This window comes from Stegodyphus dumicola, chromosome 12 (genome assembly GCF_044657685.1).
Source record: "Stegodyphus dumicola isolate Sdum_Otavi_A_Nest chromosome 12, ASM4465768v1".
NCBI lineage: Eukaryota > Metazoa > Arthropoda > Arachnida > Araneae > Eresidae > Stegodyphus > Stegodyphus dumicola.
The window spans coordinates 105,289,657-105,361,745 of NC_140779.1; the positions used below are offsets into that span (position 1 = coordinate 105,289,657).

General features: G+C 32.6%; 1 protein-coding gene across 1 annotated transcript; it reads left to right on the top strand.

Annotated features, from left to right (window-relative positions):
- The first annotated feature begins 4,066 nt into the window (after window positions 1-4,066).
- On the top strand, window positions 4,067-57,108 carry LOC118181735 (homeobox protein SIX6-like). The gene is made up of 2 exons (XM_035350927.2): window positions 4,067-5,490; window positions 49,951-57,108. The coding sequence occupies exons 1-2, from the start codon at window positions 4,853-4,855 to the stop codon at window positions 50,399-50,401; spliced, it is 1,089 nt and encodes a 362-aa protein (XP_035206818.1). The 5' UTR covers window positions 4,067-4,852; the 3' UTR covers window positions 50,402-57,108.
- Window positions 57,109-72,089: the final 14,981 nt, after the last annotated feature.

The window sequence follows — 72,089 nt, forward strand, 5'->3', positions numbered from 1 at the left end:
ATAGTATATAGTACAATATAGTGTGTATTTTAGTAATTATTTTACTAAATTACTTACCTTTAACTAGAGTATTTAAAATATGAATCTTAAAATATTTATATTTTGCAAAACGAACGTTGATATCAAACTGTCTACAATCTATCATAAGAAAAGCTCTCGCCAGTTAGTCTTCAGCTGTCTGTTGCCGTGGAAACGAGCCTTAACCCATTTTCCTTAGGGGTGTCTTGAAGACGAAAGATAGCTCTTTTCCCCTCTACCAACAGTCGCCAAAAACAAAACAACAATAAAGCTACCTTTAGCAAAGAAAGTCTACATACATATTCTTTGCTTTGGCAAAGAAAGTCCGTTCTATATGAAATATATTAGCCCTGTTGCTATAACGACCGCCACCCGCCAGACACTGTGGCGGGAGCTTTTCTTCTCGTAGACAGACAGTACAACTTCTTTTGTGACCCCGAGGCTGATGCGTGGAGCAGCAGCACCACAGGCAAAGAATATGTACATAGACTTTCTTTGCCACAGGTCCGGGGCTTGACCTGTGCTAGGGTCACCTGTATGGTGCTTAAGGCTCTTTCTTGCCAACGACAGGTGCAATCGTGCACTCCTTGTCACGATGAATTTCGTGGGCTTGTGCTGATGCCATTGTCAGGCAAGTAAGATAAGTCAGACACAGACTTCTTTTGTTGGTATAGTTACCTAACATTACGGAAAATGTTTTCAAACTTTCCTTAATGCAATCTAATTCATTTACATTTCCAAATTTGACATCATCATAAAACATACGTGATTCGCCACTAATACCCCATTGCTTAAAAAGACCTTAGTTCAATGGCTCTCAACCTGTTTTGCTCCTTTAACTAGATCATCTACAAGACTATTCCCCACGTCACTTACAAAACTCGAAAAATCTATATACATTTTAAATTTAACGTGGTTTTTATAAATTAAACAACAAAAATGTACATAAAACGTTGATAAATACCAAAATTTAATAAAAATATCTTCTTTATATTCCTAAACTAAAGCTAAATACTTAGCAGGTAAATAAAAGGCTGACCGCGTCTCCTCCTGAAACTATGAAATCCCCCCCCCCCGGTTGAGAACCTCCGTGCTAGTTCAATTCAAGTTCTCTAAATCTGCCGCTTTTAGTATTTTTATTATGAATACAATATCCAGACGCTTGTGATCTATGTATAAAAATTTCGCTCAAGGCATTTAGCCAGGATTTGATTTTAAAATTATGTTAACGAATTAATAATCCATATTTTACAGATGAACTTCGATAAGTCCAAATTGAAGAAAGAGAAGCGGGAGGGTGGAAACTTTTACGTAACTGAAAGTTTGACTTATTTAGGAAAGCTAACGTTAACATTGTATTTTAAATTTTGTCATTCTTTTGAATTTTATTAAAAATTCCGACTTTTCAAAGTTCTATTGCACTTGTCATCGTTCCTTCAAATGGAGAACTGCCATCTTTCAACTTAGAATTTAATGACGTGTTAGCTGTTGGGTAAATTTGCTCAGTACAATCATTATTAACACATTGAAGATTACAGTTAGCGACTAAATACTATCTGCTATAAATAAACAAACACAGCTCACTTTGTTGCCAATTAATCATGCATAAATTCTTGCACTTTACATTGATGTTATAAAACTATTGCTCATCAGTATAACACACTGAATAATTTGAAAAGTAAATTTTGTCTATACTCTTCTTAACGTTTTAGAAAAGTTGCTGAATTCCCTACGTTTTATAAAAAAGGTACGATTTTAATATCTTCGATTGTAAATTATCTTATTGTGCTGTTTATGGGCAGTAACGTCTGCTTCCAAAATAAATCCGAACGAGGACGAAATTTTGTAGTTAGATAAGCAGTAGAGGACTTACAGCTAACGAGGCCCGGAGCGGAAATCTGCCTGGGGATCCCTTTATATAAATCATTACCATACAAAATGTGAACACAAATAGATAATCAACATTTATTTAAGTAAAATTAAGTAATTAAAATGATTTGGAAGACAAAAAATTATAAGACTAAAGAAAAAAAAAAAAAAACAGCTTACACCTAGCAAAAAAACAAATATTTATAAAAAGCGTATTAATCTGGCCCTTTTGATGTTTTGAAAAGCTTTTTTAACTATTCTGTCAATAAAAAATAATAACAAAAATCTGGAAGGTTTCAGATTTTAAATTACGTACAAAGGAGTGTTTTTTTTTTTTTTTTAATCATTTTGTGTGTTGCCTTTATTTATTAAATACCACCCGCTCTTCGCACGTAAACGATAAAATTCAGTTCAAGGGCAATATATTGCAAAATAATTTTTAAATGAGCATATCTTTAGAATATATGAGACACAGTCTCGCGCGCTGGAGATAAAAAAAAAAAGTTTTTTTTTTTTTTTTTTTTTTTTTTTTTGTACAACGTTGTCATTGCTCTTTTTGAAATCCTTGAGTTTCTTAATCAATAATTCGTTAAAGTTTTACAAAATATGAAATCGATAACAGAACAAATTTCAAATTTGGGCTTCCAGATGCCCATATTCACGGGAGGATGACGTTATTCAGAATTTGATGGCTCTAGGTCATGTTGGCTTATCACAATGCGAAAAACATAGATACATTTATGCAGATTCTTCATTATTTAATTTCTTTTAATATAATACATGGCGATAATATTTGGTGGCAACAATCTGAAAGGGAAACACTATAGTGAATCAGCGCAAAATGCCAAAACGAAATTCATAGTCCTTCTGGGCAAATTGCTCCTTTGAACTAATAAAGCAAAAACTTTTTTGAGAGCTTATTAAAAATTTTTAAAGCTTCGTCAAAATTTATGTTTTCAGCTACTGCATGTTTAATCGAAAGGATAGCGAAACCGGTAAGCCTGATTGTTAATCGAAATGAGCTTTTAATCAACATCAACTTCGAAAAATGTCTCTCACAAGAAAACAATTGAAACGCACATTGTCAAAGAGGGTATTTTGTGTCAAATATAAGGGACTGATTTATTTAATATTTACATACTTTTATATTCGTGTATGTAAGTATATATACTTAAAAATTTAACGTTCTTCAGAGGCCCTTCCCCCTTCCCCGATGAGAGGCCCCTTTCGCATTCGCCTTTGTACGCCACCACACATAACAACCATTTCTATATTTCTTTTCTTTTTCTTTTTTTTTTTTTTAAACTCATTCAAACGATAATACGTTTTTTAACATTATGATAAATTTCTACTGCCTTTTTATCTTAAAAAACGTGGCACCACGGCATTTAAAACCGAAATTTCATTTCAGCTGAGTTTTAATGTCACTTAAGAATAAAGATTTACCTTTATGAGTTGGCAGCAGTAGATATTATTTTTATGAAAAAAAATAAAAGGAATATCTGCATGATTTTTCAAATTAAATTTTAAAAAAATCATATCTTTTTAATTTAAAAAATCGTGATGGTAAATTTTTCTTCAGAGTATTAGACTGCTTTCTGCAAATTTCAAGTTAAATATTAATTTATCACACAAAACTCCTATTAAGAAATTCTGGGGATCTGTTGAGAAATGTCTCTTTTATTTTTACTGAAATCCGAAATAAAAAATTTTCCACCTTTACTCTGCTTTTATTCGTTGAAGATAGAAAACTAAACATAATTTATAATAAAAGCTTTGGCTACAAAATCCTTGTATCATAAGGATAACTCGCATATACGCAGCAAAACAATCAAATACTCCTTGCGCTTTTCTGCATGCGCGCACCATTTCGGCCAGAACAGACGGTGGGATTAACAAGACAACATAAAAACAAAACAAACTAAAAAACTTCCCGAACTAAACTCCAGTTTCTGCAGCTGCGAAAGAGCTGTGCCGTCTCCATAACGCGGTGATTGGCATGGAGACATTGATTGGCGTGGTCTCTCGCCCAATCGAATCGCCTCCTCAGCCTGACGCCAGCAAATGAGATCACGTTACGCGCCTGGCCATGGATACGACTCCTGGCCCCTCCTCTTCTTTTCCGTTTATGGCTAATAGCGTTGTCGAAGTCTCGGTAACCTATAAGGGATCACTAGACTCCTCAGTTACCACTCCTAAAAGTCGGAAACCCAGATTCTGCCGTCTTCGGGCTACAAGCGAGACCTGAATTTTGATAACTCGTTTTCTTTTCACGATCGCCTCTCAGAGTGGACGAATCATTTACGGGCATCGTCCGCAGCGAGCGAACGTGCGATCTTTTTCCTCCTGACAGAACGGCGAGTTTAGAACACTTAGAAGTAACGATCGTTTTAAATTTGTGGCAGCACTGGGCAAAGCGGTAATTTTATTTTGCTTTTACCAACAATTTTCCAAAAGTGCCTGAAACAATTTTTCTTGCACGAATTGCTTACTTTAAGACGTAATTTATTGCTAATACATTAATATTTTAATAATAAATGTGTCATAAAACAAGCGGTTGTATGCTTGATTTATAAAAGACGTAGAATACGTTAAGAATTAATAAAATTACAATTTATCATTTCTGAAAACAGCAAGAAAAAGATTTTCATACTTTGAAACTTACAAATGAAAAATTTCAAGAAATAAATGGCGACTATTAAGAACAAATAAGATTCAGTTATGGTGATCTGTCAACAATATATTATGTTACTTTTATTACTTATTTTGAATGCCAGTAATATTGTGATACCCTGTAACGTTCTTGAACTTTACGTTGCAGGGTGAAGGAACATTTGATTTATTAAACAAAGACTCTCGAAATCAGTATCTGAATCTTCTGAAACATACTGAAGATTTGTAACTCACCGTCAAGGCAGACGTTTTGCATGTTACTCGATCTCTTCATTTGAGCTACTGAATTCTCATGAAATACAATATTCCAATGGCCCTAGGACTCAGCCAGCCAACTCCCATTTCACCTTACAATCCTATGGCATACTTGCCTATGCTTAACTTTACAATTAGCCAAGTAGCCGCTGTATGCGAAACTCTAGAGGACAGTGGAGACATTGAAAGACTTGGACGTTTTTTGTGGTCTTTGCCAGTAGCTCATCCGAACTGTGCCGAACTCAACAAAAACGAATCAGTCCTTAGGGCTCGGGCCCTTGTGGCTTTCCATACAGGAAATTTCAGGGAGTTGTATGGTATCCTTGAAAGTCATCGTTTCACTAAGGTATCCCATTCCAAACTCCAAGCTATGTGGTTAGAAGCTCATTATCAAGAGGCTGAAAAGTTAAGAGGAAGGCCTCTGGGGCCAGTGGATAAGTACAGAGTGAGGAAGAAGTATCCTCTTCCACGAACGATTTGGGATGGAGAACAAAAGACCCATTGTTTCAAAGAGAGAACAAGAAGTCTCCTGAGAGAATGGTACTTACAAGATCCATATCCAAATCCTACCAAAAAGCGAGAACTTGCCCAAGCGACGGGTTTGACGCCGACACAGGTCGGGAACTGGTTCAAAAATCGTCGACAAAGGGACCGAGCGGCGGCGGCAAAAAACAGGTAAGATTATTTTGTTGAAATTGAATTTCGATAGGTTTTTGACTAATTTCAATATTTTAATTAATATCGATATTTTAATTAGCAATAAATTTTTCTGTTATCTGCTTTCCAGAAATTGTATGCACTGCATGAAAAAAGTTTTAAATTTTAAGTCTTGAAATAATTGATAAATGGTGAATTTAATTTGAAATTTATTGATTTAAATATATGTATGTTATCTTGCAGTAATATTATGAATCCATATCAAAATTTTAATTGTTAACAGGTTCGAAGAGAATATACAAATGTGTTAATATATATTCTTGTATTTTTATCAAAACGCCTGAACGCAGTTTTTCTGTAACAAAACATTTTAAACATAATAACTACGAAACATTTATTTTTTTTTTCCATTGAAATTAGCTTTAAGTAAAACATATCACTGATTGCAATTTTAAAATATATGTACTAAATACTTTAACTGCATCAGCAGAGATTCTTTACGTTTAGATTTAAAGTATAACTAGTTCCTTAACGTATTTATGTATTTAACGCTGATATGAGAAAAATAGCAGTTTAATGGCAAAAAGCATAGGACAGGTAGTTTACACGAGCACTTTTCCCTCCCTTTCTGTAGATAAACTGATGCCTTTTCAGTGTTTATGCAATTATTGCTCCTCCTAAGGAACAGCAGTTTAATATTTTGGTAAAATAGGTATTCCCCCCTTTCGTGTTGGGAATTAATTTAAGGATTTATTACAGTAATAATATATATATCAAAAGATGTTTTTCAAAATTTATTAAACTAATCGACATTTCAGCAGTAACGATTAGTTTAAAATACAATGCAATGACGTTATCCCTGCCTTGTTATCTTGTTATTTACTACAATGAATTTGAAGTATTCGCAATGTATTTGAAAGAAAAGTTTGCAATACATTTGAAAAAAAAAAAAATTGTAACTGCTTTTTCTTTAAAACCCACACGCAATTATAAGCAGCTTATTTTAACAACAACACCTATCCCTGGTGTAATAAAAATGTATGTAAAATCAATTTTTAAGGTAATATAAACACTAAAGAATGAGGGAAAATGTTTTATGAATCACGAAATTTTACGTTAAGTCGCAGCATTTCATTTTAAATTGCAGTTTAGGGGAAGGAACTTTGAGTTTTAATGGCAGTTTTTGACTTCGTTTTGCAAAAATGAGTCTTTAATAAGCAATACCTTACGAGAAATTTTTATAAGATATTTATAGTATAACAAGTATATCTAGAAAAAACAGACTTAAAACTATGTAGTTGAATATGTAGCTAATAATAAATGATTTTAGAGTAATTATAAATAAAAACTATTGTTCTCAAGCAAATAATTAGGCTCAGATGAGGAAAACCGTTACACGACAGGTATTGACTGCTCTTGTCATTTTTATGTTTCATGTTTCCATTTAAATAAACGAATAAAAAATGAATATTAATATATTCCTCATTTATTCTTTTATTACATATCTTGTAATTATACAACTGTCACAATCACATTAACATCAAAATTCCTCTACTAGCGAGTCAAAAAATAACTATATTTCACTGCGTTGCTTGAAAAAATTGAACTTTTTTCATTCAATTCAAATCTGAAAGTAGTTTAACTATGCTTTATTTCCCATTTTTTTGTTCTAGAAATGAAAACATATCAGTATGAATAAATATACATACATCGGGATATCGTGATTTCATGTTTGGTTAATGTGCATTCCCCTCTGAACATTATTAAAGCAGGGAAAATCAACGTTAATTAAGAAGATATAACATAAATATCTCGAACTCTCAAAAACATAAATATCTCGTTAATTTAAAAAGTATTTCGTTTTTAAAATATGCCAACCGATTATTAATGAGTAAAGTTTGTAAAATATTAGTAAATAATAAAAATGCTGGAAAAATTTGTATCTCAAATTGTTAAATCACACTGGTGATTTTGTCCATAAAACTATCAGCATTTTTTTTTAATATCGGACTATGAATTATAAAAGAATTATCTGCCGATAAATGAGACTATGCAACAGTATCATCTATAAATTTGCATATTACGAGGCTGTTCGCACATTTTCTAGACGATTTTTATTGTATTTCCAGATATTTTTTTACCTAAAATTAAAATTAAAAAAAAAAAAAAAAAAAAAAAAAAATGGGCGATTCGCTTATCAGAAATCGAAAAGCGCAAAAATATATAGGTTATATATCAGAAGATTTAGTAGAGATATGAGTGAAGGGTATGCCTTGCCCCTCCCCCTTTCCCCGAAGAAATTAACAGTGAATTTTGACGTGCGCCTGCTTGCTTTGTCTTGATGTAGTCCTACTGACTGATGGCGCTGTGGGTAAAGAGAAGGTATTTCACATTTGAAAATTAGGTATAAAATACGTTCCTGGTAACATGTGGAATTACTATCTTAAAATATTTCAAAACTCTCTCTATTTTCAATTTGCCATTACATGAAAAACCAGCAACAATCATAAATCCCTCTGAAAAACTTTCTTTAGATTCTTTGAACCATGTTTTAAGATTTTTTTTCCCTCCTTTTTGATGATTATAATAAATGGATCTCTTTTTATTGCAGTCATTTAAATGCACCCATGATTCATCTACTGTTACAACATTTTCCATTTTTGTGCTGATAAATATTTCCCATAAAAAATTCTTCAGTGTGTTTGTTCTACGTTCGGCAATATGTCGTGGAGAACAGCAATGCGCGTTATGTTTTTTCGCCTTTTTAACATTCAAATCAGCATTAATTATTTTTTTACAGTTCACACTGAGCATTTTAATGATTTTGCAGCTGCCCTTTGACTTGCCTTTGACTTGGATGTGTATTTGGAACAATTTTCGCACTTGAAGCCGATCTCCTTTCTTGTTAACCATATTACCTATCGTAGCTTTAGATATCGAAAAATCACTGCTTTCAGAGTTTCCTAAAAACTAGACAAGAATTATTTTCTTCAGAAAGAGCACAAACATAGCCTTCCATCTATTGCTTCTTTACAAGCGGCATTTTTCATGGAAATTAAACGTCGAGTAATAAATGATAACTTAGACTTTGAAAAACATAATTGTAGTTAAAAAAAAGATTTCCAAGCGGACGATTTTCTTTATACCAAAGCAAATTTGATTAAAAAATGTGCGAACAACCCTTGTAAATTAAAAACTATTTCGAACCTAACTAGAAGAAAAAACGCCAATATAATATTTAAAATTAGGCGAAGGGTAACATTACATTGATGTAGATTTTTTTAAAAAAACACTATCGATTTCGAGAACGATCAGACACATATATTTTTCAAGCAAAAATGCTGTCTCTCAAAATAGATAGTTTTATTGAAAATCTACGCCAGTCTTAAGTTTTCTGTCTCCCCCCCTTAATTTTAAAATTCCCTGGCCTGGTACTGTAGATGACCAATTACCCGGACTTCAGTTATTAAGAATTTCAGTTATCCGAATTAGTTATTCTTCTCTCTAGGCCAGATAAAATTAAATATATTTTCGATTTACTTCAGTAGTTTCCATTTTTTTAAATTTAATTTAGTTAACATAAATTCATAATACAGTATAGGAACTATTTTAAATGTGTTATTAACTTAACCAAGACAAAAGTGTTTGATATGCAGACTGATATATGATGATCTACAAAACATATTTAATTAATTAGCATTAACGGAAAACTATTAAACTACAGGCTTGGATTTCTGCACATAATGCAACAATTGTAAATTTTCTGCCTTTGTGATCACAGTTACGTCTTTGACTAAATTTCTCAAATAAATTACAGTATCCATGTTCAAGTGGTCAAAATTCCAATTTAAATGACTAGAATTTCATGACATCTCACCTTTTGCTCACTAATACTGTGGAGTTTATAAAGAAGTCATGTTTTTCACTCTAAACATGTATCAAGCTCTTATTCCAGGCGTTTCTATCATGCTTCACTTGTTTTAGGAAATTCCCGTTTTCTTCTTCCTTCTCGACAAACGAATTTTTAGAAACAGATATGAAATATTTGAAACTCGTTGTTTAATAGGGAACATTCGCAGCATCCTCTTTTACGTAAAGAGCTACTTTAAACACGCGGCATAAATTCGGAACTAACTCTTTTAACACTGCTGCTTAAATACTGTTTTCAACTCACTCAGATTTGCATACTACGTTATTAAAATTTACATTCTGGTAGAAAACTGAAATCAGGAGGAAAAGCAAAGTTCCTAAAACTAAAAATAATTGGCTAGAATAAAATAAGGTGTTTACATACTGACTGAAACCTCTTATAACCATAAACAAAGTTAGGAAGAAATTGGTTTCTTGTTATCAGAGCGAAACAGCCACCAGAAAAGCTTTGTATAGGATATTTCAGTAAGAATGATATAATTTAAAACGAAATGGCAGCCATGTTTAAAATGTTATCAATGTTACTAATTTTTATTTGTGTTTAACATGCTCTGACAGTTCGTCAATGATAGACACACAATTCAAGAACTGTAACTTTGGGTAAAAAGTTATCTTTTCTGTTGAAGCTCATTTCTGCTTGATTCGATGTGTTAGCAAACAAAATTGTTGTTTTTGGTGTGAAAATAATCCCACTATGCTTTGTGGCATAGTGGCATCATCGGAGCAATTTTTATTTCTTTGTACAAAATAAATGAAAGTTTTATTTATTTATTTATTTTTTACCAATGGCGAGCACTCAGCGGACTTCAGGTTGGCCGCTACTAAGGCTTGGAGTGGTGGTTAGTTTATTGTGGAGGCACCAAAGAAAGAGGCACCTTACGTGGGCCATCTTTGCCTCCTATGAAGGTCGGACAGTTACAACCATGCCTTCTTCGGAATTCGAACCCGGGCCCTTTGGTATCGCAGGCGGCTCCCCTAACCACTGTACCGTCTGAGCGGCAGGAAAGTATTGTAATCGCGAAAATTTTCGATTATCATATTTCACCGGAAATATCCATTTTGATCTTTGTCCAATCCATTCAGAGTTGAAGTGTGTACGTCCCTACAGAATAAAGGACTCTTTTTTCCAAAACGGATTGTAAAGTGTATTCAGAAATAATTTTTTTCGTGATGTTCTGTACGAACCCCCGCCCCCGAACGTACGTATATATGTATGTATGTACCTCGCATACCTCAAAAATTATTAGCCATAGAACGTTGAAATTTTATAAATGGGAAGTGCTATAATGTATACCGTATGAATCCTCTAATAACTACAAAGTTCCTCTCTTTTTTTATTGCAATATTGGCAGTAAAATGTGCATATGTATATATAAGGTATTGATTGTGTAAGTGTATATTCACGTTTTGGCATTGTCAAATTTGGGAAAAAAAAAAAAAAAAGCATTTTCAACAACTAACGGAATCTAGCTTTTAATGAGGTCTCCTACTTTACTTATATTCTTATAGTTTACTTATTTATACTATGCACTTATATTCGGAAAAGTTTTATACTTGTTATGAAAAAAATAAAATTATGGCAAGTAACGCAAGGTTTGCGACAAAAAAATAATCGGAATACTTAATTTCAAAATTCGCAATTTTTGATATCATTTTTAGCTTGCCTTGAGGGATCGGTTATTCAAGTTACAATAATTCTAGAAAAAAAAAAAAAATTAAATGAAATGCGGTAAAAATGTATATAATTTAATAGGTCGTAAATGGAAGTCATGCACTGTCTACATCAGAATTTTTCTTCCAAAACGAGGGAACAGACGTAATTACAGTGACCGACGAGCAGTACCGAATGATGATAAAAAATTTTTGGTAATCAAATTTTGAGGATATTGATTTCAGGGACACGTGGTACCAACAAGACGGTGCGACGTGCCACTGCTAAAACCGCTATCTCAGTATTACAAAACATAGTGAAAGGATTATTTCAGAAAATGCAACTGTTAGTTGGCTTCTTAGAAGTTATGATTCAGTGCCTTTAAATTATTTTTTGTGGGTTTGTTTGAAATCAGTGATCGATTCGAACAAATTAAGAACCTTTGGAATATTAAAAATAAACGCAGAAGCTTGCATTACTGGTATTAGTTGCATTACTGCCATTGTTACAAGTTTTTGCATGCAGTCATCGGAAATGGTTTTATTGAATTTGCTTTTATGCGCTAAGCTGAGGTGGATACTTAAATAATATTTTATTCAAAACATAATGTCATAACTTCTATTTCAAATTAATATAAAACGTTCGGGCGTATCTGATATTCCATTTAGAAATCTTATCAGTCTTATCGGAACACCCTTTATCTTCAATACGATTAAATATCAGCACTAGCAAGTATTGCTTTAAAAGCTTGTATGCGTTAGAAACAAAAAAGACGGGAGTAACAATTGTGATAAGTAAGAATTGGAATGAATAAGCATCGACACTTATTTACATCTGATTATCAGTGACACAAAATGCATTTAAAACAACTCTTTAACATTAAGCAACTTTAAAACTGTCGGCTTTCTTTTTGCCAACACCGACCGATTCACTGAGCGTTAGGATATCGGCCAAAAGGCCCCACTGAGCACAGCACTTCGAATGCACATGCTCTAGGAGCGAGTCTTCGCCGAATCCATATCTACTCCAACAGTCAAAAGTTAAGTAAACGGCTGAAGAAGATTAAGACAAATTTATAACAATTAATGGTCGAAAGGGTTTTCGAGTAAATACATTGGTTTGATTTGATTTATTTGATTACGGCAAAGCACTCGAGAGCTATCTGCCTTCACTACGGAATTCCTTCGTGGAGGACTTTCTAATTGAAACTGGTTCGTATACACGTTACACACAGAGAAAACCACGAAAAACGCCCATGCAGACAGCCCGTTCACGGGATTCGAACCTTGGATCGAACTACCAGTGAAACTTGGATCGAACAACCAGTGAACCTTGGATCGAACTACCAGTGAGCGACTTTACCGCTCGGCAGCTGGTGAGCCTTATAAGTAAATACAATAGAAATAAGTAAATAAATGCAAGAATGAATAAAATAAATAAATAGATAGATAAAAAAATGTTACATACCCGCGTAAGGGATACCTCTACCCGCGTAAGGGACTTATCGCTGTGTGTAGATAAAAAACTGAAATGTACTGAAGGTTTAAAAGACCCTTTTATTGTTAAGTTGAACAGAAGGCAATCTTGGTGCATACAAACCAGCCAGAAAATGGCATAAAATGATTTTAAAGTGTAAAATGAAAAGTAGTTAATTAAAATTAAAAGTATATCTAAATCTTATTTAGCCAAAAGCTACGTAGATGTAATTAAACGCGTAATTTGGCTCTAACCTATACCGTCGTGGCAATACAGTAAATAAGAATATTATTGTAGAATAATGACAAATAACGTGGCCTTCAGCAGGAGTAGTGATGGGCAACTTCGGTACATTCTTGTACCCGGTACGAGAGTAACGGGTACAAACAAGTACTCGGTACAAAATACCCGTTACTCAAGTAACCGTTACTTTGAAAAGTACCGAAAACCGATTTCAAGTACCGAGTACCCAAGTAACGATTTGGAGTACCGAAGTAACGAAATACCGGAGTTACGGTTTGCTGTACCGTAGTACCCTAGTAACGGTTTGCTGTACCGTAGTACCCTAGTAACGGTTTGCTGTACCAGAGTACCCTAGTAACGGTTTGCTGTACCGAAGTACCCTAGTAACGATTTGGAGTACCGAAGTACCCTAGTAACGATTTGGAGTACCGAAGTACCCTAGTAACGATTTGGAGTACCGAAGTACCCTAGTAACGATTTGGAGTACCGAAGTACCCTAGTAACGATTTGGAGTACCGAAGTACCCTAGTAACGATTTGGAGTACCGAAATACGCAGCTAACGATTTTGCGCACTGAAGGAACTCTGCCACGTCACCACGTGTTTGATTTTATCTGTACGGAGTAAGATTTTGAATATCAGAAAACATGTCAACTACGGAAGTGTCTGAGGAGCAGACCATTCATGGACACAAGGAGCTCATATCACCATTTCGCAAATACAACCAGATACTACTGTCCTCGTACCAAAATCGAAGTGAGCTGAACCCTCATCGATCCTCCAGTAACGAATACCGAAATACCGAGAAGAGACGCATATTTTCGTTACAAAGTAACGAATACCGAAAAGCACCCGTTTCGGTACAGAAGTAGCGAATACCGAAAAGTACCCGTTTCGGTACAGAAGTAACGAATACCGAAAAGTATCCGTTTCGGTACAAAAGTAACGAATACCGAAAAGTGTCCGTTTCGGTACAAAAGTAACGAATACCGAAAAGTACCCGTTTCGGTACAGAAGTAACGAATACCGAAAAGTACCCGTTTCGGTACAGAGTAACGAATACCGAAAAGTACTGATTTTGGTACTGAAGTAACGGGTACTTGGATGTACCGATTTTCAGTACCCGTTACAACTAAGTACCCGTTACAAAATACCCGGTTCGGTAGTACCGACTCATCACTAAGCAGGAGGAACACGCTCTGACTAAAACAATCTTAAATTCCATTTAAATACGCGCGAGCCAAATTTGCATTCTGGCAGGAAAACGGAAAGAGAGAAATGACAGTAAAGGTTCGCAACATAAAATAGCTGATTAATTAACATAAATACGTTACAACACAAAATAAATGAATCTATACATACAGCAAAGTAATTAAATAAAAGTAACGGCTGTGAGGTTGTGCCATACTGTTAGTAATTAAATAAGGCATAATTAAAGAAACATACAGAGGAACTCCAGAGTAGTGAGTATGAAACAAAACATAGTAGAAAAATGAATGTTTATTATGTAATCGCTGCTCTGTCTTATTTTAGGAATAATATTGGAAAGATTTCAGTAAAAAGATTGCCAAGCTACCTTCTGAATTCGTGTGCCGAGTTATCTTAAGTCCTAAAACTCTGCGCTGATATTAAAAAGCCAAAATTCGTATGTACACAATTCAAGTCAGTTAAAATATAACACTAAAAGGAATTTATTTGATTGGATATCAAAAGGAATTTGATTGGCATTCTGTAATAGTTTCATACTGCTAATACGGGGTGACCGCCTACCTTACAGATATCGAATGGGAAGATATAATTTCTTGGGATTGACACAAGACAGGAAAATGCAGAGATAGAACGACACGACAGGAAATGAAGAGGGGATTGATTCAAAAAAGATTTTCAATGACGGGCTAAAGTGATTCGTCGAGGGAAAGCCCCTTTTTGACCCTGGAGACTACTCCCTCTTCTTCCAACCTAAAATTCAACCGCAGGCGATGTTGGAATTACAGGCCACGACAACATCCCATTTTCCTCTAGCGATTCGGTTCAGACGTCAATTAATACCTGTAACTGGTTCCCTGATTTCCCAACGGGTGCGTAATCTGGTTCGAATGGGGAAGCCCATTTTCTGCTCACTTGGGTTTTTGATGGCCTTACTTTTTTTTGGTATGTGTGTGTCTTGCCGGGGCTTTCAAAGGACATGCGCAGGAAAAGAAATGTGTTTAACACTAGGATTTCAAAGCAATATTTTAAATTATATTACAAGACATGATCTTCTCAAATAAAACATTATATAGAAATATAAATAACGATGATACCTAATAGCGTTATAATAATTATATTAAAAATTTAATTTGTATTTAACTCCAATTTGTAATAGCCCCTAAAGCTTCTTTTTTTAAGTAATTCCTCTTCCTGTCCTAAAAGGATGGTAATATATTATTTATAATTAAGCTTTCAAAAATTTATCATTCTGATATAAGCGAAATGTGTTTAACATTAACATCTCGAAAAAGGGTTTTGAATTATATTACTAGATGTGATCTTCCAAGTAAAATATTCGTACAGATTTATAAATAACAACACGTAATAAAATTACAATAATTAGCTTAAAATTCGAAATTTAATTTGTAAACATTTACTAAAGTTTGTTTTTAAATTAACTTCACTTCCTGTCCTAAAAATGGTAATATATTTATAACTAATCTTTCCAAAATTTACCATTCTAAAATGAAAATCAGATGACTCTTACACAATGCAAGTTCGCTCAGGTATATACATAACAGGAGAAAATAATATTAAAATCATTTATCCATTATGAAAACTTTTAATAATCAGTAGTAATAGAGCGACAGTATAGCCTTCGGTTGAAAAGTAAACAAACCTCACGAATTTAAATCTTTGCCAATACTACAGTCTTATTATTATTATTATTATTTTCTTATTGCTCAACAAAACATATAGATTTTTAGATTCGATATTTTTCGGGTCAGCTCCAACTTTCGTCGTCCCTTCCCCCAGTCCTTCTATGCTTCCCGCCATCTGCTTTCTGTCACTTATAATTGTAAGAAATATTTTACTTCGCTGATTAAATGCAATATGTTTTGAATGGAAAATTAGACTCAACATTTTTAAATGATAAATAACATAATGTCATTTTAAGTTTTATATTTTGTTTATTTTTTTGAAAATCACATCTTTGATTAGTCACCTTCCTTTACAATCCACTGGAGTCGGCGAGCGAAATTGCCCATTACTTGCACCAGCATTTCAGGTAGAACTACCTTCATCTCCTCACTAATGAGATGCATCAGAAAGTTGGGAACACTGGTCGGGAATCGGTGTTCCCAACTTAAAACATAAAATGGCATTATGTTATTAATCATTTATGAATCTCGTCCTTTACATTCCCTACTTAGTGTTACTGAAGGATTTAAAATAAAACTGTAGATTGTTTCTGCCGGATACTGTATGTTGTTTATACACATGATGCCTGTGTTTATATCTCTTTGAAGGCCACAACGGCCTAGACGGCCTTTCATTCAAACAACCGTAATCGCCCCAAACGGCCAAAAATCCTATGTTGTTTTTCTTGTCTTCCCTGAGGTATGCAGTATCAGGTGCAGTTTTTCCAAACGCATTGTATCAGTTTATTATAGACAGTTTGTCCTCAAAAGGATTTATTTGGTTTCTTATCTTTATTTGTTAAAAGTAGAAAGGTGCTGAGACTCTCGAAAACCATTTCGAGCGGTTCGGTATTTTAACATAGAGGTTAGCGAATCCTTTGGTTTTCAAAGTTATATATATATATTTTTTACTTGTTCCATCGATTGGTTTTTTACTGTGTTTTATTTTTTGCCTTTAACTTGTTCCATCGATTTGTATTTTACTGTGTTTTATAATTTACATTTTATTTCACATGTAGCCTAATATGTCACCTCATTCAATTTAATTAGTTTTTTAAAACTGTGTTAAAATTTCCGAAAATATTTAACATATAGTTTTTTGTTCGAACTTGTAAAAACTACTGAATGTGCATATGTTGGATTTTTCTTGGAGCCACAGCTTTTGGTAACTTTTTGGCGAGTTAACTACAATTTTTCTTCTCATTTCCTTAATTTTGCAGCACATTGCGCAAAAAATTTTGACCAAAATTGGTCTTTTTTGTATTGTTCTTACAACTTTGCTTATAATAATAATATATATATATATTTAAATGCTTTGTGAATGAAAACTCTAAGTAATGCATTTCACTGACATAAGTTATAGGAATTAAAGAGCTTCAATGGCAGATATCATCATACATGATTTTCTAATGATAAACTGTTCGGGCTTTGTTTCCGGAAATAATAATAATAATAATAATTTTAAAGATAATTTAAACATTTCTTGATTTGGACATTGGTATATAGTTTCTCCCCAGAAAATGCTTAGCAAACTTAAGTTTATGAAGAAGTTTAGCTGGTTGGTAAGCAGCCCATTTTCACATATATTTTACTATATTTCAAAGCCACCTAAATTGCATTTTATAGATCTATCAGTCCTATCAGTGCCTGAATGTTACGTACTCATGAGTACAAAGGTGTTAAAAATAGCCATTTCTCTAAACGTTTTAATATTAGAATAGAATGTATCGTAGAGGTAATTGACAGTATTTAATTTTTAAAGTTAAATTTTCCGATTAAGAAAAATCATTAAAATTTTTATATTTGATAAGTTTTAGTAAATAAAACTGTTGCTGATGATACTGTCATTGTTGTAAACACTGTTTTACAAATATACTTTAAGTTTCATTAGTTGATTTTAAAGCTTAATTTTTTTATCATGAAAAAGCATTCAAATTTTATGTTAAAGGAAGTAGTTTTCATATGTACTATACTGGTTAAAAAGCATTCAAGTTTCTGAAAATAAACAGCTGGTAATGATACTGCCATTGTAGTAAGCACTATTTTTAAAATATTTTTTAACTTTGGTTACTTGATTTGAAAGCTTAACTTAATTACACTGTCATTATAGCAAACACAGTTCTTTATATGTAATTTAACTTTTATTACTATTTATATGCTGCATAACATTGTATCATCTTTCTTTTTAGATTCATATCTCTTATAAATTTCTTTGCCTAAATCTCCAACTTCTAATTGAAAATATTTGCAAAGTCATAAACGTTATACTTTACAAACTCATTAATTTTAAAGTAGAATTCAAAATAAACTTTCAAAATTTGACGCCAGTTGAATTTTGATAAATGTTGGTTAAGGGAAAATTAATTTCCAGTCGGAGATCCCTCTTTTTTGATAAAAAAATATGCAAATGTCTTCAACTCCAAGGCCAATCTGAGGTTAATTTTTGCATGCTTTTAAATTTCATATTGCGCCCCCTTTTTTTTTTTTTTTTTTTTTTTTTTGCACAAGTAAACTATTTTAGCCTGTTATTATTTAAGGAATGAATCAAATTACAATAAAGAAATGGCCAAGAAAGTTTAAAGCATGTAAGGGAACAAAATATTTTAAAATTAAAGAAAACAAAAATGATTTATTTTGCTCTTAACTTTAGTTAAATTCAAAATTTTGATTTTATAGCGTCATCGATATTAACATTTTTTTTTCTCCTACTTGATATTTAATATTACGCATTAAAAAATTAGCTTTAAGTCACGAAGACCAGGCACCATTTCAAGATAGTGTTGTAAAATACATTTCTGATGCAAAACTGCCTTTCATTTCTTTAACATTGAAAGACAATTGTAATTTAATGTATCCATTGTGAGAAACAGAGAATTCTTTTGAAGTCTCGATAAAGAGAAAATTTTGGTTTTTGGTGAAAATTTTCTTGACAATGCTGACAATAATTTTGATAATGCTTATTTTAATCTTTACTTTTGGAATTTAATAAAAGTCTTAGAAAGATAACAGTAAATCACAAAAGTTTTTAAAGTAATTATTAGCATCTAAATTTAGTAATTTGTAAAAGACATATTTTGCAAAAAAATAAACCTTAACAGATGTTTTAATTTTTTTTTCCCAGGAACAAATAAAAGGGGAAAATTTTTCGCAGATTTTTTTCCTCTCCTGAAGAACAGGAACCTGTGTCTGACCCCTCAAATATCAATAGTTACTCTACGCTAAACTAGGGTTGCCTTTTTTGCTTAATTTAAAATGGTGGATTAAATTTGAAACCATATTTGGTGACTTGATCCCTTACTTGGTGATTTTTCTCTGCCATTTGGAAATTTTTATAACATATTTTGATCTTTTTTTGGCGATTTTACTTTATTTTAAAAAATATTTTGTATCATACTTTAATCATATTAACCGAAACGTTGATCAGAATAAGAGGAGTATTTTCCATGCTTTCGTATACAAACAATCGAGAATTCGCCAACTTGAGAACAATATATGAATCATAACATTAATCTCGATTATATTAAATGGCGTCTGTTGTAAGTTTTCATTTTTGGGCTAACGCTAAATTTAATTTTTTTTTAAGAGCGGAAGGGTCACCCCTTTGATTTCCATATTTTTTTCAAACTAGCCACCCCGTTTTTTCTTCTCTTATCAACATTAATTTTAAATAAAAGTAAAACCACTTTTATAAAGAACTTTTTTTTCATCTTTATTTGCCTCTGCGATTTTTAAAGTTTCTATGAAAGTCTTTTTTTAAAGTCAAAATCCAGGTCTTATTCGGGCTATCTAATTTCTACAGCATTTCTGTTTGCCTCTACGAAAGAAATTACTTCGGAGTCTTTATTTAACAACGATTATTGACTATAAATGCAATAAATCGTGTAAATTTAATGCCTTAGACTGCATATAAATTAAGAAACTGATCTTTCCAAAGACAAGTTTTCGGAAAAAGAAATTAATGATGTAACATATTTAAGAAACAACAGCAATATCAATGAACCCATTAATTCTGAGCCAAGTAATACAATATTTGTTACCAGAGAAAATAAGATTTTCATTATCTCTGCATTAAAACGGTGGAAGACAATTGCGAAAGCATGAGAAATCCACATCGAATTGCTACTAAACAAATTAATTTATCATTCCTCTGACAATGATAAATGTGATTTTCGTTTTGAGCCCTCCCTCCCTAAGCAGACGACTTTCCTTTCCCGAATTTGTATTGTGCATTTCCACCTCAGGGTATTCTCACATAGATCAAAGATACCGATGTTTGCGATGACAGGTCCAAGATGCATAGCAGCATAAAAAGGAAGTTTCGAGAAATAGTGCTCTTCTTCAAGTTTCGCGATTCAATAAAGGATAATAGAAAACCGAAGGAAAAGTTACTTAAGTTAATTATCTCTTTCTATAGAGAGAAGAAATCATAACAATAATATGAGGATCACAAAGATTGCTGAATTAGATACTCAAGTGATATGGCAATTTAAAAAATTGCACTCAACTATGAGTCTGACTTTCGTGAATTAAAATCAGCACTGTTATAATCTTACCTTCTTGGAATAGTGACTGGAATAATTTGAAAGTCAATGCTATTGTAAATACTTTGTGCGTGTCACTGTGGGTTTATTATTATTTTATTCTGTTACTAGTGGATATTCAGTAATAATTCTTTGCAGTGATTCTAAGGGAAAAAATATTTTAAAAATTTAAAACCACTATGCGCCTTTGATAGAAAAGTATTCAAGAAATCTTTATAGTGTTATGCCGGACTTCTAAAGATTTTATTACCCGGGTTTAATGCATTATGTTTGTAAGGTTTATCCTAAGTTTTTAACAGTTAATTTTTAGTTAAAACCACTTTCCTATCTTTCTTAATTTCAGCTTACAATTTCCTGCCAGAACGTGTTTTCAGAATCGCTGTTAAATGCAAATGAAGGAAGAACAAGTATTTAAAGTTGAAGTTCTACTGACTTCGTTAGAGAGCCAGAGATTCTGACCAGCGGGCGATCGTCTTTAAGCCTGCACTCTCTCTAAGCTATTTCTACACTCGGCCGTATTTCAGGCCCTCGATAGCTTCGCCGTTTAGTTAGCGTTAAGGGAACAAAACCTGAAGAATTTTGATAGCTTCGGCTATATCTTTTTAGTTAAGTTTTAGTATTCTTGAGTTCAAGCCCAAGTAGAGACTTTTCTGTATGTTCTGAGAGAGGACAATCTGTTAAGTTTATTTTGAGCAATAAAGGGTAATTAACCCTTCCTGAGTACCTGTTCTCTGTCTATTGAACTAAAGCGATTTTTTGCTTACCAATTTTCAAGCTTCCCCACATTTAGCAGTAAATTATAGATTTGAATATTACATTGGTGCCCGAATAATTGTGACGAACTATGCCATTAGAAAATGAAATTTTTCATTCACCCCTCCGACCTTTCAGGTCCCTCAGACGTCAACAAATCCGATGGAAGGATTCAGATTCAGCGTTGAAACAATGAGAACCGCAATGAAACCTGCGGTAACATTCTAAGGAAAAGGCTCAGTGATGACGTTCCTGGACCAGCTGGATATGCATTTTATTTTGTATCCAGTAAACCAGCTATAGAGAATCACAATAGCTACGACTAACCTCAAAAGTCAAGCTCTGACCTGATACAAGGGAATTGGCAAGTTCTTGTTCGGGGATCCTTACAACTATGAAAATTTTAAGCCTGCGTTGTTAAAAGCATTTCCAGTTGTTGAAGATCGCGCGAAGATAAAAGCGCAACTGTTTAGCAAATATCAGACTAGTTCTGATGATTTAACGGAGTTTATCTTAAGAAAAATTCACGTTTTTAATCTACTATACGGGAAGAGACCTTGTAGTGAGCTTATTGAGGTGATTTTACCACATCTACTTCCATCAGCTCAAGACTTTCTTGAAGTGCGAAACCTGCAAACATTAGAAAACTTATTCCAGCTAGCGGTAAAGTTCCAGAGCAGAAGAAAAGCGGAGAACGCGCGTACAAGTCAGTTTCGCCAACTTTCAAAGTTTCCTCTGAGAAAAAAAACCTCCAGGTCAGCAAAGCACATTTCGGCAGACGGCGAAAGGTGGAAAGCTCGGTAGCAGGAAGACAGGTAAAGCTAAAAATTTCGGATACGAGAATCACCAGAAAGAAGGTGCGGAAAAGAAAATTTAAACTAACAGCGGTGATCGAAAAGGGGTCACGGTCACCGAGTGGAAAGAAAAGTCCCTCAGAAGTCCACTTAAATTGAGTGGTGGTACAAAATTTGGCCTTGCGGAGATACATATTCTACTAAATGACGTCACGATCACTGCCCTCTTGGATACCGGAGCTCAGTGTTGCTTCCTCTCACAGGAAATTTTTAAAAAGCATTTTCGTCGTTATAGACTGTTCAAGACCACGGGACAACGAGTAATTGCCGCCCAAGGCAAACAGTGCATATATTTGGGGAAAACGGCGATGCATGCACAAAAATGAAAGGATAAAAGTAAACTTTCTGGTAGTAAAAGATTTGTTAACTTCAGTAATCTTGGGGGTTGATTTCTTACGCGCAACTAGCGCGAATCTTAATTTCCAGAAGTCTACTTTGCAGGTACACATGAATGCTGTGGAAGAAGAGGAAGAAGCAATACCAGAAACAATTCTGGACCACCTGAAACCAGACGAGAAAGAATAAAATGAAAATTTGCTAAGAAAGTTTTTTTCTTTATTCGACGATAAACCTGGCTTCTTCCAGGTGGTGATTCATGCTATTGATACAGGTAATGCCCCTCCAGTCCGATCGAAGTATGATATATAAGTATGATGGGGTAAAAGGACAGATCTTGGAACATCATATTAAGAAAATGTAAAATTATAAAATCATTGCGTCGAGCACTAGTCCGTATGCAAGTCCGGCGGTCCTTTGCAAAAAGAAAAACGGGCTACCGCCCGGGCACACGGAATCGTACAGGTTTGCGGTTGATTACCGCAAATTGAACAATATAATGAGATATCCCACGTATCCCGTTCCGATAATTAATGAAATAATTAGGAAAATTCGTTTTACTAAATTCATGACAACATTAGATCTGACGTCAGGCTATTTTCAAATCGCTGTGAAACCCGAGGATGTCGAAAAGACAGCTTCCATTACGAAATCAGGCGTTTATGCCCTTTTTTTAAGAATGCCGTTTGGTTTAAGAATGCCGTTTGGCCGGCTACATTTAAAAAAATCTATGGATATCGTTTTAAAACTAGTTTTGGGCAAAAGTACAATAATTTATCTCGATGACATAATAGTCACCAGCGAGACGATAGATATTTGGACGAAGTTTTTACCTTAAACATTTGGAGGAAGTTTACCTTGTTAAATGAGGCCCGCTTCAAGATAAACCCGAAGAAGTGCAAATTTGCTGCCAAGGAGCTGCGATATCTAGGGTACGAAATCTCAAATAGCGTATCAAGACCGACAGTTCCAAGGTTTTAGCAATTAAAAGCTACCCTTCCCCAAACACGGCTGAGAAATTATCTTCCTTTTTGGGTATGTGTTTCTATTATAGAGTATTCATAAAAGATTTTGCGAAGATAGTTGAACTTTTATTAGCTCATAAACGAAAGAAAACTAGATTCACATGGACAGCCGAGGAGAACACGACTTTTGAACAATTGAAAAACACCCTACCCTGCTAAAAATGCCCCATAAAAACCAGTAAAACTTTTTATGGGTTTCTATTTTTATGGTTTTTTCTTACTGGTTTCCAAATGCCCCATAGAAACCAGTCAAACTTTCAACTGGTACCTATAGAATTTTTGTTGGTCTCTATTGACTTTTACTGGTTTCTGCTGATCTCTGTGGGTTTTTCTTATTGACATCAATTGACACCCATACAACCAACATGAATGTCAGAACTTTGTACTGGTTTGTACTGGCTTATATTGACTTTTACTGGCTTTCTTACTGGTATTTAAAAATAATAAATCTTCTGTTTTATATTGGTTTACCCTAATTTTCTATGTGACGTTAATAGACTTGTTGTAAACAATAAAGTTAATAGAATGAAAACATGATCTCTTTAAGACCACCAGAGTAACCTGGAAGTGTAGGTGGTCCTTTTACAGAGGGTTTTTACTAAATAAGCTTATTTATTTGATTTTTAATAAATCTTTGTTGGAAATAATAACAGTAATCATATACATCACACACGAGGTCTCTCTAAGGCGATCAGCCCCAAATAAAAATGCATCTTTGCAAGTAGTTGCCTTAGAGAGATGTTGCTCAATATCAAAATATAATCATGTTCTCAGAAATAGCTTATCTTTTAAAGGCGGTCTCTTAGGGAGGTTGCCTTTACGAAATGAATCTCTCTAAGGCGACCAGTCACACTTGCAGAATTTTCTTTGTGAATGGTCGTCTTACAGAAGGGATGTTCAATACCAAAATATACTTTTGTTTTCAGAAATATTGGTCTCTTTCAGAGGCGGTCATCTTAGGGAGGTGGTTTTTCCACGAGTTGGTTCTCTGACTACACACACATACGCACTTACATTTCTATTATTACAAATAAACACCGGTATCAACCATCATCTCTTTAAAGCGACCACGTTCATTCACAACTGCAAAACTATTTTTCTCCGTGTTAACGCGAACGTGAGGAAAAAATTGTCCTCCCTCCCCCGCTACCTACATGAGAAGAAATTTCCCAACCAAGCAATATGGCGCCGTTCTATTCACGTTGTTATGCGACGGTTGTGTTATGATCGTGGTGGATAGTAGGCTATAGTAATGCAATAAATAATTTACTACGATTTACTATATTACAAATTTTACTATGTTTTACAGTTTAGATATTAATAGTAAATAATAAAATGCCAGCACTCACTGTGAATATGAAAGCAAATACCACTAAAGCCATGCACGTGTAATCGTGTCTAATGTTTGAGAGAGAACTTTGCTGATAGCTGACAAGAAATAGAGTTTCTGTGCGTGAAATTGATTTTCCATCTTTACTTTTATCCTAAAAAGCAATGTGCTTAAAGACTGAATAGGAATAATTCCAGATTTGATAATTTCAGTGTGTGTAGATCAGATGCACAAATATAATTTTTGCATTCTACTGAAACTATATTTTTAAAAATTTGTTTTTTTGATTACAATTTAGAAAGAATTTTTTATGTCTCAAAAAAATTTACTAATTATATTTCGCGAGCAAAAAAGGTAAGTTTATTAATGAAGTAAACACTGAAATATTTAATCTGTTTATTACTTACTGAATGAGGTAGACAAGACATACAATCTTGAGGAATCTTTTTTCTATTACTAAAATTATGTGAAAATTTAGAGGATCTTACATTGTTTTTTCTTTTTGGTCTATTTTTCTTTACAAGTATGAGACTAGAACCACATTTTTACATTAAATATTTTGTGCTATTTTATTAAAACGCATATAATCATTTTGATGCATATTTAAATTTTCATTATTATTAGTTTCATGAAGAAAATTTCAAATGCTTTTTCTAATGAATTGCTTTTGAAATAGAAATGGATTTGTGAATAATTAATAGAGTTTGTGTAATATTAAATGTACTAGTCTTGGGAGTATAAAAAGTGAATTATTTATTTGAAAAAAAATTACATTAAATAAAACCTCATGTAGTGGTTATATTCTTAAAGAACCACCTCTGACAGCGACACATTTGTCAGGAACATAATTAAATAATAATTAACAGTACTTAAAATCACTCATAGTTTTGTTATGCATGCTACAGGAAACTGGCATTATCTGGAATTGTGGAGTTGATTGTTTTAGGAAAGTTTCTCTGCATAATCAATTGATTTAGGTGTAGTAATTTTTACGTGGGTATGAGTTTTGCAGAAGTAACTGAAAGTTTTTACAAGACCATTAAAACCAAAGCTTTTCGAATCTTGAGTAAGGGCACTGTTTTAGCATTGCTTTCAAATATATTTAGAGTAATATTTAAATATTATTTTCTTTTATTAGTTATACTGCGGAAATGGTAGTTACTATTTTCTGCACTAAATTTACTGTTTGTATAGATATTAATGTAAATAAAACTGTTTGTAAACAAATGTAAACTATATCTGCTTAATTGCAATGACAGTAATTTTAACTGCGTTTGCATAAGGCTGTATAGAAGATTTATTTATATTGCTAAATACTGCACTATATAAATTTCATTTGGCATTGTAAATACAGGAAAGCTCAGCATGAGGTATTTTTATATTATATATAATCTACTGTCACTAACAATAGCTACCTTTTCAGTACTTTAAATTTTAGTATTTAGAATTTTTATGGTTCAAAATAATATTTCTATACACTTTTTAAAGTATTTTTTCTACAATAGAAATCTAAATAACTTACACCTAAAACACGGACTCATTTTTATTCCAATAATTTATAGCTTTAATTAAATTTGTGTTCCTTTGAGATGATATATGAAAAAACTTTTGTAATAAAAAATTTATTAATATATATATGTAAATGGCATTTTTATATATTTTTTCTATAGGAATTTAATTTCATTAAATTAGTTATGTAATAAATAAATACTTATAATTACGTGTATATAAGTATGAGTATATTCATACTTATTCACAGAGATGGAATTTATACAGTACGAAAGTTAGTTAAATCTTTTTTACATCAAGAACTACATATAGTATAAATACCCATTATGTTATAGATTTTATTTATATAAAATCTGTGGAAGATTATATAGCACTAAAAGTGAGATACGGAATAAAATATTATACGCTATGAGATATTTTCTTACTATAGTTTGAGAATCGGTATTTGTTGAATCTTGTAAATTTTTTTAAGTTCGTTTTCTTACAATATAATTTATAGTATTTTGGGTTTGAGCCACAGAGTTAGCTTCCGTCCCGGGTATAACGGGTATACCCATACGGAATTGGAAGCCAAACCCGCGGATATTTATTGTACCATATAAAAGATGGGCACGGTTACAGGGCCCTTGATGTCTTGGTTACATTCTATTGTCAGCATAGAATAAGGATTATTAACATGAGACACATAGCTTATACAATAATTTGAAGCTATTAAGACTGTACATTTTACATGAGCTATGTTTGCATGAAGATGTTTGACTTCGAATGTCAATCGTATGACAATACCCACCATTGGTCTGTACATGTGACTTAAATTATACTATGAGGTGTGATTGTAGGAGCAATACATGGAGAAGCATGGATAAACAGACACTATAGTACCACACAGGATACTAAGATAAACAGTTGAACGTTAGAAATGTACTTAAAATACTACATATAACAAACATTATACTAAGCATTGAAACAATTAAGACTGTTTATGGTGCTGGTAATACATGAAGATACCGATGCGAGCCGATTGGTACTGATTGACACTGTTAATGCCGAACAGGATACATACATTATGTTGTAGGAATGCACAGTAATACTTATAACATACCTTAACCTGAATATTAGTACATACGAAACCATACAAGAGAATGCGTGATAAACATGAGTGCTGAGAGAACATGATGGCAAGTGAGAACGGGAAAGAAACATAATAATAATAATAATACAAATATACATTAAACTGATTAATAGTAATTTAGAAGCCGTACAGGAGAATGTGTGAATGCACATAAATGCTAACGATACTGACCAAACTTGTTACATACATTATGCTGTAGAAGTGTACATAAATACATATAACTTACATTGAGCTGAATATAAGCACTTATGAAACTATATAAGAGGATGCGTGAATGTACATAAATGCTGAAAGAAACATAAAGGCACAAGTGCACGGGGAAAAAAAAAATGTGACAGCCATATGACCAGGCATGATACATACACTTTATTGTAGATTTTACAACAATACATATAACATGCATTATTCTTAATATTAGAACTTAGAGGCTATACAGGAGAATGTGTGAGTATACATACATACTACCATTTCCGCTGTATAACTAATGAAAGAAAATAATGTTTAAATATTTAATATGATAATATAATAATATCTAACTATATATGAAAGCAATGCTAAAACAGTGCCCTTACAAGACTCATGATCCGAAAAGCTTTGGTTTTAATTGTCTGGTAAAAACTTTGAATTACTTCTGCAAAATTCATACCCACGTAAAAATTACTACACCTAAATCAATTATACAGTGAAACTTTCCTAAAACAACCAACTCCACAATTCCAGATTTTGCCAGTTTCCTGTAGCCTAACAAAACTATGAGTGATTTTAAGTACTGCTATTTTATTATGTTTCTGACAAATGTAGCACTCTCATTTAAGAAAATAACCTCTACATTAGGTTTTATTTAATGTAATTTTTTTCAAATAAATAATTCGCTTTTCATACTCCCAAGACTAGTACATTTAATATTACACAAACTCTATTAATTATTCATAAATCTATTTCTATTTCAAAAGCAATTCATTAGAAAAAACCATTTGAAATTTTCTTCATGAAACTAATAATAATGAAAATTTAAATATGCATAAAAATGATTATATGCGTTTTAACAAAATAGCACAAAATATTTAATGTAAAAATGTGGTTTTAGTCTCATACTTGTAAAGAAAAATAGACCAAAAAGAAAAAACAATGTAAGCTACTATGATCGTTTAAATTTTCACATAATTTTAGTAATAGAAAAAAGATTAAGTTTGTATGTCTTGTCTACCTCATTCAATAAGTAATAAACAGATTAAATATTTCAGTGTTTACTTCATTAATAAAACTTACCTTTTTTGCTCGCGAAATATAATTAGTAAATTTTTTTTAGACATAAAAAAACATTCTATTTGCTCGGCCACATCACATTAGACGAAAAATTGAAAATTGAATCATGCAAGATCATTTTTAAGTAAGGTATGCTCAAATTTATTAGAACATAATATTCAAATGATAAAGCATCTACATGAACAAGCTTTGAAAAGTATTTCTAATTGTAATCAAAAAAACAAATTTTCAAAAATACAGTTTCAGTAGAATGCAAAAATTATATTTGTGCATCTGGTCTACACTCACTTAAATGATCAAATCTGGAATTATCATTCTCCAGTCTTTAAGCACATTGCTTTTTAGTATAAAAGTAAAGATGGAAAATCAATTTCACGCACAGAAACTCCATTTTTAGTCAGCTATCAGCAAAGTTCTCTCAAACTTTAGAAACGATTACACGTGCATGGCTTTAGTGGTATTTGCTTTCATATTCACAGTGAGTGCTGGCATTTTATTATTTATTAGTAATTTCTAAACAGTAAAACATAGTAACATTTGTAATACGGTAAATCATAGTAAATTATATATTGCATTACTACATCCACGAAGAAACACCACCATCGCACAACAACAACTAGAACGGCGCCATATTGCTTGTTTGGGAAACTTCTGAGAGTGGGGGAGGGAGCATGGGAGGGAGGGGGAATTTTTTTCCTCACTTCAGAGTTAACACGGAGAAAAAGTTTTCGATTGTGAATGAACTTGGTCGCGTTAAAGAAATGTTGGTTGATACCGGTGTTTATTTGTAATATCAGAAATGTAAGTGCTTATGTTTGTGTATTCAGAGAACCAACTCGTAGCAAAAACCACCTCCCTAAGACGACCGCCTCTGAAAGAAACCAGTATTTCTGAAAACATAAGTATATTTTGGTATTGAACATCCCTTCTGTAAGACGACCATTCACAAAGAAAATTCTGCAAGTGTGACTGGTCGCCTTAGAGAGATTCATTTCGTAAAGGCAACCTCCCTAAGAGACCGCCTTTAAAAGATAAGCTATTTCTGAGAACATGATTATATTTTGATATTGAGCAACATCTATCTAAGGCAACCACTTGCAAAGATGCATTTTTATTTGGGGCTGATCGCCTTAGAGAGACCTCGTTGTGTGTGGTGTATATGTGTGTTACACACAAACCCCTCTGTAAGCCACCATTCACAAAGTAAATTCTTCAAGTGGGGCTGGTTGCCTTAGAGAGATTCATTTCGTAGATGTAATATCCCTAAGACGACCACCTCTTAAAGATAAACGTATTTCTGAGAGTGTGAGTATATTGGTATTGATCATTACCTCTCTAAGGCGACCACTTGCAAAAATATTTTTTTATTTGCGGCTGTCGCCTTAGAGAGACCTCGTTGTGTGTCGTGTATATGATTATTGTTATTGTTTCCGAAAAAAATTTTAAATCAAATAAATAAGCATATATAATAAAAACCCTCTCTAAAACGACCACCTGCGTTTCCAGGTTACTCTGATGGTCTTAAAGATCATATTTTCATTCTGTTAATTTAATTGTTTACAAGAAGTCTATTAACGTCAGATAAAAAAATAGCATAAACACATACAAACCAACAGAAGATTTATTATTATATTGATACCAGTAAGAAAACCAGTAAAAGTCAATATAAACCTATACAAACCAGTACAAAGTTCTGACATTGATGTTGGTTGTATGGGTGTCAATTGATACCAGTAAGAAAAACCCACAGAGATCAATAGAAACCAGTATAAGTCAATAGAGACCATCAAAAATTCTATAGGTACCAGTAGAAAATTTTACTGGTTTCTATGGGCCATTTTGAAACCAGTAAGAAAAATCCACAGAGACCAACAGAAACCAGTAAAAGTCAATAGAAACCCATAAAAAGTTTTACTGGTGTCTATGGGGCATTTTTAGCAGGGTAGTACCACTGCGCCGCGGTTGCTACGTTGAATTTCGGTTGAAAATGGAATGTATCTTTGCATGATTAATTACTTTCTGCGAACATTATGATCTTCTGAGTAGCTAAAAGTCCAGCTTTTAATTTTTCAAATGGAGTATTGGCTTCCTTAATAAGTTCAATAATTTCGATGATAGATTTTAGCAATTCTTAAGTTTTAAGATCTAATATCCAGGCAAAGGCTTCATTTAGGTTTATTCCAGTTGTTTGAGTGCTTCACTGTATTGAATTGGGGGTTTCTGATTTTGTGCCTGATTGAGTTTTTTCTTTTTTTCATTTCCGGAGAGTCCTGAGAAGTTAAAATCAATCTAAATCATCTAAATTTGGAGCTGGGACTTTCGGGATTTCTTTGGGTTAGCTTTTTTCGAATTTTTCTTTGTATGCACTACAACCCCTGTAGTGACGTGATACCCCTGTAGTGACTACAACCCCTGTAGTGACTGCTGACGTGATTTTTGCTGCAAAAAAAGCAGACAGGCTGATCTTCAGGCATTTTTGAGCATGTATTACTTCTGTGTGGATCTCCACATTTTACGCATCTCTCAGGTTTATGACATAAATGCTGCGTATGGCCATACGCCTAGCAGTGGAAGCACTGAGTTGGTCGCCGTTTCGGGTTGTATTTTTCAATTTTTACTTCAAAACTAAACATATCGCTTAGCTGATGTATCATATTTCCACTAGAGTTCTTTTTTACTTCCAGGAAGAAAATCGGGAGTTTTATTTCTGTGCCATTTTCATTCGTTTGAATTGTTTAACTTTAATGATGGTGCATTTCCGTTTCTGCAGATCTTCAAAAATAGCTTCTTCTTTGATTGAGGAGGGCAGATTCTTAAGTATTACCTTCAGATTCTTTTCGCTTTGATGTAAAAACGTATGGAATGGGATGGATTTTTCATGTAGAATTTTGGTCATTTTTCTGTAGTCGTCTGCTGATTTTACATAAACATGAATGCTACTACTTTTCATGTTTGATTCAAAAGAATGGGAACAATTTTCTTGAAAGAGTTTGTCTACTTTCAGCCAATCAGGAATATAATCCGGGATGACAATCGGGGGGGGGATCTCTGCTGCGACGATTTAGTCGCTCTTCTCGGTATTTACTGCATTTGGGGAGTTTTATTTCTGAAATTTATTTTCTAGTCTGATAATCTTAGGTTCCGGTGGAACTGGACTCTTTACAGTTTAAGTGGTGTTTGCCACTCTTGATTAGGCTGGTTAACCACGACTTCCATGGCGATTTCATTTTCAACTTTATTCTGGATATTTTCAGGCATACATAATTTTTTCGCTGGATTTTGGTTTGTTTCCTGGATCGGTTTTGCTATATCTGATTGAGATTGAGTAGCTTCTTCGCTATTATCTTTCTTTTCATCTTTTATGAGATTGAAACTAATTCCCTGGTTTTGTCTACTCCATAAATATTAATAAGTTGTACAATCTTATGGACCGGGTGGTCTTCTGGGTTCTCATGAATATGAGCATCTGCTGCTGGTACTTCTGCTGAGATACTAGCCTGCATTTCTGATGATTTCTTCATTTTGCTTCGCTTAGATGAACTTTTACAACTGTTTTTTGAAGCCTTTGGGCTTTTCATAAATTCATAAATTCTCATATCTTTGGGCGTAATCGTAGGATTCTCATCTTCATCCTTTATATCGTTGAGACTCAGAGTCTTACAGACAGTCTGAGTGGTACCTAAAGGTATCACTCTGAAAATACGAAAAATCGAACAGTATTAGAGAAACTGCACTAGCCGCCTACTGTTACTGGGCTAGGCGAACGAAGTGTGAAGGTGCCCGCGTAGGTACTGGCGGGAGCATTTAAACGGCCAAGTCAGTCCACTAGGTGTTCAGGTCACGCCCCCGCCAAAGGCCGAGAACAGAGAGCGGTGACCCTTTGGGCCCAGTCTGTCGGCCGGGTATCTTTTCTGGAAATCATCCAGGAGCCGGTTTTGGATCCGGTTCCTTGGACTAAGGAATTTTTCAAATTGAGACTCCAAAGGTGCTTCGACTGTGGGCTGTGTGATGGACTGGGCCGCCTAATTCTAGTCCGCAGCGAGTCGTTGGTCGAACACTCAACGACATCCCCCTGCCTAATATGGGGCCTTTCAGAAGAGAGCAGACCCTGTAGTGCCCAATGTGATGGAGAAGCAGGCTAACAGATAATTATTATTATTAATCTAAAGTTTAATATGATAATATGATTTTTCTCGATATATTTAGTTTGCAAAAAGATGAGAATAATAAATGAAAACTGAAAGTGAAAACTCTATTCTCCCCACGTACCGAAAATTTTTATATTAAATATTTGTTTGCCCAACCATCTCTTTTTGTAAGCACAATTTATAATTTCTATTACGGAGGTCCTCCTGTCATTGAAAGCAGTTATATCTTTTTATTTTTAATATTTTTGAATATATATATCAAATTCTTTTTTTAAAATAAAATACAATAATTTGAAACTTGAAGAATTTAAAATAGGATTGGCTCTGTCCATTCAATTTACTGACTGCAAATTATCTCTGGAATCGCGGATTATCACATCTAAAACACTAGCGATGAATTTCTACTCCGAAAGTTCAATCCAGTTTCACCACACAAACCATTCTGCATTAAGTTCTTTAATATGCATCAGACTGGCAAACAACATGTTTAACTGTAAAATAAATGACACATCTAAGCAATTGTAAAGCTTTGCAGAGTTGTGGAACTTATTGTCAGGAAATTTAATTTCCTCACTCCCTGCTCATTAACTGACAAATGACGTCACAAAAACAGATAATTCGTGCCACCAGCACAAAATAGAATGATAATAAAAAGAGAGGGGGGGAAAAGGGACCCTCCCGCAACGTGAACTCGAGGTTAAATGAAACTCTAAACAGCAACTGGGACAGGTGATTATTGGGTTAAAATCCAATTGGGACGGAACCCTCTATTCCCTTCCAATGAGTCTCCGGTACACATCAACAAAGGTTTTTGCAGTCAGTCTACTTTGCCAGAATAGGTATTTGTTTGGTCTTATCCGTGTATACAAGCTTATTTATTTATATTATCTATTAGTTTAATTGCTCAAATTTTTAGCAGAATATTTCTCGAGAAATGAAAATAGACGAAAAGGAATAATACGTTCAACAGTTTTTTTTCCCCTTCAATATAAAATTGAAACTCACTTTTTGTAGTACACTGTACAGCAAATTTTGTTGTAGTTTATTATCTATTAGTATATTGTTGTAGTATGTTGTTTTAGTAATTGTATACTTTGTTGTAGCACACTGTTTCAGCACTGTTGGTCACAAAATCAAATTGCAAGGTGGCCAAACGCATGATTTGAATATAGATGACGTGCTTAACAACCCTTTCCGAAAAAAAAAAAAAAACATTTTTTTCCATCCTTAGGAAAAAAACTTAAATTTAATTTTGAGGCTGTCGTCTGCAAGAAACTTCTAATAGTTACACTTTGTATTTCAAGAGTTTTCAGACTGGTATTTATTTCAAATAATTTTAAAGTATTAAATAAACCACTAAGTAACTTACGTTTATTTTAAATAAAAAAAAATAAACAAAAAATGTAAAATATAAATGTACGATGTCCAAACAAAACGATTGTTTTTATTTAAAAAATTGGCGACTGAGGGTTGTTATGTGACTTAACTCATTTGTTTGACAGTAACATCAGAAAAGCCCACGAAATCCATCATGGCAGGGAGTACCAAGATTACGCCTGTCGTTCGGAAGACCTTTGAGCACTATACAGGTGACTTCGCTCTGTTCCGCCCACAATAATGATGGAAAAACCCCTCGGGGTTCTCCATCATAATTGTGGTGCCGAGGGCTCTCACTCCTCTTCCCCTACCACCAACCTTTCGAGACGACATTCGGCTCGCCCGCTTATCTAGTGTGCCTCCATACCATACCATACCAGACACTATACTTTTACAAAAATCCATGTCTTCTCCGGGATACAGACCCGGGCCCTTCGGTACGGCAGTCAGCGTTGATAACCACTATCCCCATTGGGATGCGTTAACTGAGAGTACTTATCTTTACACAAGTACGAAGGAAAAAAGTGAATTAAATACATGTCTTCAAATATTAAAAAAAGATTTATATCACAGTGGAAATTATTTAGCTCTATTTGTAAATTTCCTGGGTGTTTATTCACAACATTCTTTTTTAATCGTACTGAAAGTAATGTAAAATTGGAGTCCAAATCATAAAAATCTTAAATTTTCTTCAAAGTATAGTAAGAGTAATGCTAATTAATTTCGCTATCTGCATAAAATTTCTTAAGAGGAATGCATGCCGCCCGCGCATGACCAGTTTGAGACAAATGTTATATAGTATAATCATGACAATAGTCATGACTAGAATTTGTAAATAAACCTAAATTGTTAAATTAAAAATTGTTATTAACGTACTAAATTGTTATTAACGTATTGTGCTGTAAAAGCATTGCCTAAATGAAAGTGCTTTCTAAAGATAGAGAATTACACTCGTTAATTTCTGAAGTTACATTTTATAATTCACTATTAAAATATTTTGTAAGTTTTTAAAGCAAGCCAAAATGCCAAAACTCATTCTTAGATTAGAAGCGCCATGAATTTAACTAAAACAAAGAACTTCTCTGATTTTATATTTTAATTTTGATTATGACAAAGCATACAAATGCTATGTGCCTGAGGGTAAGAATGACTTCGTGGAGGACTTTTTAAGAGAAACTGGCCGCACTTATCGTCACCGAATGCTGGCAGAACCATTCAACAGATCGGCCTGTTCGCCGGTTCAAACCCCGGCAAACTGGCTGGTTGCATGTTTTATTTTCAAGATTTCTCCTCGGGTAATGTCAATATGAAGTAGTTCCCTTAAAAAGGTCCTACACGAAGGGAATGAGACTATTTGTTGCTGCTGTTTCGCCATGCCATTTCGTTTTAGGGCCAGTTCGCCGGCGGGCTAATTCGCGGCCAAGATATATTTTTCTTTACATGGCTGCATTATCTTGCCTATATTATCTTATCTATATTATATACCTATATCTATATATACCTATATATATAATGAAAATAAAGCGAATAAAAAAGTACTTTTTAAAGTACTAAAGGAGATTAAAAAGAATGCATAAATTAGAAAGAAAGCAAAAAAAGCTATTGTCACAGAAATACAAGACATAAAAATCAACAGTAACATAATTTGAATGATGAATATTTGCTGCAATAAAATTGGGGGGAGGGGAGAAAAATCAACATTTAAAAAAATAAATGACACTTTTAAAAAGAAAGCTAATATCACAAAAAAAGTGCAAGAGATTATTTGGTTAACGTATGTGTATTAAGCTAAACTTGTGACTCGAATTTTATAAATAATTAATGTGAATTGCAGATTTGTGTAAGAAGCAAAAGGTTAAATATTATTTTCATGTATAAATTAAAATTGTTAATCAATACAGGTAATTCTAAACTATATTCAGTTTGGAAAAAAAAAATGAGATTAGAATATGCATTGATTTTAGGTGTACGTAGGAAACATTTGCTACCGAGGCCTATTTCCAATCTAAGAAAGTGTTTGAAAGAGCTAATATTCCATCATTCCACAATTACTTTAGCTACGAAATTTTGTTGTATTTGACAGTGATATAATTTTCTAATTATCTATGAGTAATTTCTTAATATTCCATATTTGTAAGTAGGTAATTATGTATATTATAAGCAACTTTTATTACGTATTTTATTTGAATGGCGAAATAGCCCTTGGAAATCTGCTGTCAGCGGATTGCCTTGTCGGCGAAAGAGTGACGGCGAACCGGCTATGGCCGAAAGTCCTAGATCCTGTACGAAGGTATCCTTTCCCTTAGGTGAATAGCCCTTTTGAACTCTGCCCTATGTCAATAACCATTTAAGAGAAAATGGCTTTATTCATGTTATACATAAGGAAGAACACGAAAACTCCTATACAGTCATCCTGTTCGTCGGAATTTGAAACCGGATCGAACTATCGGTGACCAGCAGTCTCGGTTCTTGGGCAGTAGTTGTCTCTAAACCAAAGAAAAAAAATAGATAAGAATTTTAAATATGTCTGTCTGTAAATAAAAGACCGGATTTAAGAATCACTGACACATTCTGATGAATAAAGAGAAGACTTAATACGAACACTTAATTAAGGTTAACTAAGATTTTTCTGGATATAGGCAAACTAAAGCTAAAAGTATACGGAACTAACAGCAATTAGTAACTGAAGATATTTTTGTTTTGTTTCTCATTTTATCAAATAAGCCTTGTTAGTTAATCTAAAGAATACCGTATTTATTCGCGTATTTTCCCTCCTAGCTTTTCAGTGCCAGTTTCTGAAAATTCAATATATATATATATATATTTGTGTAATTTTCCGCTTTTTCCATACATTCAGAGAAAGATCTCGCCTAAATTTTAAAATGGATTTGTTCAGGTAGTCACTGTTTACTTTTTTGATAACGAAGACAAATTCTCGCAAACTACCCGCGTAGGTCACGCCGAACCTTTCCCTTTTAACTGCTGAATTTTATGTCAGCCTAATACAAGAATTAACCTATCCCAACGAAGCCAACACAAACTGACATTCAGTCTATAATTTAGCTGAGTCTGCTTCACATTAAACGTCTCCAATTATTTATGGATGGTTTGAGACTTTAAAGGAGTAGAAGAGACAACAATAAGAACAGCCGAAATTCAAGGAGACTGAAAACTCTCAACTGAATATTCTGTGATTTTTTTTATGAAGAGTTACTGAGGATGAAACTTATATAAAGCTCGCAGAAAGTAATATAAACTGATAAGTTTCATTATAGAGGCAGGTACTGTTGTCGTTCTAAAACGAATCTGGTGTAAGTTTGATTATCGTTTTGAAATTGTTCTAGTGACAAATGGAGTAAGAGTGAAAATTAACAGGTTCATTAAACAAATTGTATACTCATTTCATTTATGTATAAAAGGTTTCAGGGCAATTTAAATTTGATCCACAATATACTCTCGATTATTCGGATTCGAATTATCCACGCGTGGCGATGCCTAAGCACACATGCTCAACGCTATGTTCAGAAATGGGTAAAAAAGAAAGACGCGCAAGCCCGACCATGCTCTGAAAATCTCTGAACTGCATCTTTAAGGTTTAGTTTAAACAATTACCTCATATCGTCCTGCATGCGCATAGTTGAAAACATCGTATACGTCGATCACTGGAAATTTTTTTCCTGTTTTGTACATATTTTAATGCATATTTTCTTTTGATTCTTTTGAAAATTCATTTAAAATTTTAGATATAAAAAATGCATGAAGAACGCGCTATAAGAAAGCTGTTTGATATAATCTTAATTAGTCCAAAGTTAAATTAAACATGGCCATTTGACAATAAAGCGAGCCAAACAATACGGAATTAGCGCACAAACTGTTGGTGATATTTTCATAAGTCACAAGAACAGAAAAGGTAGAGAATGATACTAAAAATACAAGTGAAGAAGATATCACAGTTACAGTGGTCCCGAAATAGCAGTTTCTTCTGTTGGAACCATTAGACTTCGTCGAGCAAAGAGGAATCAGATACAATGACCTGTTTCCCCGGTTTTAGCCCGGATAAACAAAAATATACAATATTTTATCTTTGTTTCACCCTGTAATTTAAGAACTGCTTTTTAAATCACAATATAATTTTTAAAAAACGCTTTTTTTAATTGCAGTATTTACACTTGTGCCAATCTTTAATTCTATCGGTACCATTACTCTTAATTATTTATGAACTAGTAGAGGCGATTTCCAGTTTCGTCCTTTCCAATTTCATCCTGTGGGTCGGAATCGTATCGTTTCATCCGTGCTTTACTCCATCCTGCTCATCGGCAACCGCTGCTGGAAAAATCCCCCTTTCATCTCCTGTTCTCGTCTCTCCCCCCACCCATGAATTCCCTATTCGTGACCTCTCTAAGAGTTCATTTTCTTAAAAGAGACCTGTATTTTTTAGAATATAAACAAACAATAGAACAACATTATCTCTTTGAGACCACCACATTCCTAGAGCTCCAAAGTATTCCAGAACAGTATATGAACACATTTAAAGACGGCTTACTGTACTTATATTAAGCTTTATAAGGTATTTCTCCCGTCTTCTTGGCATGCCTTTTTAATGTGGTGGTCTGCACGCTCATTGCGTAATTGAGAGGTCCGTGGTTCGATTCTCGGCGAAGATCTGGCATATTTTTCATCTCTTTTGCTTCCAAAAAAATTTACCTAATGTCTCTACATCTTAATTATACATTTGTAACATTTTCAATATTTAATAAATATTAAAAATGTAAAGCTCAGATATTAGTAGTAAAGACCTCTTTTTTAATCCGTTTTAATATACGAAAACATTTGTTCGCTTCATCGTAAAAATAATTTTTGAAAAGCGGCTGAAACAGGAATAAAAGAATCTGTGGAGAAAGACAGCGGACGAAACAGCACAATTTCTTGCTGGGGATAAAATGGGAAAGGAAGAAACAGCACTAAACCCTCGTATACAAATTTTTACTAAACATTTGAGTTTTTTTCATTTGAAACTATGCTTGAAATATAATAAGTAAGGATTAATTATAAAAATGACGAAATTATAAAAACGCGAAATGAAAAGAAAAAGCACACGTTAAAATATTTCAAAAACATTAAGAACTACCGAAATTGAATCGCAGAATACGCATCAATTGGAATCAAATAACTGTCCATTATACAAATTATCTTAGTTTTTAAGACATTAGCTTATTCAAACTTTTCTTTGAAAGGTTAAGTTCCAGTACCTGCGTAGTAGCTGTGCTTCGCATCGAGCCACAGCCTACAGGAAAGAAAAGTTTCATAAAAGAAACCTTTGATATTGTTTCCTCTTATATCCAAGCAAGATCCAGTCTCCAACCTATTATTTAATGCAGCTGATTTCTCATAACAACTTTGGGGCTCAATTTTCCTCCCATGTAGTACTTCTACAAAAGTGTTTTGCACACCAGGAGATTCTTATAGCACAAAAGCTTGTCTGGGACCCATACTTCGATGCCGAAAAGCAGCGCCCCAATTTATCGATTTAACGCGGGAAGAATTCCGGGTCTTTTGTGTGCCCCCACTTTGCACATTCGGCCACTGTAATTACTATTAAACAGTTGTCCAGTTTCCCCTGCGATTATTGATTCCTGAATGGTCGCACAGGGTCGCGGGAGGGCAGATTCCTTATATTAGTTCAATCAATAGCTCAGATATTGATCTCTGGTTTTCAGCCACGCATCTAGTGCGAAGAGAGTAATTGTTCTTTTGTAAGAGGGTGCTTTTTTCGATACTGGTTCTTGCGATGTTTGATAGGGTCTCACTTCATGTTCTATTCAGCGCGAGTGCGGTCTTTGCAAATGAGAGTTTTGAAGTTTGTCATAGCTAACCGCCCATTTGTTTAGTTAATGCCGTTTCTAATTGTCCTAATTCTTAGCTTTTTTTTTTTTTTTTTTTTTTTTTTTCCGCAGTAACTGGATTATGTTGTTTTGTCATCTTACAACCTGTATTTCAGATATTAATGATAGAAATTTTTTTTAAAAAAAGTCCTGTTTAACTATTTGGGAAATATTTGTCATTCAATTTGTATGAAAATGAAGCAGTTGAAAAAAAAAAAAAAAAGAAATCTTGCATTTAATGATACAATTAATTATTTAAATCTAAATAACGATTATTATTATTTTTTTTTAAACACCAGCATTGCTTTTTTTAAAAAAATAATATCTCGAATATAAAAAAAAATGTGGTAGCATTTATCACTATTTCGGGAATTATTAAGATAAAGAATTGTTGTAAAAGATAAAGAATTGCTGGAATTTTTAAGATAAAGAATTGCTTAAGATAAAAAAAAGCTTTTAAAATGTTTGCAATTTTGTTGAATTTTACGTGGCTGTTTTCGAGGAAAATAATGTTTAATAAATAGAGTTAAAAAAATTAAAAAAAGACATCGTGACAGCAGGAGAGATCCCAATAGCAGATTGATAATCTAGGAGCACAGTAGGAGCATAAAAAAACTTAACAAGCTCTCTGGTGCGAAGTTAAAATCTGAATCCTTTCAGATTTTTTTTTTACTTCAAATCATGTAGGATGAAGTGAAATTTAATTCAGAAGTTTTTGTGTGGGTTTATTTTGTGCAAAATATTTATGACGATCTCTTACTTTAAACCATTTGTTATTCTTTTTTTTTTTATTCTTATGGTAGCATAAAAAATCAGTACCAAGTCAAAAGGATTTATTGTAATAATACATGGTGTTCACAACGTCCCTGAACAAATTTGACAGCTTATTATTTGGGAATGAAATAACTTATACTTTTGGTAACGGTCACATCTTCATAACAAAAGTGCAAGTTTTTGTGGCAAGAGACATAAGTTACATAACCTTGATATGAGACAAAATGACCTCTGGTTGACTGAGCCTCAACTGTAATCAAATCTAATTGATCAATTTACGGAGGTAAACTCCGATTGGTATTGCTGGTTAACTAAAGGAAAATGGTCCTAATATCTTGTCATGTAGTATCTCACATTCTCTTTCGGGTTCATACCAAACATTCATTTTCGGGCTCTACTTCTTCAACTCCCTTGTAGCACAAGGATTTTCGGATCCCCAAATCCTCCCATTATGTGTATGTTAATCAAAACAAATTTTTAAACAAACACCTTGACATACGTTTGATACACCACAAAATTACACAGCACTACAGAACACAGTGCAGCACAATAATAAAGCAAAGTTGTTCAAGGACTCTGTTGACACCCAATGTATTAACTAAGTTTTGATAGTTTAAAAGGCATCAAAGGGAGACATAAAGTTTTCAGAAATAAATGTAAAATTTTCTTGGCTCTACAACATTCAGCCTAATCTCTTTTTGATCATTATTTAATTATTCTTATGCCCTTCTCTTCAAACAAATAACTTGTCCACAAATTTTATTTTCAGTCCGCGAATTAGTTACTTTCATCTTCATTTTGTATTTGGATATTAATATTTCTTGTTCATAAAAGCTGTACTTATGCACAAATTGTTTAAGAATAATCTAATTCTTACTAGACAATAAAATTTGACAGTAGAAAAGGAACTTATGATGTTAATGGTAATGTAATTACTCACTTTAAGCATCAATCATCAATTCTCGGAATAAATTAACCAAATTACTTCCAAATGTATAATTATCTTGTAGGTACTTCCACTCTGAGATGCTACAGATCATTTTTGAATGAAACTGAGCTTGGCAAGCCATTAGGAATCTTGAAGTTGAATTATTATTAGAAAACAAAATATATAAATGCATATTAGCATTTATTTAGCTACGCTTCATGTATCCGCGTTTGTTAGAAATCCATTTTTTCACAAACATTTTCTCTTACAGTGAACTAGGATTACCTCTCCCCAACTAGGTTCCCAGCGATGCCCAAGGTACCATTTCCCACAATAAATTGAAATTCATATTCTCAGCACCACGCGGTTCTGCTCAAGGAGGTGGTAGAGTGGGAGAGGGAGTTCTGGAACTTCGATTTAAATCCCACCGATTCGACGCCAAGCAGTAATTGCATTCACAATCCACTTAGCATGCGAATGCGGAGTTTTGAAGACAGAGGAGTTATCATCACTTTCAATCACGTATTGGTTACACAAATTAGGTTGGCTCGAAACTCTCATCAAAGCGCTACGTGCCGTCATCGGTGGTGATTCGATGATTATGAGGCTTGCAAGACTATAACACTTCTCTCTTGCCTCATTAAGAAATCGATATGTACGCCGCGATGTACCACGATATGTGAGAGGCCGTTAGGAATCGAGTCTGATGATAGTTTATTGGGAAACAAGTTTTGGGTATATTCGTATGTTAAGACAGGTGCCAAAAGAGTGTAGAAAGTTGTGTTGGAAACTAAATTATGCTTTGTTATATATGTAACTTACTTTTTCCTACTCAATGAACTCTCAATGCATTTTACACAAAAAGTTGTTTTTCTCTACTGGCAGGAATTAACAAAAGTATTCTTTACGCTTTTACAATTAGCTGTAAAAACTATATGCAAGTAAAAGTTTAAATACTTTTACGTGAAAAGAATATTTTTTTAAAAAATTTTTTTTGAGATTCTGTTGCTAAAAAGTGATATCAAAAATTCCGATTTTAAGCCTCCAGGAAATTTGTTTACTCTAGGCATGTCAAAGTCAGTGATGTCCTAAAATAGCCTTATCCCAAAAGGGCCTTGATGATTTTATTCCCAGTTTAAGACGAATCGGAAATATCGCTTGACGATTCCCATATTAGACTTTTTTTTCCCCCGCTTCGTCGTATAAACGTAAAGGAGAGTATTTAAATGCCTGTTTGTTATACAAAAATCCCAAGTGTTTCGCATTAGTAAAGTAAGTAGTAAAAATTAATTTTATAACAACTTAAAAATAATAGTACATGACTGCTAAATAGGATTGTAATATTTAACAAAAATAAGTGGCAACAGTAAGACAGAGTTCTAAAGATTTTTAAAGTGTATGGAATCAAAGAATTGTAGTTTTATAGAGTTGTATGAAGCGGATGTAATGTCCCATCATGTAGCGAAAATTCTCCCCATATTTCTGTGTTAACGTGATAATAATATGTGTTTAAAATATAACTCTTTATTTTAAACATTTTATTAAAATGTTCCTTGCTTATTAAAATAAATAAATAGCACTGTAGATTATGCAGTAATATATATAGGACGGAAACGTTTCGCAACAGGTCAAGCATATGTCGTCTTGAGTCGTGTGTCATCATTAATGGAATATTAACTGAAGAACTTGACTGCTCGAAACTCACTGGAAAGGTTCCTTGCAATAATGAAGCATTACAAGAGATGGATAGAATGCGAAATTATAGACCATCATCAGCTTCATAAATTAGAAACAAAAAAGCGTTAATTATATTAATAAAAACTAACTAAAATAAAAATGTTTCTTTGTTGACCCAAGTAGGAATTGACTTAATTTTTTTTTTTTTTTTTTTTTTTTTTTTTTATATTCTTTTCTTAACTTGTCGCAATTTTTTATATTCTTTTCTTAACTTGTCGCAATACACTGTACTGGTTGCGACAGGAATTCTTTTAACAAAGTCTTAGAAAAATGAAATATAATTTATATTATCCTCGTGAAGTATCCTTAGGACAAATATTTACATTGCAAGATAATAAAAACTGCGGTTATACCAGTTACGGTGTAATGCCTCGACTAATCCAATGCTACACGTTAGATAAAGGAGACATACCTAAATAAGATTTACAAAAAAGCGAACTACGCTTGGTGCACTGAAATTCTACGGTTATTAACAGTGAAGAAGTTTATAGTTTATATCAAGGAATTGTAGTCTCATGGAAAACATTTAGGGCTATAGGAAGTGATTAGTGACGCAGACTGTCCAAATGTGCTTGGCCTGCAATCCTGGAGGAGATATAGGTGTTTGTAAGTGCATAATATCTATGCGGTAAAGAGGCATTCAAAATACGCAGCGCTCCGAAAGTATTCTCGAGAGGTTGCTGGTTCGGGAAAGGAGATCCTCGGTCTGTTGCACGGGGTTATTCTCTCTCAAAACTGACGCCGAAGTTTAAAAGTTATCGCGAGATTTACCTGTATGGCCAGTGGTGAAATTCTAGTGTTCCGTTTACTTCTACGTGTACATGAAAGAATGGTTTTAAACAGTTTATTACTTTTTCTCCTTTTACGCTAATAAATAGGGGGGGAAATAGCATATGAAAATATCGTCCGGAAATCTAGAGGAGATGCTAATAATTTATTTTCCGAATGGCACCATTACAATAAGAACGTAACAAATAGAAAGTAGTCACGAATAAACTATAGGTAACTATTGGAATATGATTTCTTTCAAAAGAAAGTTACATTCGAATAAGAATACGTTAGTAATGTAAATACAATATCTAATAAAATATTTTCATTTCTACTTACCTGAAATTTGAATCTCGTCCGTTTCCGTATTTTTGTCACTGCTACTTCTTAACGGCTTAACTCATACATAATTTGAGAAGGTTAATGTGCAGCTAACTGGCTCGGCGACATCATAAACTGAGTGTCAAGCTAGGGGTGTGCACCCTATAAGCAAAAACCTAACAGTACACAATAAAATATTATTGTGAATATAGATTATTTATTCTAAGCAATCTATACTAAATCTCTTCCCTCTGTCCTGAATAATTCTAATGATAAAAGTAATAATACTAATAAATCTAAAATGTATCAGATTTAACGTTCGCCCAAAAAGGTTTGTTAAGGTTTTTTACGCTTTGTTGAGCTCAAAGTCTACCAGTATGCTGTTACACTCCCTCCTTACAACCCCCTTTTTCTTTTTTTCCTTTTTAGCTTTATTAGTAAGCATCATTTTCTTCGCACTTACGCCATATCGAATTCAACAGGAAAATTGCAAAAAATTTAAAAGCATCATAGCAGTATACGTTTGTAATTCCCGATGATGGCTTCCCGATGATGATTCCGATGAAGTTTGCATACTTTTTTTTTTTTTTTTTTTTTTTGTATTTTTTCAGTTTTTTTCTCATTTCATTATATCAGTATTCTCTTTGTTTAGTAAAATGGCTTACAAAACTTTCTTTTTGCCTTTTATTATTAACGTTCTGTGTGTTTACTTCATTTATAAAATATCATGTTTTAGGGGCTTACGCCACACAAAATTCGATTCAACAATAAAATCACAAAATATTTAAAAACAGCATATCTTTAGAATTTCCGGTAGATAGTCTCGCGTGCCGAAGATAAAAATGTTTTTTCCCGTACATTGTTGTCACTGCTCGTTTTAAAATTTTTGAATTTGTTAATAAAATTTCGTTAAAGTTTTACGAAATAGGAAATAGATAATTAAACAAGGCATACATTCAATTTCACAATGCATACAATACATCCAAGTGGGTTCTTCATTATTTAATCTCTTAAAATATAATACAGGGCGATAATATTTGGTGGCAACAATTGAAAGTAATACTCCGCTTATAGTGATTCAATGGAAAATATCGTTTCGAGATTAATATCCCATTCAGGACTAATAATTATTAATAATTATAAGTACGTGAATAGTACATTTAAATTATTTTAGGTATGCAGGTGAATCAAAGTGAAAAATGAACTACATTCATGCATATATCTTTTGTGACAATTGAACTAAGGATTATATAACGTGCAACAACAAAATAATGCATTATTTAGAGCACAAAAGGGCTATGAATTGCCCCTATTTTCCAAAGAGCAGTTACTTCCATTCTATTAATGATTATATACGTGCGTAATTTGTGCTCTTGTAAATAAGCATACGACTTTGCTATTTCAATAGAAAATTACTCTCATAACTTTTACACGGAGATTAAATATAACATTATGAAACTCGCTTGCTATAGAATTTTCAGAAATTGTGTTTGCCAAATGTTTTATTGATAGATGAACCATTATTATCCTGCAGTAAGTTTTTCCTATTGATGACTACAAAAAAAAAAAAAAAAAAAAAAAAAAAAAAAAAAAAAAAAAATGACGAATGAATAATAAATAATATTATACGTTTAAAGGTCGTAGCTTGGATTGCAACAAAACTAAGTTGTAGGATATTCATGCTGTTTGTTGAGCACACAAAAAGTAATTTGCTTTTCACGCGCTTGCGTGATGTATTGATATATGACACATCAACGATTTGAGAACTGGAATAATGGAAAATTTTGAAGCTAGTAATAAGCGACAGTTTAGTGACACTTATTTCTTGTCATTTAAAAAACGGATATTTATTCTGATATGGATGGTATATAGTATATATGTCTGCGTAAGTTTTTTTCATATAAATTTAAGAATCTTAGACTTTGGCTGTCTTTCCAAATATCATATTACAGTGAACAATATATTACAGTGTGTGCTACTGGAAACGCTTAATGTCTTAAACTAAATCAATCTTGCTTATCCAAAATTAACTGAAAAATTTCTTACTCCATCCGATAGGAAATTTTAGATTAGACTGGATTTTTTGAATTACATGAAAGCACGCTATTTATCTAAGAGCAGCAATATTTTCGTAAAAGACTTTTCTCGGAAGACTAATTTTGTGTTTTCATTACACAAGCAGGAATAGCTTCATGAAGGACTTTTCTCGGAAGACTGATTACACGTTACACAAAAAGCAAACTCCTACGCAGCCAGCCCATTCGCCGAGTTTTGAACCCGATGGAATTACCAATATTCAGAAATTCTACCACTTGTCAGCTCATGAACTATAAAATTTTGGAATTATAAATTAATGAAATATATAAAATGCATTGAAAATTGTTTTTGGATTATAAGATGTAAAATAACTTTCCAACCTGAATTGAAAATATTCGATTTGAAAAGTTACTTAAAATTGTTTTCAGAGTTTTCTAAAGCATTTTTGAGCTTCTTTCGTGTATTTAATTTTTTTAGGCCGACTACATTACACACTACTTCTTTTTTGAAGTAAAACATTTTTGCTCCTGAAGAAGAGGGATCCATGTCTTATCACCCTCAAAACGCATTCAAAATCTACGCTAAATTAAGGTAGCTTCTGGAGGGGGATTGATTCGTTTGTAAATACCTGAAACCACTTAATTGTATTCATTGGATCTACACATTTTTTTTACTAAAAGATGAGAGATAATTTTTTTATTTATTAATTTATTTATTCTTGTGGATAAATTAATGGCTTGTTCGATATAATATTTACGGCTGCGAAAGTAACGAAAAGTGATAAGCAACATTGTTTGCTTTCATTTGCGTCTATTTTTGGTTCTATTATAGCTTCTGATATCTTCGTTATTTCATCCACTAAAAAAATACCGAATTTACCGGCGTATCTCTCCTTACCCCTTTTTTTAACTAATTTTTATTGTACGAAAATCAAGAAGGAAAAATCATGAGGATAATTTAATTTCTGAAGAACGTGGCTGCAATAAGAACAAAACAGGTGAAAAGTAGTCATGTGTGAACTACCGGTAACTATCGAAATGTTATTTATTTAAAAGAAACGTACTTTCCAGTAAGAACACACAGTATTTAAATTGCAATATCTAACAAGATATTATTCATTTCTACTTCCCTGTGTCTTGGACTTCACCGGCTATCTTGAATCTTATTTGTTGTCCACTACTAACTTTACGCTTGCAGAAGTTATAGTCAGTTACAGCTTGCAAGTCGTTGCCATTTTCATCATTGTCATAGTCAACATTCTGTCTATTTTCCCACGTGCAATGATCTTCAGAACCATCAAGAACATTACAATCGTTTTCTTGAAACTCTTCACTATTATTGCTTTGTCAGTCAGAGCTCTTGCAGCAAAACTGCATGAACAAATCAATTAGTAAGGCGAAAACAATCAATATGTGGAAGAATCCATTTTAAAATTTGTAATAGCTCGCTTTCTAAATGTCATTAAGAAGGGAAATATTACATGAATAATTACAAACTTTTTAGAACCTTGTTTAAAAACATTAAGGGAGAAAATGCGATGTATATAATTTTGCATTCTGGTCGCAACCCCCCCAAAAAAGTAATATTATTCCCAAATGAACAATATTTTTCGTTGTAAGTAATTATAGTTTCATAATATATTTCTTTCTCAACTGCGCATCTGATAAAAAAAACTGAAATTTCTTCATTTCCATTATGCAGTAACACTGCTTTAAGACCATTTTCTTGAGAGTGAGAAAATCTGCGTACTGGCATACTCTGTGTTTAGATCTCTGAGACAGAGTTAGGTACGTGTTAATGACATATGAGTAATAAATTAAATTCCCAACGCATGAGACATATGCCCTTTCCTTTTCTTTAAAAAAAGTCGTAGGATATAATGCCGAGAGATCTTAGAGGAGAGTTGGCGAAAATTCAAGTAATTGTCAGTTTTAGCATTACCTGAGATCACACACACTGTGTCTTGAATAATGCCATAAGCTCTGCGAATGTGTCTTTCCTGCGAGATGTATCGCAGTTATGCCAGCGTTTCCCAAAAGCCATAGAAACCTTGTGGCTCCGTCGAAACGTACAGAAGGAATTTCAGTTATTGCAGGCTGTGTCGGAAGTTGAGGTGTTAAATTAAAAATAATGGGGGCTAAATGATGAAACGCAAAATTTGGAATTATTGTTATTTTTTTTTTTTTTTTTTTTTTTTTTTTATTTTCGATCAAATTATCAGCTAATGACTTTTATTTAAAGAAATGAGATCTGGTCCTTTTAGTTTTTTGGCTTATCGATGTTTGACTACATATATCAAGGAACTCAATTACTGTCTGGGCGTGGGACTAGAGTTAGACGAATTCTAAGATATATAATGTTAATAGAGTAAAAAATTAAATATTTATCTTGTTTTGTGCGCCTTAATATTTTTTCTTTTTATCTGCATTTTTAGACCAAATGTGCGGTAGTCGAGAAGAGCTATTAATATCAAAACGGCATTTTGTGATTTTTTCTATAAACAGCCAATCATTTTTTAAATTGTTGCCACCAAATATTATCGCCTTGTATTACATTTAAGAGGAATCTTCATGAATGTATGTGTTTCTCGCATTGTGAAAAAACGACGGTACCTAGAGCCATAAAATTTCTAATAATGCAATCCTCCAACGAATATGGGTATCTAATTTGGAATTTATTTTATTATCTTTTTCATATTTTGTAAAACTTTTAACGAATTTTCGATTAACAAACTCAACGATTTCAAAGCGAGCAATGTCAACACTACGGAAAAAACGTTTTAATATCCAGCTCACCAGTCTGTCTATCGGAAATTCTAAACATATGCTGTTTTTAAATATTTTATTGTGTATTTCAAATTTTGGAAATCTGTAAAGAATTTTTGATTAATAAACTCAGCATTTTCCTAAAGAGCAATAGCAACACTGTAGGGGAAAAAAGTATTTTTATCTCCAGCGCGCTACACTGTCTATCGGAAATTTTAATAATAGGTTGTTTTTAAATATTTTTAGCCCAAATGAATGTTAGCCCAAATGTTCCCGAAATGTGTATGGGCGTGTATGTAAATGAAAAAAAGGGCCCTCTCGGCGTAATATAAAATCTAAAAGCTTTCAGATTTTTTTTTTTTTTTTTTTTTTTTTTTTTTTTAATGTCTTAACACAGAATACAGTTGTTTTGGAACAAAAGAGGGAAAGAAAAAGTAATAATGAAAAGAAAAAAGTAAATATCATTAACAGTCAACTATAAAATATAAATTAGTTAATAACTATAAATAAATATAGTATATAATTATGTAACAAAACCATAAAAACGAAACTTTTGGTCACCCGCCGTTTGAGAAGTGTTAATTTATATCGAAGCAGTAAAGTAATTTGAATTTTTTTAATTACATTTTAATATGTATTATGTCATTAATTATCAGATATCCATATATCCAATAATGAAATTTTATTCAACATTTTATGAAAATAAATAAGAATTGTTATAGCAATACTTTATTATATGCTATATAATAAAGTAATATATTTATATATGTTATTATATGCTATTTTTTCTTCTTTTAAATATTAGGCTACTGCAGCAACAGATGCAGCAACAGCAGCTGTCTCACCATCAGCATCCCACAGCGACACCCCAGCGAGGGACCGTCTCCCATCATACAGCTCCCCAAGGGGTCCACAATGGCAGCACTCCCCACCACCACCACCACAGACTCTCATCTTCGTCGTCAGATCACCACAGAGGGGGGCCAGGAGAAACGACAGACGACGGGGAGAACACCAACGGAAGCTTCGGGTCTTTCGACGGAGGCAGTTCTCCTGGATCTCCTCGATGTTTGAGTCCTGCGCCTGTTTCTACCACCTCGGATTCGAGCCGGACTCCTTCGCCAAGGCATCGCCACTCTTCTGGCCATCACGGACTGCATCAAGAGCAGAGACAAAGTTTAAATCTTAGCCAGCATCTTCCTAGACATGATCCTCTTAGCTCAATTTTGCATAGGGATAGGCATCCACATGCTTAAGAACAAATATGAATATGAGAAAAAAACTTTTCAGCTAATACGCAATGAAGCGATTAATCGGTCCAAAGGGCCCACAGCTATAATCAGCTCTAATCGTTCTATGTGCAATTTTACCGTGAATGGTGACTTTTCGAAGCTCCTAATGGGGGTCATCTTAGTTAAATCATAGCACAGACTGAGCTGCCAGTTGCTTCATAAATTTTTAAAGCGTAATTTGTTTAAAAAGGTAAAGTTACATCAAATCTTCTTTTATTTCTTTCTGTTTGTGCAAGTTTCCAATCAATGTAAAGCATTTGTAAAGGCGTGCCGTAATATGTCTGACATAGTTTCAAGCAGGCTAATCCACTACGTTAGTTGTAAAATTTTCCAGGTTTATTTTTGCTTGACTTAATTACAGTCTGCTCGAAAATTTCAAAACACAGCAGTTAAGGAAAAGGAGGAAATGGAATTCTAATTAAAATTTTGGAGATAAAGACGTATTAATAGTAATGTTACACATACATTGGTATCCAAAATTGCCTTTATATGAAAAAATATTATTTTTTTCAAAAACTGAACACATCATTGGTCAAATTTTTTTCGTGGGGGAGGAGATGTGTAGCACAGTAATGCATATAAATGAATTGAAAATTGAACATGATATTCATTTAAATCACTTTATGCAGGTTTCATAACATTTCCTCTCCATAACATGAAGAAATGCAGATCCTCTGTCGAATACATAAGGAACTGTACCCATTGGTCCTACAAATACCATTCACATTTATTCCATTCTTAAGGTTACGTAGACCCGGTGGCGCAGTGATTAGCGCATCTCGCAGCAGCATCTCAGGTCCGGGGTTCGATCCTCCGGCTAGGCAAGGTCGACTCAACCTTTCATCCCTTGATTTCTATCGCTTGGGTCGATAAAATGAGTACCAAGTTCGCTTGGGGACTAAACATTGGGGGTCCTGCGACAAGCTGACACGTGTTCAGGGCACATGCTCACGCACCCTGGGGCCCAAGGTCAAGAAAGGGCACAGCAGGCCTTGGCCCACTAGGGCTGTTGCGCCATTGAGGTTAGTAAAGGTCATATTCCTTAATACGATGGTACATGAATATACGTCATTAATCTCTTCTAGACTTTGGGACGTATACCAAGCGATTTTTCCCAGTAACTTCCCTAGTGTGCCTTCGTAGTGTAGTGGTTCTGCACACTGAGCCGGTATTTCAGAGGTCCGTGGTTCGATTCCCCGCGAAGGCGGTTGCATATTTTTCATCCTTTTGCCTCTAAAAAAATCCTAATGACTCTACAGCCTACAGTAGAAGCAAACTTTAGTCAAATAAATAATTTACTACGATAAAAGAGAAACGGGTTGAATATTGTTGAACGGGAGTATTTGAGAGTTAAATTAAGCAAATATAGGCCAACAGTTAAAAATACTGCAATCATACATTAATTAAGCTCAGTCATCACATTAATTAAAATCGAACTCTGAAATTTTGTTTCTAAAAACTTGTTTACTTTTGTAAAATTAAAAATAATAAATCTAGTAAACCATATTTACACAGCACATGGGAAAACACTGAAATATCTAGAATGAGAGTCCGATTTATGAGGAATCGAATCCGAACCAAGCATTCAAAGGTCTTATCCATTTGGCCGGTAAAGAATCTGCTTAATTTATTATGACTTGTCATTTTTTTAAGGATGTAAAGATAATTTTGGAAACCAATGTAATAATCTGAAAACTATGGAAACTTCATATTGCAATTCAGTATCTCACAATACAGTATAAAGTTTGTAATCCGGATGTCCATTATCCGGAATTATCTATAATCCGGACCTCATAGCCACACACTTTTTTTTATGCATGCGCGTTTAATGTTACGCATGCGCGTTTAATGTTTACGCATGCACGTTTAGCACAAAAAACGAAGCAACTTAAACAACTTACATTGAAAAACAATGTTTAATAAAGTAAACAAATAAATATTAAGCCTTTTTTTTTTTTTTGGAAATTTTGATACCCTTTAGATCATAATTGCTCTTTATTTCATAAATTACGATTTCATATTTTTAATTGTATAATTTCTGCATGCCATCTTATCAGATCCGGAATCGCCGAAGTCTCGACGTGTCCGGATTACGGACTTTGTACTGTATAGCTTACCATAAAACATGCAGATAGGAAAAACATTTTTTCCTCCCCTAATGGCGGGCACTTGCCTATGTCGACATCGTCCACTCCTAAAGCCAGATCGATGGTCTCTTTATTATGGAGGCACCTAATAGGTGGGCCACCATTGCCTCCCATGAAGAGACAGACATTTTTTTACATCTATGCCTTCTCCGGGAATCGAACCCGGGCCCTTTGGTATCGCAGTCAGGCTCCCCTAACCACTATACCACAAAATAAAATATTGAATCTGATTTCGTTAACGGCTGCTCTAGCAAAAGTTAAAAAAGATTATAAAAAATAATAACCGTAAATATGATGAAATTGGCAGTTCTTGCATTTTGTCGACAGTTGAATATTTCAGACAGAAATATACTTAAAAGATCATTATCATTTTTTTCGGATGGAACATAAAATGTCATCTTTTTTATTTTAGAGAGTAAATAAATTAGGCTTTCAGATTCAAATATAGCATTGAATCGTTGAACATAAAAAGGATAAAAGACATAAAAACAAATCAAAAGACTTAAGCACAGGATCCATGTTATTATAAACGAAAAATAGTTGTACACTTTTCCATTCCCTTACACGATAATTAATAAATAAATAATAACCTGTCAAATTCTATTGTTGTAATAAACTTTAATATGTCGAATAACAGAGAAATTTAATTACCATTTTATTCTCCGATGTATTTTTACATCGGTATTCTTCTGTTAGAAACATCTCAAGAAATGGCTTTAAGCAAAGCCGTGACCTTTTAAGAGGTTTAAAACATACGTCAATATTTGTTGTTTACTGTCTGATGTGCTTACCTGAAGTGTATTTCTTAGAAAACAAGAACTCTAATTATATGTCAAAAGATAAAAGTCTTGCTAACTTTTCCACTTAGTGTTTAATTACGAGCTTCTAATTGCATCTCTTATCTTAAATTTAAAATCTCTGTATGTAGTCAGCTTCGTTGGTGGAAAGGGTTACATCACGTCACTTTTCGTGAAACCATCAACATCATTTTATGAAACTTTATCTGTTGGAATATATGACAAAGCTAAAGCTAAGTGCAATTGTAAGAGCCTAATGGATTGGAAGCTGTGAATCCACTCAAGTTCTTTCTTCGTGACAGTTTGCGGAAGCATGTAAAAAATATATAAATATTGTAAATTAGTGAGGATGAATATTTATATGAGCCTAAATTAAATAATTATTAGTTTTTAATTTCTTGTCAGTAATATTTTTAGTTAGGATGTGTAAATTCATGTTACTTTGCTTATAATTTTGTATATTATATGCATCGATTTTAAAATGGAGTTAATTTTAAGCACAGCATTATTAAAATCGAAATTATACATAATTTTAAAAAAGTGGATTTAATTTGAGTTATATTATAACGGTTTCATATATTAAAAGAGTTTATTACAACTTATATAATTATTCTGCATGCTTAATATTAAAGCTGAAGGCCCTGATGTCTGTGAATTTGCTTTAGTTATTTCAGTTCTAGTTCATTTGCAACGAATTTTAGAAAATTGTATTGAATAAATAATTACAGATTTTTATCCAACGTGTTATGTTTAAAAATACAGGTAACCCTCTTATAACACGGTAGATAAGTTTCTAGAAAATACTGTCTTATATGAGACCCGAAGCCAGTATAAAAAAGGGGGGTCATGTTCCGAAAACTTGTAAAAACAAATATTTTTTAAATTCCACATAAATAACTTCATTTTTTTATTAAACATATGTATGTACGTACAAAACAAAACAAAAAAATATTACATATTTTAATTTAATGCAACTTAAGTTTAATAAATTTCTTCGCTGTTACTGCTCAGTATAATCAACCGAGAACGTTTTTTTGGTAGAATGAGATGGCTTTCACTTTCAGAATTTCTTTCTTCATTTAAAGTTCCGACATTTTCTTCTCTCTTTTAAAAAATCTGCAATTTTACTTTGCTTACTAGCTCTTACCGGGTCAATGTAAATTTCTCGATATGGAGCTAGACAGTTATGCACCTCTCTTTTGAATTTTCGGCTTATTTCAGCGGAAGGGTCTGCAGTCAAAAAATAAATAAATAAATAATAAATTAAAAGATTCGAGATTTTCAACTAAGGCCTTGTTTTATTATTTTTTTAATGTTAAATTATTACCTGCACAATCTTCATCAGTGCTAGTGTCCTCAGAATCGATTTGATTAACGGCTTCGAATACAATTTTCCATCAAATCTGCTTTGTCAATTTCTTCTTCTCCTAATAAATCTTGAACGTCCTCAATAGCCATGTCGAGAAATCCTTCATCTCCGATTGATTTATCAAGTTCTAATAAGCCACCAATTTCGTTTTCTATTTATGCACGTTTTATGTTTCAACTGAGAGTCATGTCTTCTGTTAGCATTAACGTTGATGCTTTCGGTTCTTTCAGAGACAAAGATACGATGTCGCTACAGTGCTGTCTTGTATGTCTAACGTTCAGCGTCTGGCACAAAACAATTGAAAAGCCAATCTTTAACTTTATAATCAACGTCCTAGCAGCTTCAAATTCAGCCAATGCAGATTCTCCTTAAATTCTTATGCTATTAATTGCAAGAAGCTTTTTGCAATTTTCGAACCAACCTTTACTTGCCACAAAATCTGGCTTGACAGAGGATTATCCGTGTTCTTTAAGATGCTTAAAAATTTTGAGTGCTTTTTGTTTAACGGAATGGATAAACACCCAACGAAATTCTTTTTTGACAGCTATTATCAATCGAAATGCTGAATGCCTTTTCCATCTTCTTAATTATTGGCGCCCAGGGGCGAACTGCACATTTTGCGAATATCGAAGATCCTGCAGCAACTGCATTAGTTATTTCTTTTTCATTTTTCTCAATAGTCCGGACTGCTGCTTCATTCAAATGAAAACTTTTTCCAATGCCTTTTCTCCTTTTAAAAGACGGTCCAAAATTTTCATCTTTACTGCTAAAGAAATGAATATCCTCTTAAACGTTGTTTTTTAATCTTTATCGGACATGTTTTGGGATTGAAACTTAATGGCTTAATGACGAAAAAGTTACTCTATGACACACCGTGGCTAGACGCAGACTGCCGAACAGCAGCGCGAGACACTTTTGTTTTCAGGCCGCAGAGATGAGGAATCAAATTTTGGGAGCCGAACGTGCAAGTTGTGCGTTTTAGAGTACTTATTGTGACCTCATGTTGTTCACCTTCTGCGATAGTGAGGTTTCTTCTTTGTTATCTGGTGATTATGCTCTCTTTGAAACTAGGTATTGTTTCAATTGCGTTATTGCGCACTGAATGTCATGGAAGGAAACGATTTTCCTACGTTACCGGTTAAGAATTCAACGATTGCTCTCCACCACATGGCTCATCTTCCTGAGGACATTTGTTCTAACAGGTACTAGATCTTGTAAGACAAATGGCACAACTTACGAAACAAGGATTCTTATGTGTTAAATTACTATATGGGTGCTTTGCTCAATATCGAAAATCTTCGTTAAATTTCTTCGGATCGCTTGGGTAGTTTTATTATCGTGTTAGAAAGAAACTGTTATAAGAAAACTGTTCTGTAGGAGAGTTCTCGCAATTCGTTATAAAGCGAAACAGTGTTACAGGATGCCGTGTTATAAGAGGGCTACCTGTATATTATTTATATTAGATTTCTAAAATGTTATGTTTTCGTAGTTGACAATATCCTTAAAAAAAAAAAAAAAAAAAAAAAAAAAAAAAAAAACTTAAGTTTATCAGCGTAAAGCTGTACAAAATGTTGGCTTTTAAACAAAAACAAAAAAAAAAAAAATTTAAATATGGAATTTATTTTTAATATACGAATATTTTAAAAATACCTTTGGCGTATTTAAGATGTAATTTCATATCATTTAGTCAGTAATTCAATGGAAGAGTGTTTTTTATCTATATAATTAACTAGTTTGTAATTCCATCATAGCAGATTAGATTCGTAGGAACTTAGTATAGACTTAAATGTTGACACATAAAGATACAGTTAAATTAACAACTGTAATTAAAGGGTCGAAATTAATGTCGAAGAGTTTAGTATATAGTTGAGAGAATTCGAAAGGAATGCAATTACATACTAAATATTGAAAATTAAAATATAAGCAACGACTTTCAAAGATTCGTTATCACAAGTGCACATAAGCCCATTGGTCTGTACTTAAAACTTCAGTTTCGGTTGCAATACAGAGGTATACTTAAAAATTATGCTTCCGGGCAGTACGCTGCTATAGATAAAGTTTACTCAACTCAAGCTGTGCTAATTCAGACGATTTAAAATTCTTCCTGGATTTTTTGGGGGGCTTTCAGCTTTAATTAAATATTATTTCATTATAACACAGAATAAGAAATGAACTAATAATACTTCTCATGCAGTTTTGCTAGGATTTGCCATTATATGGATTATAGATATCAAATTGGAAATGTTTATTGTCACTTTATCTGTTATGTACATATATATATCTTAGTTTATATGTAAAGAAATTTTGAAATATGTCAATTTCTTCATAGGAAATAAAGCAATTATTTGAAAAAAAGTGTTTAAACTCTCTTTATTTTTATTATTCTTCGTTCTCTGAAATGCGTCTTAAATTCATGAATTAATTTTTAGTCGGAAATTTTTAATTTAAATGATCTTAAATTCATAATTGATTTAAAATTGCTCATATTTGCATTTATTTCATAGTAATTCAGGTTAATTCGTAAACTAAAAGCTATGGCTTACCTTAAAACATGCTCCCTTTTCGCTTGAAATATATTACTTTGCATAAAAAAGCACTCTACAATTTGATAACTGTAAATATTAACAAGGTGTTTGCCACGCAAGAGAAACTAGGCCGCTTAACAGAAGCATAATAACTCCATTTAAACCTCATTCACATCGGGTATTTTTAATGCAAACTAAGCTTCCTTCATCTGCAACAAATTCATCGTATAACATGGAGTGGCATCTTGCTTCTTTATTATAAAAATGTTTTTCAAATGATTCATAAAAATGTAAAGTAAAAATTTCAAATGAAAGCATTAACAGATAAGACTATAATTGTGATATATGTTACAGCTGGAATTATATGTTATCAAAATCAATCTCACGCGTAAACGTTGCATGTCACATAAATTTTGCTATAGTTTTCATGGTCAGGAGGATCAGTTTGGTTAATCCCTTCACCAATCTGCCCCGAGACAGCCTCCTCACTTTGTAATGTGACGGCAAATACGCGTCGCGGTTAAATGTAGTCTGGATCGTTATCCCCGAGATAGATTCGGTGCTTCGGTCCCTTTTCAGCTGGTATTGCAATGGAACTACTTCTCATTCATCAGTGTGTTTTTAAGGGCTAATCTTTGTTAATTTTCAAATAAGAGACTAAGAAACACAAAAGAAATTTTTCTTCTAGGCAGTCTGACGAATGGGAAATTTTCTAAGTAGGTCTTAACAGCTGCTAAAAGAAGGAAGAAATATTTCTAAAGCCAGTTTCAGGTGCAAAATGTTTATCTTTTTTTTTGGGGGGGAAGGAAGCAAATGACAAATATATGAGCTTTGTAGAACAAAGAACAAGGGCAAAATCGTCTCTTTTCATTCCTAAATTTGTTTACTAGTGTAACTAATCTTTAAAATTAGGAGTGACAAACAGGAGCAGAATATAAAAATTGGTTTTAAAAATCTTAATTTCTTAATATGTGCAACAAAACTGCAGTTTTTCCCGAAAGCAAGATGAATTAAAAAAATATTTATAAAAAAGTATGTAGACATACCAATTAATAAAGAGGAAAAAAAAGGGAAAATTTGGATTGCGTGTAACACACTTGGAAAAGAAAGTTAAAATAAGTAAATAAATAAAATAAAAAATGAAAAGGTACAAAAACAAAACGAACTGTTGAACTTTTACGTTAAAAACACAACAGAAATAAAGACATCTATCTAAAAAGAAAAAAATCTAGATCAGCGTCAGTCTAGATCAGAAATGAAAAAAGTAAAAAAAAAAAAAAAAAAAAAAAGTGCAGTCAATAACAATGTTATCTTCAAAATTATGAGGTATGGATGTGGAAAACACAATTACTTTCGTTACATAAAATTTCTTTATTGAAAATAAACCGCTGTCAGTCATAAGTTTCGTAATACATCAAAAATAATTATTGTTAAGAGCTGGAACAAAATATTAAGATAGTTAAAAAATACATATTTTATGAGACAAAATTAAAAAAATTAAGAGAATGGTTGGCTAATAGTAATAGTAACATATTTTATTGCTATGTTTATAAAGAAATTTTTTCACTGAAAGCTACAAGGCCTGGGAAAATGTCAAAATAATAATTGAACACCATGTTCAACGAAATACAAGAATTTCAAAACGACATTCATAGCAAAACGCTCTACGTAAAGTCTTACTGATAAACACTAAAACATTATTTGGAAAAAAAATTTATTGAGAAGGTATGTTTTAAAGAAGGAATGCAACTACAAAGATTTTGGAGGGACATTCACTTGCATTTCGTAGCGATGTTTCGATAAATATTTCAAATTATCAGTAAAATCTACGTGGAAACTATTGAAGCAATGGAAATTCTAGATGAATTAAGTGAATGTTTAGCATCTCATTTACAATATGGAAAGGAAAGAGATATGAAAATTATTTATCATGAATAATATGTGATAATTCAGTAAAAATATTAGCAAAAACTGATGGACGTTTTTAAAAACTTCAGAAAACAAAGTACTATGCTGTAACTTTGATTCTGCAACTGATAAAACGCATGTTAAATATCTTACTATCATCCTGGGTTAATTGTTAGATAATAGTCAATATGTGGAGCATTTATTTGACTTCTTAACTAAATATTCTTATGTTAGTATCTAACAGATAAATAATGGTTGTAAACCGAAACCCTGCATCAGTTATATCTGCTAGATATAAATGCTAAACACTACAGATTTAAATGTAGGATAACGCAATAAATATGTCATTCTGTAGACCTTTATATTGCATACAAACCAACGCTAAATAGCACAATGGAGCAATATATAATATGACTGGCACAGCCCATAGCTTTAATTTGTTTGGAAATACTACTGCTTTGTGTTATCTGCAAGCTATGTTCATTATATTTTAATTTTATAGAAATAATTTATACAATTTAATCCTAGTTATCTAACCTTTGTAACGCTTTGGAATTTACATAATTTTACATAAATTTAAATAAGGAAGAATATTTCATTGTTAAGAAATTGTTTGACGTGCCGAACACTTAATGTCTCATAACTATCACAGTAATTGCAATAAGATCAATCCTAAATGCGCATAATAAAACATGAAGTGTTTTGCTTTTCTATTCTTCAGATGAATCACAAAATATATCTACTGAGGCCAAAGCAAAGCACATGAGGGGAATTGGAATTTGCACCAATGACGTTGCTTTGGGAAAAAATGCTAGCAATATCGAGTGCATCCACTAAATCCATACAAGTTTCTAGTAATAATTAAAAGTCCTAAATAAGATTGCAACAAAGTTTATCGCAATAGATACATCCATTTAAAATTCAAGGGACAAATTCCTATAAATATAAAGTCTGAATCATAAAATTGGAAAGTTTTGGATTATATTTTAATAAAGTTTTTTATTAAAAACTATTACGAGCTTCAAGTAATGCACCACTTCTGGTTGTCCAATTTTACCAAAATTCTAATTAACTCTTAATAGCAAAGCAGAAAGCTTCAATATGAAGCAGAAATTTTTGGAAGCTTGATATGCGAGTTACCTCGGACAAAAAAACCGTCACAGACAGACATCATGATTAAAACTTTTAAAACATGCTGCGGAGAATCCATTTTGTGCTCTCTCTAAAAACTCACTGTTGAATTTTTGGCTACAAAACATTACCTTCCTTACATATGTGTAGAAGTTCACGGGAGGTTAAAAGGCAAAAAATTAACGTCATGAAACATACACATGGACATTTGAAGCATGTATGTATAAATGCAGTCTCTGTTCCATAAAGAATAACTTGCATCTAAACAAACTGTAACAGTTAGTATAAACTTATTTGCCAAGTTTTGAAGTCTCCGATCCGATGTGAATAAGACAGAACTTACGAATAATGCTCCGGAAACCTTAATCGGCAAGATATCCTACGTAACACTGTCTCAGTCTACTGGTTTTTCAGGACGGCCTTTTTAATCTCTTTCTTAAAGAAAGGGGAGTTGCTGCGAGTAGCATCATTTTATATCCTTGTTTTTACAACTGATTATAAGAAACAGCCCAGGCATATGTCAGATTCCTCTGCATTTAACAATACCCAAACCGTCTTGAGTGATATAGCTCAAAACTGGGGTAGAGTTTAAGAACGATAACTTACGTGTACTTTACCTAAATTAAATAATCCAAGTAGGAATTAAAAATTAATTGCAATTTGCACTGCGGATTATTATAGCTGATCCTTGAATTATATGTTGAATTGCATTACAGTTTACTGTAGTTGATCATTAAATTATGCTTTGCATTGCATTGCAGTTTACAATAAGCACAAAGTTAAGCTGACCCTTGATTTATGCAGGATTGGGAGAAGGGCACTCTTACTGATTGCAAAATCCCATGTAAATTCATTAGGTAAATTCTTTGGTGATTTTTGCTTCGCTCAAATCTTACCTGCTATTGACCAGAAGTATTATCAATAACATATGCTTGGAAATGAACACATTCTTTATGCTTGGAAATGAAAACATTCTTAACAGATTAAGTGTGGTAATCGTACGATACATGTGGAGCAAGTAACAGGAAAAATCACAAGAAACATATTATACAACTAAAGGATTACATTGTATCCGTCGGTAACATCTGTTCTGAGGACGAATTGTCTATTTACCAATATTCACGTCTGTGTTGTCTTGCGGGACACAAAACACTGTTGTTGTTAAACGTTTTACTAGGACTAAAACTCCCTAATGAAAGGATATTGAGAAGTTTTATGGCACTTTACATCCTTTTTATTTAGAAGAGAAGACAATCATGAATTGATAACAAATCGTATTATTGATTGACCATGATTATTTTATAATAATAAGGCAAATGTAATAGAATAATGAAATGCAATAGAAAAAATTATTTCGCGATAGATTAGCCTATATACTAATGAATTATTGTAATAAAAATAAAATTTTTTTTGAAAGCTTGCAAGAGCTATTAATCTCAAAACGCACTTTTGCAAATCCGTGTCGTTTCGCTTTTCGTTCGAGTTTGTTGCTATTAGGAAAAATGTAAGATATTTATTTTTCAGATTTAGTCTATCTGCCCTTGATGAATAAAGTAAGCTTTTAAAAGCAATGGATGCAGATCTGAAGAATTTCATTTTTTTTTACTTTTGAATCTGATTCAGTTAAATAAAAATGCATTTAAGTCATTATGTGGCTAATTAAAAAATTAAATATTTTTATATAATTACGTTATATATTTTTTCACTTTTCAAACATATACAAGATGCATAACGTTTTCCAATGCTTATCTATTTAGTATCCTACGAAATGTTTCGCTATTCCATTTGGGCGATCTCTATCGCTGATGTATACTGATAAACCATATCAAACTTTAAATCTGAACCCTTTTAGATTAAAATTTTTTTTTTCTTAAATTCATATTACTTACAGAGCTCTTGAATTTCTTTTTGGAGAGTCCAGTAAGAGCAAGATTCTCCGCAATTTCTCTAATTAATACTTTTTACAGCGGTCTGTTATGTACAAAGTTCCAACTAAAATAATGTTTGCAATATAATTACACTTTTGTTAAAATGTTTTAATTTTTCGCTATTAGTTGGAAGCAATTCCAGTATAACTGAACAAACTTTGTAAGTATCACACGATGTTTTAAATATATATTTTCAGTAACTAAGGCTACTGCAATATTAATAAAAGACGAATAAAAGCTTAATGCATTGCAATTAATATTACATGCATACGTATTATAAAATTAGGCAAACTAACAAGCTTATTTTTGGCGTATATTTTAGTCCAGACTCCATTGATTTCAAGGGAACACAAATACAGGTTTCTCTTCATCAGGAGCAAAGAAATCTGCAACGAAGGCAAAGCCACGGTTGTATTTATACGCCACGGTTTTATTTTATTATGTATTTCGAGGTCTCAAAGTTTGTTCCTCAGAAATTTTGCTTGTTAGTGAAGTCAATTATTTGAGATGAGTTGCCATTGACTCAGTATTTTCTCCCGTGATCATTGAAAAAGCCTTTAAAATTTTTTCATTTTGCTCTCAAAGACATTCCGCTGTCAGAAACAAACTTAATAACTTTGCCAATGCTTTCATTTCATCCTTCTGTTATAAAACTGCACGGACTCTCCATAAGTTCAATTTTCAAGTCATTTTCACGCTTATTAATAAAATCCTTTGGCATATTCTGAAAATTTCGCGACTTCTGCTCAGGTGGTTGCGATAATGCATAAGTACCAAAAGCTACAGGGGCCCACCAGCGGCAGAGAGGTAAAGTCGCTGAACACTGGTAGTTCGGTCCGAGGTTCGAATCCCGCGAACAGGCTGGCTGCATGGGCGTTTTCGTGGTTTTTACCATGTGTAACGTGTATACGAGCCAGTTTCCCTCAGAAAGTCCTCCACGAAGGTATCTCTCCCCTTAGGCAGATAGCCCTAGTATGCTTTGCGATAATTAAATACACCACCACCAAAAGTTCTGGGAATTTAGGTATAGTTTTCAAGCTCATTTTCATCACTATTACAGTACAGATTTTCAACACAATCCCCACTTAATTGAATGCACTTATCGCAGAGAAAAACTAATTTGTTTAGCAATCCTCAGAGAACTTTTTCAGTGCCTTCTCAATCCACTTGGCTTGGTTAAACTCTCAAGTCGAATAACCTGTAATTGTTTTTTCAAATGCGGGAACAGAAAGCTTCTCTAGACGTTGAACAATATTTGAAGTTTTTTCACAGTTTCACACACAAAAAAGAAAAGATTTGTTCTTTACATCTTCTATGCTTGCAAAAACAGTGCTACAAAATTGCATGTGTATCAGTCAAACAACTAACACTCAGATTTAATGATATTCATTTCCATTCTTCTGCATGATGAGTTTACATATATACATAAATGTAGCCTGCTATCATGTTTTTCTGCGAAAGAATGATTCTTTCAACTTATTGACGCAGTCAAAATTTAAAAACCTTTATGCGATAGTTAAGGTGTTATGAATAGTGGAAATACTCTAAGTAACGTAACTTAGCTGAGAATAAAAAATTAAATGCTGTAACAAAGAATGCTTTTCCCTTGATTTTCAGAAAAGTAAACATGGCGCATGAGCATAGCTGTTCTAATGTTTTTTCTTATTTGCTTTATACATGGAAGATTTCCAAATCGAAACTTAATAAATTAGTGAATTACTTTTGAGCTTTCCAAATTAATTACTATTTGTCATTAGAACCACACAGAGCCATATGAACAGGTACATGGTGTACATGGGCTGGTATTTGGTGTACGTGGTTAAGTGACATAGTAACACAATTCTACATGCAAACTATTCCTGTTTTAAAGTTGTACTGAAAAATTAGATTATTCGTAAACTGAAATTCATTCCGTCACTTAATAACGTAACTTTTTAAATTAACGTAACATAATATAACGTAAACGGAATGTAATTAATGCAATGTAAGTAACGTAAACCTAATAGAAACGCAACATAATTGTTTAAATTAAGGTAACTTTTAAACTGAAGTAAAGTAACTTTAACATAATTTTTATTTGATGTAATAAAGTAATTTTGATAAATTCAATTTGTCGTCTATAATTACGTCTCTAAATTGAATTAGTCAATTAAATTTAATTATTGCAAATCATAGAATAATGAGCGCTCATCGAATGGTTTTTCGTATTTGCTTTACACATAGAAGATTTCCGCATCGAAACTTAATTTAATTTAATTATGTTATTTAATTTCTGTAAATTAAATAATAACATAATTAAATGAATTTTTCAGTAACATTTGAGCTTTTCATATCAGTTGTTAATTGTCATTATAATCACATGGAATACATGAAAAGAATATGGAATTCAGAAGTCAAACAACAAATATATATTATGATATATGAATATGGAATGCATTAGAATCACATGGTGTACATGGACTGGTATATGGTCTATATGAACAGGTGTACATATTGTACATACAAACCCTTCTTGTTTTAAGTTTGTACTGGAAAGTTAGATTATTCCGAAACTAAGAAATTGAAATTGGCGTCCATCTCACTCATTTAATAACGTATCATTTTAAATTAACGTAACGCAACTCAGTCATTTAATAACGTATCATTTTAAATTAACGTAACGCAAGATAACGTAAACGGTATTATATAACGCAATATAGCTAACTTCAATCTAATGTAGACTTAACCTAAATTTTTAAGTTAACGTAACTTTTCAATTCATTTAATAAAGCAATTTCGATAAATTTAACTTATCAATTAAATTTAGTGACATAACTGCTGCAAATTATAGAATAAGGAATCTAGTTTGCCTCAAGATAAAAGTATAAAATTCAAAGATGCTTTCCTCTAGCAAACTGCGTGAAAGTGATTTAAAAGCACAAGAGCACAACAAAATTTGAAGTGTTACGGGAAAGAGAATGATGAGTCTTCATACATTTATATACATCAATAAAAAAGAAACTCTGGCGCGTAGGTAACTCCATTTTTGAAGCAGGAAGTGAATATAGACGAGGAGGCTCGGATTTCTCAATGTTATTTCTGACGGGGAGCGTATAAACGTCTACTGGTGGATATCTCGGAAGTTTTGCTGTTTTTATATAATCTGTAGCTACCTTCAATAAGAAAAAATATTTCTCATGAATTTTAGTAAAATAGTTTGGAAATCATGGCTAAGGAAATCATCATTTAGAATAACAAGTATGTTTCTTAGAAAAGGATTTAAATTAAACTACACTACATATTAAAAGAGAAATTTGGTAATAAATGATATAAACACCAAATTTGGTAATAAACACCTCTTCTTTTAGTTTATTTTATTCCAGTCTTTCAGTTTTTTTTTTTTTTTTTTTTTTTTTTTTATCTTGTGCAGCGGAAACTAGCATGAGGCTGATGGAATGCGCATAGGCAATTCTGTTCCAACTTGCTCAGACCTTTGTACATCCTCGATAATGAATGAATTCATAACGTTAAATTTATTTAGGTTAAGATATTTTAAATTTCTTATTTCTTTATCTTACAAACATAATTTACGTAATTTTAGTTTCTTCTCGCCGTTAAATTGAATTTACTAATTTTCACACCATATTTTTTATATACAATAATAAGATTGGCTTTTATTTCCACATTTTTAAGTTTTACATTTTTTCCCCTACGTTTAACTTGCAAATGTAATAGATTTTATAAAAGTAATACGTTTTCATAATTTTAATTTTTTTTCTCTTTTTATTTTACAAAAGTTTTTTTTTTTTTTTTTTTTTCTCTTCAGTTTAATCTTTCCTTTCCGTGTTTCACATTTTTCACTTTATTTGTTTTACAAAAGCTGTACTTAATTTCATACGTTTTTTTTCTTTTATCTATTTTTCACAAACTTTTTTCCCTTCCTATATTTTACTTAGAGAAGTATTTTTAATTTTTCTTTTTTTTTTAATGTATTTTTTAAAATTCTTTAAAGAATTTTTGTTCTCTCATTTCTTTTTTTCTTTCTTTTATTTTCCTTGAAGGTTTTTCTTAACATTTTCCTTGTTTTAAATACTTATTGATGTTATACCTCCGTTTCTCGAAGTGTAAAGTTACATATATATTTCTCTGTCTATGAAATTTAAGCTGGAACTTACACGCATATAATTTCCCTCTAGAGGTTTTCATGGATAATATTTTCTATAAATGTAAACCAATAAGTACGATGTTCATTCCATATAGCTTAATTTGTATATTATATTTCTTCTTTTTTTTTTTTTTTTTTTTTTTACCCTGCTAATAATTTACGCAAAACTTTCTCTTCTAACGTATTACTTACTTTATTTCTAATGTATTACCATATTACTAACACTTAACAGGTGATACTCCGAACTTTCTCTTCTAATGTGTTATACTAAATTTTTGAAACACTATACAAAACGTCGCGGATTCTCTTTTACACATATCATTTTTATTCAAAGGTTTCACGAAACGTGTCAAACAAATATAAATTGTAAACTTTCTATTTTCTATTTGGACATTTTGCCTTACATTTAACCTTTATCATGTTTTTAAAACATATCCCTGTTAATATTTCTGATTCTTTTTTCCCTGAAAATAAATACAGACTTGTACGGATTTTTTAAAGATCTACTGACTCTGAACTAAACCTTATAATTCAGAAATAATAAATTTTCATGACAAAAAATCTACTTGAACTAATATATGGACATCTCTAGCCAGTTTAGTTCAAATACATACGAAAAAATACGAAATTTCTTACTATTGTACCTCAGTCTAATACGTGCTAATAGCATTTGATTTCTTATTATTTTTACTTATTATTACTACAGACATTTACAGGAATAAATTCAGAACACTCCTTTTTATTGAGCAGGAGGATTAATATATATTACTAAAACAGATTGACACTTTGAAATATTTTCCAAAAATATCTTGAATTTTCTTTTATACATCGTATTTAAATCACCGAACATACGCTAAATATTGATTTCTAACATGTGAAAACGTGTGAATTCTTAATGTGATCCCACCATTTACCGCAGACCTTCATAAACACTGCTATATTTGAACTTAACACAGCCTTATTTTTTTAACAAGCTACAGAATTTTTAACTACAGATAAGAATATCCACATTGTAATGTAATATTTTAAATTCACTATAGAGCCATATTTGTGTAAAACATCTAAAACGAAAGGATGTCTGGACATGGAATTAATGTTCAGTCACGGAAGCGAAACTTTGTCATCTTTTTCTCTACTTAGAATATCAAAATTTCTCAGCTCGGAATATTTTTTTCAAAGAGTATGATCATTATTTTTACAAGTCTCAAAGCTTTCTAATATATTCCTTCTAACTTAAGATATGCATTTCAAATTGACAAACACTGAACTCTTACAGCTTTTTGAGAATAATTTTCAAGTTATGATACTTAGCAAATAAAATCCTGCATAACAGGAAATATTGACATGAGTTCCAAATAATAATACAACTTAACTTCAATATATTCAATTTAACTGAAGATATGCATTTCAAACTGATATTACTTTAAGTAAAGTAAGAGTTCTAACAGCTCTTTGAGTACATCTGATATTTAATTTGTCACAGATATGAGAAACATTTTTGCATAAATACCCTATAAAACATAATATTGACATGAACTCCATATCATGGTCCAATATCTGTAACTTAAATGAACTTTTAATACAATTTAGTATGAGTTAATTTAAACAATAAAAATTCCATTGCAAGTATTCAAACAGAAATGCTTCACAAATTTCAGATAAAATAGAAACGGAATGAACCTAATTGATAATAACGGAAAAACATGCAAAGGACAATGAAAAGATGCATTCTTGGAGGATATTCTAAGGCCCTATTTAGCACATGGATTGCGTTTTTCCATTTCAGATTAAGCAAACATTCAAGAGAATACCTATATATCTAGAGATATTATTTAAACTAGTTGGTAATGTAATTTATTAGAACAGTCGCAGACGTATAGGAGAGGTATGCAATATTCACGAAAAAACTTACTCCCAAGCCAAAGAGCAATAGAGAATTGTAACATGTAAGAAGGAAGGGAAAAAAATGCCAGATTTCCAACAAAATTAGTATCTGAATATGGAAAACATTAACAAGAAATGAATATTTTTTCTGAAAATGTCCCGAATAGGATAAGTCAGGGGTATGAACCTCAACCAGTTTCAGGAATATGGCATGAAAAATAATGAAGTATTTTTAATCTTATTTTTGTCTATAATGCATTTACTTATACTAAAATAGTCTGTTTGAAGACTGTATTCTACACTTAGAAGGAATTTCATAAATCAGAGTGATTTCGTTTTCTAAAGATTCAGGTTCAGAAATATTGCAACTCAAAAGCAAAAAGGTTAGAACGATAATGAAGTATACCGTAACCAATAAAAAATGTTTTTCTCCCTAAAAAAATTAAAGTGAAACTTTTTCCACCTAAAAAAAATGAAAATGAATTTTTTTCGATTTTTCAAAATCAAAGTGTAACTTCCCCCCCCCCTCCCGCATTTTGAAATTAACATGCGTTTTCGCATAGACAAAATAAATGTAGAGATTTTTCTTCCTAAAAAATTTAAAGTAAAACTGTTTCGACCTAAAAAAATTTAAACGATTTTTTTTTCAACTTTTTAAACTCAAAGTGTAATTTTTCTAACTTCATTTTGAAATTAACATGGGTTTTCCCATAAATGAAATAAGAGTGGAGATTTTTCGTCTTAAAATATTAAAGTGAAAATAATTTCAACTCGAAAAAGCAAACTGTTTCTTTTGAGCCCTAACAGAAACTGCAGTGAACATTTTGCGCCTTGAAAAAAACAAACACATTCAGAAATTATCATCAAGATAATCCACTCGGATATATTTTCTGCTTGACATGCTATCATATTTCCAATACAATTTGATTAACTGCCAGATAGTTAAATGTTTGTTATTTTTTCTCGAATTTGAATGCATTTCGTGTCTCACATATGCTCCTTACATATGATTTACCAAAATTACAACCAAGGTAAGTGAATGCTTCATAAAATACTGTACATTTCATTCCGGAAAGTATGTCCATTTTGAATCCTCTAATGTTTCTTTTCCTGCATTCCACGTAAATTTTGTGCATAAAGTTTTCAGTTTCGTTGGAAGTTACTTGCTGATGACTGTGATGTTATCGTGTTTTCATAAACCTATTGAAAACTTTGAATATTACCAATTTTTACATTACGGCCACTGCAAGTAATTGAATTTTCAAATATTTTTTATTTATCTTTTACAACGCCTTGTACAGATTTGGGAACAAATTTTTATTAAATAGTTATATTGTTTGATTTAATAACGTTTACACGTTTGGAAGACTTAATTTCAATAATAACTTCATAACGCTGAATCAGAAAATTAAGAAAAAATGGAATTTTTAACTTAGTATTTTATGGGAATAGATTAATTTTATCTGACACTGATGTATACGAATGTAGATAATAAAAAACTTTTAACCCAGCTCATACAGAACATTTTCTCGAGGTCACCAAGAATCACTTACTTACACCGTCATAGATTTTTCTCATGAAGTCTATTTCTTTCTTAAAAGAAGTTTATATACTAATTTCATTAGAAACATGTCTAAGAAAAGATCTGACATTCATTATAAACATCAGCGCCTTGATTTAAATTACTAGGAAACTAAGAATTATTGTTCTGTAAATATGTTTCTCTTTGACTCAAAAGTTTCTTCTTTATCATATTCTAAATGAACAATTAACCGTACATATATATTGTATCAATGAAGCATTGTTATATTTTAACTAAATGTATTACTTATCAAGTGACTATGAGAAGAAAGTCACGTTTTCCCCTAAATGCTCATTTTTCAAGTATAATTTTACTAACGCACACATGTGTTTATTGCACTTTTTGATAAAATCTTAAAGGCTGACATGAGTGTTTCATTATTCCATTCAAATTTGTACTTCATTGTACTGAAACGAAAACATTCATAACTTAATTGCGAAGAAATATTTGAACATGTTATACTTTTTGATTAATTTTAGTACCACTCGATTTATCTTTGAAAATTTGTTTCCTAGTCCAGTGCTAATATATTGCTAATTTTCGCTTTTTCAGTGCATTTCGTATGTGACAAAATCTCAGTTTAGAACCTTTTCTTTCTTAACACCTTGCATTGCATTGCAGAACCGGGCCCATGCTTTCATTTTTATTACGTATCATGCTAATATTTTAAAAAAGGCGTATTTTAGCCTTCTGTTAGCACAGTTTTAACGAGCATTTTACTATTACAGAGATTTCTTTAGTACAATCTCAAAGGTTAAACTGAACGTTTAATTACTAATTTTGAAAATTCTGTACATATTCTACTTAAACGTTCATAACTGGTTAGCAAAATAGTTTATACATGTACTCCGTTGTACTCTTGGTTAATTTCTAAATCGTTTTTCATCTGTAACACTTGATTTTGTAATGAAGTATCAAAATGATTATTAACTATCCTCTTTTCGCAAAGAATTTCGTAGATACATGTGTTCAGTATAGAAAAGTTTTCTAACTTATCAGTATTATTATCAAAATAGAAAACATGCAAAATTTCCCTAAAAATGTATATATTTATTTCTTTAAAAACATGTACACGAATACGCACATTTAATAATTTAATGAGCAGTTTCTTATATCAGAATGAAAATTTTTAAATAATGTCACGTTCCATAAAATTTGGTGTCCGCCGATAACATCGCGGCAAAAACATCGCGGACGAAAACGTCGCGGAGAAAACAACGCAAGGCGAAAACTTCGTCCTACAAAACATCGTGGGAGAAATCATCGCAAAGAGAAAACATCGCAGTTCTAAAACATCGTGGTAGAAAACATCGTCGTCGAAAATAAAGCGGTCCAAAAACTTCGCAGTTTAAAAACATCGTCGTCGAAAATATCGTGGTAAAAAATAAAGTATCTACAAATCATCGCATGATGATAACATCGCATGACTATAACATCGCAGACATGCTTTTTTCAGGCTTTAATAATTGTAAATGGATATTCCCATAATGATTTGTGAGCGCAAGATGTAAAGAAGGATAATCTTTACTTTCATATTTTTTATTAAATATTAAATTTTTGCTGAGAAAATGAGAAGAAAACTTAAGCATAGAAAATTAATGCAACTTATAGCACTTAATAGAATTTTAAATCGACATATTTAACTAACAAAGACCATTAATAAAACATTTTTATAAAGATTTTACAGGTAATTTTTCATAAAAAGTATAATCTATTAAGTTGCATTTAATTTTCTATGCTTAAGTTTCCTTCTTATTTTTTCAGCAAAAATTTATAGTTAATAAAAAAATGTGAAAGTAAAAATTATCCTTCCTTACATCACTTGCGCTCACAAATCATTATGGGAATATCCCTTTACAGTTATTAGAGCCTGAAAAAAGCATGTCTGCGATGTTATCGTCATGCGATGATTTGTAGATACTTTTTTTTTTTTTTTACCACGATATTTTCGACGGCGATGTTTTTAAACTGCGAAGTTTTTGAACCGCTTTATTTTCGACGACGATGTTTTGTACCACGATGTTTTAGAACTGCGATGTTTTCTCTTTGCGATGTTTTCTCCCACGATGTTTTGTAGCACGACGTTTTCGCCTTGCGTTGTTTTCTCCGCGACGTTTTCGTCCGCGATGTTTTTGCCGCGATGTTTTCGGCTGTAACCTTTATCATTGCTGTTGGGTATATGCCAATGAATTCTGGATACTTTTCCTCTTGGTTTATCTTCAGCTTATGAGTTATTT

Bases quoted from the DNA above. Each gene is read 5' to 3' on its own strand.
- LOC118181735 (XM_035350927.2), top strand. From the start codon at position 4,853: ATGAAATACAATATTCCAATGGCCCTAGGACTCAGCCAGCCAACTCCC. The intron at 5,491-49,950 runs GTAAGATTATTT...TTTAAATATTAG, and splicing joins GCGGCGGCGGCAAAAAACAG to GCTACTGCAGCAACAGATGC.